The 71590-nt window shown below is 35.7% G+C and overlaps 6 protein-coding genes and 1 long non-coding RNA gene across 8 annotated transcripts in view; 4 read left to right on the forward strand and 3 right to left on the reverse strand.

Annotated features, from left to right (window-relative positions):
* The first annotated feature begins 2635 nt into the window (after positions 1 to 2635).
* On the forward strand, positions 2636 to 4955 carry LOC100244817 (heavy metal-associated isoprenylated plant protein 3). Its single transcript, XM_002282299.5, has 5 exons — positions 2636 to 2838; positions 2920 to 3076; positions 3240 to 3487; positions 3677 to 3764; positions 4099 to 4955. The coding sequence occupies exons 1-5, from the start codon at positions 2830 to 2832 to the stop codon at positions 4632 to 4634; spliced, it is 1038 nt and encodes a 345-aa protein (XP_002282335.1). The 5' UTR covers positions 2636 to 2829; the 3' UTR covers positions 4635 to 4955.
* A 15168-nt stretch (positions 4956 to 20123) lies between these two features.
* LOC100261830 (uncharacterized) lies at positions 20124 to 34835 on the forward strand. 2 transcript variants are annotated; one of them, XM_010655308.3, is made up of 3 exons: positions 20126 to 20390; positions 20480 to 20766; positions 34200 to 34835. In XM_010655308.3, exons 1-2 carry the CDS (start codon positions 20184 to 20186, stop codon positions 20744 to 20746), a joined length of 474 nt encoding a protein of 157 aa, XP_010653610.1. In that variant the 5' UTR covers positions 20126 to 20183; the 3' UTR covers positions 20747 to 20766; positions 34200 to 34835. The 2 variants fall into 2 exon arrangements, with proteins under 2 accessions (XP_002277067.3, XP_010653610.1); XM_002277031.5 differs by lacking the exon at positions 34200 to 34835 and having other exon boundaries at positions 20124 to 20390; positions 20480 to 20899.
* On the forward strand, positions 34185 to 34568 carry LOC100250019 (protein SMALL AUXIN UP-REGULATED RNA 12-like). The gene has a single exon (XM_010655414.2). The coding sequence runs from the start codon at positions 34185 to 34187 to the stop codon at positions 34566 to 34568; it is 384 nt and encodes a 127-aa protein (XP_010653716.1).
* An 8780-nt stretch (positions 34836 to 43615) lies between the features above and the next one.
* LOC100255100 (thylakoid lumenal 15.0 kDa protein 2, chloroplastic) lies at positions 43616 to 48773 on the reverse strand. Its single transcript, XM_002282249.3, has 6 exons — positions 48397 to 48773; positions 47848 to 47951; positions 44330 to 44420; positions 44145 to 44213; positions 43966 to 44075; positions 43616 to 43865 (listed from the first exon to the last, which is right to left on the reverse strand). The coding sequence occupies exons 1-6, from the start codon at positions 48590 to 48592 to the stop codon at positions 43773 to 43775; spliced, it is 663 nt and encodes a 220-aa protein (XP_002282285.1). The 5' UTR covers positions 48593 to 48773; the 3' UTR covers positions 43616 to 43772.
* Positions 48774 to 49608: 835 nt separating this feature from the next.
* On the reverse strand, positions 49609 to 53815 carry LOC100249954 (uncharacterized). Its single transcript, XM_002282234.5, has 3 exons — positions 53540 to 53815; positions 49972 to 50050; positions 49609 to 49851 (listed from the first exon to the last, which is right to left on the reverse strand). Exons 1-3 carry the CDS (start codon positions 53689 to 53691, stop codon positions 49783 to 49785), a joined length of 300 nt encoding a protein of 99 aa, XP_002282270.1. The 5' UTR covers positions 53692 to 53815; the 3' UTR covers positions 49609 to 49782.
* LOC109123034 (uncharacterized) lies at positions 51950 to 53533 on the reverse strand. The gene is made up of 2 exons (XR_002030680.1): positions 53430 to 53533; positions 51950 to 53218 (listed from the first exon to the last, which is right to left on the reverse strand). It is a non-coding gene; the product is annotated as an uncharacterized LOC109123034 (long non-coding RNA).
* Positions 53816 to 62217: 8402 nt separating the features above from the next.
* The window catches only part of LOC100260255 (transcription initiation factor TFIID subunit 8), a 10661-nt gene continuing 1288 nt past the window's right edge, over positions 62218 to 71590 (forward strand). The window contains exon 1 of the mRNA XM_002282223.4: positions 62218 to 64138. Within this exon, the coding sequence (XP_002282259.1) occupies positions 62861 to 63967 (1107 nt within the window). The 5' untranslated portion in view covers positions 62218 to 62860 and the 3' untranslated portion in view covers positions 63968 to 64138. The remainder of the gene's footprint in view (positions 64139 to 71590) is intronic.

The raw sequence follows: 71590 nt of genomic DNA on the forward strand, positions 1-71590 counted from the left end.
TCGACCCAAAAAATACAGTAAGTGCATGAATTTAAGCCTGTGTGGAGAGCAGTCTTTTTCATTTCCTACTCATTCCTCTTAAGAATTTTTCTAACAAAAGAATTATGACTCCAACCGTTCATGGTCCATGGCCCCCCAATTTGACAAGAGAGTCAAAAAAAAGATAAGTCACCCTCAATCCATTGCCATATTAATTCAAGGCGGTTTCAATGGATTGGGGCTTGCCGATTTGGTGGGTTTTGATTTTAATCCGAAGGTTGCAACTTATTTGCATCATTGATGACGGAAATCCACGAGAAGTCAAAACACAATTCACTTGGTGAACAGTTGCGGAGTTTGTTGGGATTTGGGCGAATTCTACCCATCTAATTTTAGTATTTTCAGTAGCCAAATGCGGCTACGTACACACTACTTAGTATTTGTAGGTTTTGTTTGGCTTACGAGGTTGAATTCCAGAGCATTTAGGCACGGGCATTGACCAGAGCTTACTTGATACTCAAAGCCTATTTTTCTCTCGAGTTCATCATCATCCATGACAAATGAAAAAATAAAATAAAATAAAATAAAAATATTGATTTTTATTTTGGCATGTTATTTGATCATTCTTATCTTCCTATTAGTCAAATATTTAGATTTTTATATTCATTTGTATATTCCCCACTAGTGTAAAACTTTAGGGTTCATTTTAGATGTATTTTTATTTTTAAAATAAAAAATTATTGTAATTTAAAAAAAAATACAAAATAAATAATAGTAATTTGGAACAGACGACGGTTTTAAAAATCATTTCAAAATATTTTGAGATGATTTTAAGGATATAAAATAAATTCATACATTTTATAGAAAGTATTTGAAGTTTCTATTTTTTTTTAAAGAGATAGCTAATTATTTTTTTTCTTAAATTAAAATTTCAATATTCATATTGGGCATATATGTTAAAGTCCTACCTAATTAAGGTTTTGCTTCCATTGTTGAGCAAGCTTTTGGAAAACTTGTCCTACTTTAATTAATTAATTTGATTAAGGTAGTGTTTCTTTTTTTATTGCATAGAAAAAAAATAAAATATTTGACTTTTTCTTTTTAGTTAAAAGTAATATATTGATATTAACCAACATAATTAAATTAAAACTATTAATAATATGTTCACTTTGACACGTTAGGTTATATCAGCAGATTACTTTTAGTTTAATAGAAAAATTTAAAATATTTGACTAAAAAAACATCATCTAATATTATTTAAAATATTTATTATTAAAAAATATTATACAAAAGATTTAAATTTATTTTAAAACAAAATCTCAAAAAATATTTATTAAACTTCTAAAAAATGATTTCCAAAGTAACTATAAACTTGTTTGATAACTATTTTGAAAAACAATTCTAAAAAATAATTTTTTGGAACCTAATTTTTATAAAACAAATATTTGTTGGAGAACTTAAAATATTTTTAATATTTTTAAAAGTAGTTTTTATATCTAATGTTTTATCTTTAATTATACTATATATTTTCATAATTATTTTTTAAAACAACCCTCAAAAAATAAAAAACAATTAAAAAATATCATCTAAAAAATTTTATTTTTATTCTTAAAAATAAAAAATAGAAAATAATTTTTTATTGTCAAATCTCAAAAATAGTTTTCAAATATGCTATAATTTTGTTTTTTGGATTGAATTTTAACTTTCAAATCAAACCAAACCCATAAAAAATTTTCCTAAAAAAGTCATGAGAGTACTCAAACCTATCATTTTCGTTTCTATTTTTTAAATATTTTTTTGAAGGGCCACTTGTTATTTAACATATACAATAATTAATTTTTATGTTACACATCCGGGGAGGTTCGGTAAGAAGAGATGAGCAGATGATACTTACCATAAGGTGTTAAAATCTAAATAATTAATGAAAAATGGTTAGCAGTTGGAAGCCATTTTAGCGCAGCCGACATCGTAAACAAACATAGGAGTGTAGGACAAAAACCAAGCAACAAAATTTGTTATGAAAATTATTTCTTATATTAATTATTAAAATATGATGCTAATAATAATGTAGTATTTTGCTCTTAGTTGTTTCATTAAATTGTATTCTTATGATGTTTAGATATATTTGATTCCGAATAATATCGATGAAAAAAAAGTGTTAGAAAAAATGATTTTTTTATATTTAATTATATTAAATTAATTAAAATTTTACATATTTTAAATTTATTTTATTTTTATATATAATAATTAGAATAAGTGAAATTGGTTTAAAGTAAAATATAAGAATAATTTAATGATTTTAAATATTTTTTTATTTTTTTCTCACTTTATCTTTAAAATTTTCGGAACCAAACATTTAAAAAGTAACGGAGAAGGAAGGAATGCACGCTTATTGAGAAAAGCTTCAAAAATAAATTAATATCTTATACGCAGAAAAATCTAAATACATGTCATTTTCAGTTTTTGTTTTATTTTATAAGAGTACAAAAGTAAGCTGGCTCTGATGGTGCCAAATACGCTAGTTTTCCAAGTCGACTGAGGGTAATAAAGTCATTTAATAACAAATTTTGTCCACATGGTCAAAGTTAGAGGGTGAGTCACGAAACAGCGCGGAGTGTCCTTAGCCGATACCACTGGTCCAATCTGACGGCAGGTAATGCCTCACCCATAACATGATTGACAATCCATCATCATTAATTTCATCACCATCCATCCATACATACATACATTAGGCCAGCAGCCAACGAACCAACCGTCCCCTATATATGCCCACCGTAATCTTTAATATCCCTCTTCAATACCCTTCGATTAACCCGATCTCTCTACAAAAACCTTTGAATATACAGGCGAATGGGTGAGGTTAGTTCAGTCCCCAACGAAACCTATCTATTAAGACGCCGTTTTGAGATCATGGCCTGAGTTTTCCTTTGTGTTTTGCAGGCAAAAGACGCCGGCGAGAAGAAAGCCGATGCCGGCGAGAAGAAAGCCGATGCCGGCGAGAAGAAAGCCGAGGGCCCTGCTCCCGCTGTTTTTAAGATCGACTTGCATTGCGAAGGTTGTGCAAAAAAAGTCAGGCGATATGTTCGAAAATTTGATGGTAAGAAATCCAAATTTTTTTAAAGTTTCACTACTTTCTCCAAAATTTCCCCCGTCAATTTCGTTTTTTCCAAATAAATTTTGATTTTGCAGCGAAACTCTCGGGTAGTTTGAATGTAGAACAATGTAGGGTTGAATTTAAATCGAATTTGTGTTGGTTGAAGGTGTGGAAGATGTGAAGGTAGACAGTGCGAGCAACAAAGTGACGGTGACCGGCAAAGCTGACCCGGTGAAGCTTCGAGAGAAGTTGGAGGAGAAGACAAAGAAGGAGGTTGCGCTCATCTCTCCTATTCCTAAGAAGGAGGCCAAGGATGGCGGGGCTGCTGATAAGAAGTCGGACGACAAGTCCGAGAAGAAGTCCGACGAGAAAAAGTCGGACGAGAAGAAGGCGGACGAGAAAAAACCAAAAGAGGTACCGCTCTTAACCTGCTCCTTCCCCACCCCTTCGCTATCATGCGCCGGTTGCAGCTATGATGAGTCCGGCTCCCTAAGCGACGCACCCAGCGCATGTTATCCATGTGGGGTTCCGGTTTCAATCCGTTAGGTGTACTTTCGATAATTTTAATAAATTATTTTTTCTTGCCTTTCTGTGGTTGGTCAGACTCCGGTGAGTACAGTGGTTCTCAAGATTCGGTTGCACTGTGATGGATGCATCCATAAAATAAAGAAAATCATCTCGAAGAGCAAAGGTGAATTACCAAACCTTCATTAGTGAAGACTGAATTATTAATTTCTTTATTATATGATTGTCATCTATGCTGATACCATCGCTATATATCCATATCATGAATCATATATTCCAGAATTCTCCTTTTTATTCGTCTCCGTTTGATTCCTAGGAAATACAAGGAAAGTGAAAATAAAATAAATTTTCCTTCTGGCACGTCGGGAAAAATAAGGACCACGTTTTATTCTTTATTTTCACTTTTGTTTATTATCAGATCACCTTTTCTGCATTTAAATATTCTAGTGCCAATTTGGTCATTTTGGTGATTAGCGGTCTTTTCACGTCGTTGTTAACAGGGGTGAAAACGGTGACGGTAGATTCGCAGAAGGATCTGGTAACTGTCACAGGGCCTATGGACGTAAAGGAGCTGATACCGTACCTGAAGGAGAAGCTGAGGAGGACCGTTGAGATCGTTTCACCAAAGAAAGACGACGCTGGCGGTGACAAGAAAGAAAAAGGCGGCGGCGGTGACAAGAAGGAAGGCGGAGGTGAGAAGAAAGAGGGAGATGGCAAAGCCGCCGGCGGAGAGAAGAAAGAGGGAGACGCCAAAGCCGCCTCCGGGGGAAAGCAGGAGGAGGGTGGTGTGAAGGTGGAGGTGAACAAAATGGAGTACCACGGATACGGCTATGCGCCGCCTCCACAGTACTATTACGGACCACCCATGTATAATCATGGATATCCTGCCGAAGGTCCGAGCCAATGGTACGAACCACCCATGTACGGTCAGGGATACAGCGGAGAGGGTCCGAGTCATCATGGTTATGTAGTGGAGCACACGCCACCGCCTCAGATATTCAGCGACGAGAATCCCAATGCATGTTCCGTCATGTGAAACCAGGTTTACAGAAGGAAGACAATCAAGAAGCCCAGAGTTGTAAATAAAGCAAAAAAGCTTATATAACAGGGAACTTTTTTTGTTTTTTTTTTTTTTCCTCCTGGAAATTTCGTTTAGATTAGAGTTGGCCTGTTGGATACGCCGGCAGCCAGCCGGCCAAGGCGGTGTAGTTGCTATTAGCATAGTTGTTAAATTACTTTGTTCTTTCCGGAACATTTTTTGTGTTATTTTACTAATTTCTGAGTCCGTTCATATCTACAAAATTATAAATGATGCCAACTTTGTGGTTTACAATGCAGCCACGTGGTTTCTTTTTAACTTTTTCCTCTCATCTTTTATTTTTTTTATCATTTGTCCGGTCGATGGATATATCAGCTGAGTGGACCCGCTGCTAAATATTTTTCGTTTTATTAAAAAAATCAATATTATAAGCATTTATGGCGTAACCTATTTGGAAGTTAAAAGTGTGATTATACGTTAGTAGTGACGTAAATCTGAACTCAAATCACTCCGAGAGAAAAAAAAAAAGGGTCATCATGACTGGACGTTGAGATCTAAGTGTTTGGAAGATGTGAATAGGATATTTTTCTTGTTGCGTCTCTAATTTGGCCCTCACGCAAAGCCTCGCCGTGGAGTGCGCACACTGTAGTTCAGCCGCATCAGCACCACATGTGACGACATGCAACTACGCCTCTTTCAGACCTCTTCACAGATTGGTCAAACCTTAGGTCTTGCATTTATATCCAAGTCCCGAAAAGCCTCAAAATTCTCAACTTAAAAAAACATAAACCAATGTGATAACAACTGCATCCGTAATAAATCACATGAGTTTAAAAATTTTATTTTCCCAGGAAAGTTGTTTTTCTTTTCCTCTTCCTTTTCATTTTCAAGATATTAAAGGGAGACAGCATATGGGAATAGCCAAAACTTAAATGACCTTTGATGTCTTCAACAGCTACACCTTCCATATTCCCAATGGAGTTACCTTTTCATCTCAACAAAGGCTAAGCAACCATCGGGGGTCATTTTTAGGGCCAGGTTCACTTTTTTTTTGTTCTTGTTATTTTATCTAACCACATTTTATTATTTATCAATAAATTGTTTAAAATAAAATTTAATGAAGATCTCAGTGAAAATGAAATCAGTTCATGTTTGTGATAAAAGAATTATGATCGGGCAGAAAAAGTGACCCTTTGAAATGTCCATGGGACTTTTTGGATCCAAAAAGTTTTTAAATTAATCTTGATTTAGCTTTCTTTAATTTTAATTGGATTCTTTTGGCCTTTTATAATGAAGTATGAGTCAACATTTAAACGTTGGATCAAAGTGGTTGTTGAATGGTTGAAGTTTGAAACTTTGAACCATGAACGTTTGGAATGGGTCGAGAGTATGAATATAATTTTGAACATATCAATATTCAAAAAATATGGTGCATTTTAAATACCTTTCACTTCGTTTTGCTTAGTTTATACTTTTTGTTTAATTATATAAATGTTTTATGTTTTCAAAAATAAAATTTGTATACAAATAGTAGAATTCATCTTAAAAAATATAAGAATTTTTTAATTTTTAATAAAAAACCATATTTAAAAATTTATGGTGCTTCAAATTTTAAAATTTGATTACAATTTTCAAGGACATAAGATAATATTCGTTCCAATTACGTGCTTCTTATGAAATAGAGAGAAATTTTCATCTTGCATGTTATATTTGATATGTAGGGAATAACGTCTAATTTCCTCTATGAGTTCTCTCCTTATTGAAAAATATATATACATATTTTCAAAGTGCATTCAAATTTAACGTCTATTTGATAATTGTTTTTTAAACTGTTATGAAAAATAATTTTTGAAACCTGATTTATGATGTTTTATAAAACAATTTCAATTTTTTTTAAAACCTAAAATGTTTTAAATATGCTAGCTTTAAAAATAATTTTATTTTTAATATTTTATTTTTAATCATTCTACATGTTTATATAATTATTTTTTATAGTAATCCTTAGAAAATAAATGAAAACAATCTAAAAAACTACTATAAAATATTTTCTAAAAAATCTTATTTTTAATTCTTAAGAGTAGAAAACAAATAACATTTTTTTGTCGTCAAATGCATTTTTTTTGGTTTTTTTGTTATTGAGAACAAAAATTATTCTAAAAAATAGTTGAGAAATAAGCCCCAAATGAATTCGCTTATTTATTTATTTATTTGTGAAAGCAAAAAAAATCCAAAATTGTAAAGGATAGTTTTACATTGATTTAAAGAATTTTTCTAAAAATAAGTTATTTAAAAAATAATTAAATAATTAAATAATTAAATAATTAAATTTTCATTTTTTTAAAACGTGGATATTTTTAAACTTTAAAACTTCATACTTATTTAAAAATAAAGAATATAGGCATCGTTGGTGTACATTTTTTTTTATTTTTACCTTTAAAAGTAAAAAATGATAATAACTTGTGTATAAAATATAATAATCATATAAGATTTATCTTAAAGATGATGATTTCTAAAAATTATTTTTAAAAAAAATTATTAGCTCATCAAATTTTAAAAATAGTATTTTAAAATATAAATTAAATTCATATTGTTTGTTAGGGTTGCAATTTGAGCAGGTTGGCTTAGTTGGTAACTTGATGTCTAATCCGAATTAAATTTGAATTAATAAATAATTAACTTAAATTCAACTCAATTCAAACTTTACCCTCAAAATATTTAGAGTGTGTTTGGTAGTAATTTTAGACCGTATTTCTTCCATCTTTAATACTTTGAAAGATAAAAATTGTCAAATGTTAAAAAAACTAAAAACATGTCATAGTATTTCTATCAAACATATTTTTAATACAATCCCAATATAATTTTTATAGGATTACATTTGATTTGATAGTAATTTTAAAAAGTATTTTTAATATTTTTAATACTTAAAAGTAAAAACTTTCACAAATCACTATCAAACACATTCTAAATTTGGGTTGATTAGGTTAAATTCATATTAATTGGATTGATTGGATTAGACTTTGACTAATTAGGTTAAATGGATTAGACTTTGATTAGTTGGGTTGATTTGTTGTAAAATTCAAAATTCATTCTTAATATTTTAAATTTTTTTTATATTTATATCAAAATTTAAATAATAAATGGTAAAAAAATTATATACTTTTTTAAATCAAATGAAAAAGAATATATAATATTCTATATATATATATATATATATATATATTATTATATAAAAAACATAAATTATAAAAATATTAAATGGGTTGGAATTAGACTTAAATTATTCAAACCGCAACCTCAACCAACATAAATTGAGTTTCAATTGAAAAGGCATAATTTGAACTCAGCCTAATTATTGAATCAAACCATCCACATTGCACCCTTGTTATTTATTTAGATAGTAATGATTATATTTTAGATATAAATTATTGTTAATTTTATAATCTAATTCAAAAAGGAGAATGTACCATTTTTCAGTTTTCATATGGGGTAAAATTTTTCTTGATTCCCTATCGCTATCAAACACATTTTAAGTTTGGATTGATTAGGTTAAATTCAGATTAGTTGGGTTGATCCAATTGTAAAATTGGAAATTCATTTTTAATAATTTTAATTTTTTTTATATTTATATCATTCTTTAAATAAAATGAAAAAAATTATATGATATAATAATATTTTATTTTTTAAAAAATATATTATGGTATAAAAAATATACGTTATAAATATTATAAAAACATTAAATCGAATTTGAGTTAGACTCAAGTTGTTCAAACCTCAACCTCAACCTTAACCTCAACCAACCTAAATTAAGTTTCAATTGAAAAAACATAATTTGAACTCAACCTAATTATTGAATCAAACCATCCACGTTGCACCCTTGTTATTTATTTAGATAGTAATGATTATATTTTAGATATAAATTATTATTAATTTTATAATTTAATTCAAAAAAAAGAGAATGCACCCTTTTTCATTTTTCCAGCGGGAAACATGGGGTAAAATTTTTCTTGATTCCCCATCAAATTATCAATCATGGATGCCAAGCAATCAAAGGTGGGGGAGTCCCATAAGCAAGTGGGATGAAGAGAATTACCAAAACAAGTCACCTCGCGTTTCAATATTGCGTTCATCACATGATAATGATTTGACTGCGGTCCTCTCTCACAGTTTCAAGCTAGGACTTCCAAATTCAAGCAAACTGGTTGGGTGCACGCATACGCACGAATGTATGCGTCCCTGCGTTTGTAAAAGGCCAAAAGCTAAGCCACCAAATACGTCATTTTAGGACCATTAATTCTCCATCCTCCATCTCTCACATCTTCCCATCACCTTTTCTTTCCCTAGCTGCAAGGGCAACCACGCTCACTGGCTCTCTCTCTCTTTCGCCGGGTTACAAGTTAGGTGGATTCCCATCCTGCTCAAATCCACTTTTACATTGGTTTAGACCATCATTGTTAATATTTAGAGTGGATTTTGATTAATTTTTATTTATTTATTTATTTATTTTAAATGAATTGAATTCACATATAAATTCGATTAATCGGGCCAAGCTAATATTTTTATAATATCTATATTATCTTATGTAATAATATTTATTTTATTTATATTTTTTAGATTTTTGAAGAAAATATAAAATTTTAAATATATTATACACTTTTTCTTATGGATTTATTTATTTTTATTTTTTAAATGAGTTAATTTTATTCACATTCTTTAAAATTTTGATTAAATACATATAATAATTATTATTATTTTAAAATAAAATATTTAATTAAATTTCAAATCAATAAGAGCCGGGTGTATAATGTAAAAAATAAAATAATTGTGATAATTTAAATCATATAATTAAATTAACTCAATCAACTTGAATACGATGGAATAAAAGCTAAAAGAAAAACAAAATTGATTAAATGGTATTTTACATTGAATATCATGGATCAGAGCTAAATTGGATTGAACTCAAGTCAGATCGGGTTAATCACTTATCCCATCAAACTCCACAAACTTCCAACCTTACTCTTTGATCATTACCGTATGAATCATATCACCCATATACGGTAGAGAACCAAGCAGAACATGATCAAAACGATGACGCATCCTCACATATTTTTTTATTCCAACCCTTCATTAAAAATAAGAGAATGCGGCAGCCAATGATTCAGAGGATAAGATACCAATGCGTGAGCATGCATCAGCATGCATGCTTCCTCTATATAAAGTTTGTGACCATGATGGGCTGCGAGAATCTTTAGATAATATCCTCATCCTTTCCTTCTCACTTCACTTATTTTCCATCAACAGTTCGGTTCTCCCATTAATACTTTATTAAAAATATCATAGTCAAATCATTGTTAATGTTGATTAATTTACAAAAATGCGCGTGCATACCACACATCCAATAATTCTATATATGTAATGGTGACGTACCGTTTGTTTGTATTTTTTTTTTTCCTTTTTTTGGGGTTATTGAAGTGGAATATAATGAGAAGGTTGTGCTCTATGATATAAATAGAAATGACTTGATAGCTACATTTATCTAATTTTGCTTTCGGGATGTGATCATTGGTGGAATCGTTAATTTTTTAATTATGTGTCCCGTATAGCTTTCTTATACGTCACTCAGGAAGTTTGTGCCGTGACTTATGTATATCTGGTTAATTTATAAGCTCCATTACATTGTTGACTTCAATTATTTATTCTATAGAAATGATAGTTTGTGATGAACAGAAAGTGAAAATAGTTAATGTTAACTAATAGAAGTGTGAGTAATTAGCGTTAGAGAAAAGTATTTATTAATTAAATATAAAATCATAAACTTGTTTTAATTAGTTTATTAACCATGCACGAGTCTAAATGTTATTTGATTTGATTTTGTTTATATCACTGGTTGATGGAACTCGAGTTGTATTTAATATTTGATTGTCTAATTTTTCATATTTCGTTGTGAGAGTTTCTTTTTTATCTTTTGTAAAGTTCACCTCGACTATTTTAGTTAAATCATAAACTTTTTAAAATTTGTTTGTTTCTTAATGTTATTTGATCTGATATTTTTTATTAGATGATTAATAGAAATCGAGTTGCATTTAGTGAATGAAATTTGTTTATTCTCTTAGGAGTTTCTTCATCCTTTTTAAAATTCTTTTATATTTCCTTTATTCAAATCATAAATTTTTTTTAATTAGTCTATTAACCATGATCGCTTTTAAATATTATTTGATTTGATGGTTTTTTTGTTAGATGGTTGTTGAAACTTGAGTTGCATTTAACAAATAAAATTTGTTTCTCCATAATTCATTGTCTTATAAAATTTGTTCCTTAAGATGGTATCAAAGTCTTCATCTCCAACAATATTGGAAAATCATTCATCATTCACCATGAGAGTTTCTTCTTTATCTTTTGCCAAATTCATTCATATTACCTTTAGTCAAATGATCTTTGTTAAACTTGATAATATTAATTTTCTTCTCTAGCACCAACAGGTTTTCAGTGCAACTCATGCTCACAAGCTTCGACATCTCATTTTTGGGTCAATGTCATCTTCAATGAAATTTCTCATACCGAATAATGAAATAAGTGATAAGATCAATCATACATGTGTTTAATTAGAAATAGAAAGATAAATTACTGAGTTTATGACTTCTTTCCTTGATGAGTGAAGGGGTTTTGATTCATATGGTAGGATGTGAAACTTCTTATTAGATCCATCAATTTTTTTAGATTTACTTTGTATCACAAATGAAAACAAAGGTTGCCTAGTTCAAAAATGGTTTATAGGCATCAACAAAGACTCTTTATCAATCATTAAGTACACATTAAAAATTTGTAACCTTGTTGATCAAGTTTCTTTTCTGGTACATTTCCTATCTACTATTGATCATATTAATCGATGCCATTTTTTATGGTCTTACCTTAGAATATGACATATTTGTTGAGTTAGGATTTTAACTAGATCAACTTAAGGTAACTCGTGGGAGGGAGGGGTTTGAATATTTGATAGTTTCCTTTTGAAAATTTAAATTATGTAATTATAAGAGACAATTATATGTCATAGAGAAACAATTGCATATAAATTAAAGATATTAAGGAAGAGAGAATGCAAACATAATATTTTTATCGTGGTTCAATGCAATCCAATCTATGTCCACTCTCTTATAACTTTAATCCTAAGCTTGAGATTCCATTAACCTAAAGCTTTCAACCTAAGCTTCCAAGCATTACAATTTGATTAATCGACTCCAATGAGTACTTAAAAATTCTTCAAGAGATACATCACTATCGAATTCCCCAAGTGATACCCCATACTTAGCAAACACTATGTAATACCTCAAACTTAGATTTACCCCAAGTGATACCTCGCACTTGATCTCCCCTAACAAAGGTTTATAAAAAAAATGATAGAAAAGATAATCTCACATAATCGTAATACAAATTTAAGCTTAAATTAATACAAATAAAAACTAAGATTGAGGTGTATTAATGATATGCAAGTTTAAAATAAGGTACACTAAAAAAACACACCCTTAAGGCTTAAATAATGTTCAAAAAGAATTTTGAACTTTTGCAATTGAAAACACTGAAGTTTTGAACTTTTTTTATAAGGTTTGGAAGCCCAAACTAGCCATTAGGCAAGTTAAGGGGTTGATTGATCAAGCATTAGATCAATCAATTCACTAGTTGTTGTGCATTAATTGCATTAATAGGTGACCGTTGAGGTTCAAGGCCTCGACTGGACCTTGACCGGGAAAGACAAAACCTAAATTGGGAAAGACAAAGCCTTGATAGAGAAAAATAAAGCCTTTACCAACAACACTAAGCTATTGGAAGAGAGAAAGTATAAAAATGTCCATTGACCAATCGGGCCCAACCAGTTTGAACTCTGGTCTCGTTGTATTGTGAAGTGCCTAGATACTCTAGTTTAAGGCTTAGAACCTCCAGTAACTTGTTCAACCCTTTTTTAGAAAACCTTTGGTATAAGGTTTTAATTGAAAACATAAAATCATTCTATTATAAAAGAATTTGAAACAAAATAAAATAAAGATGATTTTTGGTGTTTAAATACAATGCTAGTAAAACCTAGTGCACCAACAATTTTACGGAAAGATCTTATAAAAAATTTTGAAGACTCTTCTCTTTGAGGTCTTCATTTTTTTCTTGAATTTCCTTTGACTTATTTTATTTTTATAATTATCTCTTCGAAAATCTTCTTGTCTAAACAAACTTAAAACATTAGTTTCAAATTTTATTTTGTTATCATCAAAACTAAGATTAATCAAACCTTGGTTTAATACGTTGTATCAATAACTTCAAGAAATGATGCTTATAATGTTAATGATGTTAAGTATCCCAATCTCAAGAATCTCATTAGCAAACTAAAAAGAAATTCAATGATTTTGGAAATGGTTAAAGATTCCATCCTAATTTCAAGGATCTCATTAGAAAGAAATTCAATGATTTTGGTCAAAGATTTCATTCTAATTTCAAGAATCTCATTAGTAATTAAAAGGAAATCCAATAATTTTGGAAATGGTCAAAGATTCCATCCTAATTTTGCTAGTTAAAGAAATTTTCATGGATAATTTTTTTTTAATATTTTAGAATTTTCAAATTAATTGAAATGGGTTTAGTTTTGAAGGTAGAGGTAGAGGTTGAAGTGGTTCTTTTAGTAAAGCTTTTGTACATAGAAATCTCTAGAAATTCAACAAACCAAAATATTGACTTTGTAATAAGTTTGACCATGTGGTTGTGATAATGCTTCTATTGGTTTGATCATCCTTGAATGGACCTTCTTAATTATAAGGTCAAGGACCACAATCGTAACGGAAATACTCCTATGGTAGCCATGTTAGCAATATTGGAAACAATCTTTTGTACATAGAAATCTCAAGAAATTCAACTAACCACAATGTCCTCCCCATAGTAAGTTTGACCATATGGTTTTGCAATGCTTCTATTAGTTTGATCATTCTTTTCAAGAACCTTCATAATTTCAAGGACCTTACACGATTTCTTATTTGTATCACTCTATTGTTTTTGTTTCATATGTAACAAACATCAATCCTAATTCATTAAACACCATAATCTTAAAAAAAAAAGGTGTTTTTTTTAATTTAAGAATAAATTTTAAAAATAAGTTTCAAAACATATGACGATCTTTACTTTTATATATATAGAGAGAAAGAGAATAAATAAATAAATAAATAAATAAATAAAAGAGAGTTGTTGTAGTCACAGACTAGCATCTAAGAAACTTGAAAGTTCACATTAGGGAAAATGAATTTTTATGAAAAGATTTTAGGATGGAGATTTTATTGAATTTGGAAAAAGATAATTTAATATTTATTTATTTTTATCTCTTTTTAAAATTGCATTAACATAGAATGCTATAATTATAATTATGGTTTGAATAGTGAAGAGAAGTGAGAGAAGAAAGAAAAAGATGAGATGTCTTTTGACTACATTGTTAAAATTATTTTTAAAAATATATATTTTTTAAAAAAAACTTAAATATATAAATGGATTTTTTGTAAAGAAAAAAAACTTTATATACAATACAAATTTCTTTATCTATCTTTAATACTTTAATTTGTTTCTTATAATACTTTTCTAAAATTATAAATTAAAAAATAATCTTATTTTGAAAAAAAAATAAATTTAAACAACATATTTTAATCTTAGGATTCATTTTCAAAAGGATAGACATAAAAAATTTTAGCGAAATAAATTATCATTAAATCAATTTTCAAAAAAATATGGTTCTCTAATTCAACAAAATTTAGAATTGACAAGTGGTAGATCCTACACATATTTGACACTTGACATATATTAAAAAAGTGAAGCGTGGTGAGATTTGAAATTACAAATAAAATCAAATATTCCGAGTAAAAAAAATGAATGAATATTCCCTTGTTGACAAATTTCTAAAGAAAACAAATATTCTCATTGAAAAATTTAAAAAATATTCTCTTAGTAACAAATTTAAAAAAAAAGACAAATTACTAAAATTAAGGAATAAAAGTCTTTGAATTAAGCAACTAAATTTTGGGGAATTCTAAAATTTAATTACTTAATTTCAAGGGTGACTTCTTTCGATGGGAGGACTGCTGGAATGGATGGACACGATTCCATGGGAAAAGAGGCTTCATAAAGAAGAAAAAGTTTTACAAAATCTCCCTATAAATCCATGAAATGATAGAAGTACTCTACACCATATCTTCGCCTTTTGACGAATTCATTCGGTAAGAAGCAACGTGGCTCGATTGATATATAAAATCAAAGAATTTTTTTTAGTAAAAGAATTAAAGAAATATATTCTTTTATAAAAAAACATTATCACAAAGATTCAACATCCATATATTTTCATCTTCATCTGAACAAGGTGAAAGAATCATAAAGATATATTTTTATGAAATAATATTACCATAAAGATTGTACCCACAATTTAACAATCTTACTAAAAAATTTATTTCACATATTTTTCTAATCGTTTACCTTATATTAGAGGATCTCACAAAATTTGTGCATAAAAAAGGAAAAAAAAAAAACTAATTTTATGAACCACTTTCAACAACTATTTCTATGTTACAAGCATGGTGACATGAGCATTTTTTTTCAACTCTCAAATAGTACTCTCTAACAACCTTCTACCTTTGAGTTAAATGAAAGAAAACAAGAAGAAAAATTTAAAGCAGATTTTATATATATATATATATATATATATATATACTAATCGGACAAAAAAATCCTCATCAACTAGATGTAGGCCCCATTGGACAAGTAGAAAGCTAAAAATCACAAAGGCGAGGTTCATTTAAAGCATGTAAAGGATAGTTCCTCCTAATTTTAAATGCCGTCTGCTTTCCACTATGTGAATAAATATTATCCACGTACATCACGAAGAATCACCAACTCACTCCACTGCCATGATAAATGAGCCTATATTAATCTTCTCCTCTACATGATTTTATATGGATGATGACATGACAACAAATATTCTACATATTGCGATCCAACAACAATGGAAACCTGCCCCAATTCCACTCTAATATTAATGCTACTCCACGTCCTCTTCTATGGCATTTTTCATGCATCCACACCCTCCACCCCAACTTAATGCATGCTTCTTGTTGGATTAGCTGCTCTAAGGCCATCCTTTGTTTCAGACCAAAGCCACCTAACCACTGTCACAACTTTTTCTTAACAAAATTGAGTCACGTAATCATTTTAATAATGGCCCGTCCTATCCATTCCTCCATATTTAGTAATTTAATTTTGGTGGGCTTTAGTATATTAATGTTTACTTTTTTGAAAACACCACTAGCTATGGTTATGTTGGGCAATTATTTTGAATAATAGTTTTATTTTTTGTTCTTATAGAACAAAAAAATATTGAAAACACGTGTGGTTTTCAATTATTTTTCATATAGGTTTTTGAGATTTGTTTTGAAAAATGATGTTTTTTTCTTAATTTTTTAAAATAGTTTTGAAAAATAATTATGCAAATTTAAAGAATGGTACTTAAAAATAAAATATTGCATATAAAGGTTATTTTTAGAAAATATTTAAAAATATAAAAATTAGATTGTATATTTTAATGGTTTTTAGTTGTCTTTTCTTAATTTCTTGAGATTGTTTTAAAAAATAATTATAAAAGTATGAAGAATAATTACAAATAAAATATCATATGTAAATGTTATTTAAAAAAAATATAAAAATAGAAATATATTGAGAACATTTGAAGATTTTAAATAGGATTTTATTCTAAAAATACATTAGGTTCTGTTTAATAATTATTTTTTAAAATAGTCGTAAAAAACAAGTGAAAATAATAAAAATGAATTTTCTAAAAATACTTTATTTCATTTTTTTAAGAACAAAAAATATAAAACATTTTTTTATTATCAAACAAATTTTCTAGGTTTTTTTTTTTAAGAACAAAAAATTGTTTTAAAAAGTAGTTATCAAATTGATTTTATTTTTCTTTCTCTTAAAAACATAGTGTTTTCAAATAATATTTTTTAATTATTTTTTTAAATTATTTTAAAAAATAATATATAAATATAAATAATAATTAAAAATAAAATACTATATTTAAAACATAAAAAACAAAGTAAGAACATAACCATTTTCAAAAATTATTTTTAAAAATTGTTTTTAAAAACGTTTTTCAAATCCAACCTTAGAGAGCTGTTTTGAACATATATTTTTTGAAATTTGTTTTGGAAAACGTCGTCAAATAGCCTTACATCATTTATTAAATCAGGTGATAAACATTGAAAACAACGTGGAGCATGATAGAATATAGGTGCAGGGAAGCTTCCAGAAAGATGTCCAAACAACATGCCTCGGAAACATTGTCTATGAAATCAAGGGGCCACCGTCGTTTACTGTTGTTAAATTGTTGAATTATGCGGTAGGCAGTTTCCGAGATGGTGACAGAATGATTAAGACATTGCAGTGAATGGCAGTAGTACAAAGCTATTGGGTGGTAGTACATGATAATTCCACTGCAGTACTCCAAAAGCAACACAGCGTTTTGGCTCTACCGACAACAGGGACTCCCTCCCCCAACGCGTCACGCGTTTCCATCTCACCGACCTTATGATTAATTAATTAACGCAGCGTTTTTAATAATTATTGTGATTTTTTAAAGAAATTAAAAATAACTTTAAAGAAAATAAGATAAATCCATGATTTTAATACAAGAATTACTATATTTTATTATATAGATTTTGCTATTAATTTTTATTTTTTAAAAATAAAAAATAGTAAATATATTCAAATAAAGACTTTTTTTTTTTTTACTATCTAAAAATATTCTCAAACAAAATTACCATATGTGAGCTTCAAACTATGAAAATTGATTTGTTTATATTTAAAACACAATTTATAATTTTCATAATGGAGAAGTAAATATTTCTTTAATTAAGAATTCTAAAAATATTAAAATTATCTTTATTCCAATAAAATCATTTTTGAAACATTATTTTCAATATAAGCTTTATTACATTGTAATGCTAACTATGTCTAGAATGTGCTTGTCAATATTTTTTCATAAAGTGTTTTTAAGAAAATCACCTATAATATTTTTTTCAAAAAACACTAAATAATTTTTTAATGTTATAAGAGATTTTTTTTTATATATATTTTTAAAAATGTTTTATAAATTTTATCAAATAACTCGAGGTTTTTTTTTTGTTTTTTTTCAAAAACACTTTTTAGTCTAAAAATACTAAGTGTGTTTGATATGGATTTTATGAAGTGTTTCTAAATTTTCAAATACTTGAAATATAAAAATTTTCAAATATTAGAAAGTCTATAAATATTTTATAAAATCATTATCAAACGTACTATGAGAATCCATTTGATAATAATTTTAAGAAATGTTTTTAATATTTCTGATGTTTGAATTTTTTTATCATTCAAGTGTAATAAATATTAAAGATATTTTCTAAAATCACTTTTAAATATATTATAGAGTTCGTTTGATAGTGATTTTAGAAAACTTTTTTAATATTTCTAATACTTTTAAATTTTTAATAATTCAAATGTTAAAAATATTATAAACATTTCCTAAAATCACCTACCACTTTGATTTTTAATTAATTTAAAAAGTTTACTTTTTTCCTTTTCTTAAAATACTTCTAAATTTAATATTTGGTAGATAGAATGTCCTTGGGTCCTCATACCGAATTTATTTTCAATTTCAAACAACACAATCACGAGATGAAATCTCAAATCACGGCGCAACAAAGACTTTATGAATTAATATTTTACTCCTCCTGTATAATTTATTATTCTTGAAAATAAGCGTTAAGGTAGAATTGAGATTAAATAAGCTGGCCACCAAATTATTCTAAATAAGAACACAATTATATTGTAACGTTTGTGACGGGCGTGGCAAATATTTAAAAATTAACACCATGGGGTTCACGGGCGTTGTGTATTGTATTGACCAATAAGATGATGGGGGTGAGGTAACTAGGTGAATGGTGGGTGATCCAATGGGTGCACAAAAATTAAAAATTAGAGGAGTTTGAGGAAAAACCATAGAAGATAATGAAGTTAAAAGGAAATGGAAAATGGCATCATCATTAGACAGATGTCAAACATAGAAAGGAGGAGGTGACTCAAGGATGGACCCTCCATGAATCTGACTCAGCTCCAACTCTGCTTCGCTCTGCTGGCATCATACACATACATGCCATGTCTATGCCATGAATGTACATGGGCATGTTGAAATCAGAGATGGGCTTCGTCAAAAGACGTGGGCCAGGGGGGTGGGGGCGTGTGAAAGAGGTTTGGTGTTTTTGGGCCCAAGGAGAGTAATGTCCCGACGGCGGTTAGCCACCAGACATGAAGTCGACGTGTGTGGCCCACTCCACGTCATCCACACATGGCGCCTCGTTGGAGTTTGAATTTGGACGCCAGCCCCCTTGAATTTCCCGTACGGCCCTACCACGTGTCTTACATTCCATGTTTTGTTTTTCTCAATCTCAGCGTTTTTTCTTTCTTTCTCATATTTTCTGTCTTTGAAATAATGACATGAATGCTGTACGAATTCAATATTTATCCTAACATTATAACCTTTTTTAATTGGAATCATTTTTCTTTCACCAAACTCATAATTTTTACAAGGCAATTTTATTAAACAAAACTTCTATACCAAGGTTTATTAATAAACTAATATATTTGTCCGCACGGTCTTTCAAAACCACCCGTGGATACTAATTCGTAATTATTTTAATATAGCAGCCCTTTTTGGTTTTGGTTTTAGCCAAAAGTCCAATCTCATGAGCAAGGGGAATAAAAATAAATAAAAAAATCAAAAGTAATAAATATTTTCAGTGAACTTTAAAACTTTAAGTAAGAGTCCTTAAAGTTGCGCTTGGTATTCAGTATTAGCTAGAAGAATGTGGGACCCTAGACCATTAATTAAGGCGGCGTATGGTGTTGTCGAAAAATGCCCACAAGAGCCAGGCGTTTGAATCGAACCTTAACATAAACAACGGGCTTTTCCATTAGTCTCGAATCCATAATCCACGTGCCTCGTTTTTTAAGCCTAAATTTTAGGGTCTTTTTGTTTGGCTGTGATCGTGCTAATAAAGTTGGGTTTGAATTTCTTGGAGTCTTTTGACCGTCAATGTTAAAATTGAGAAATTGGAAGTTTTGAAAATTTTGTGTGGATTCTACTTTTTTGACTTTGTGGGCTGATTCATAAGCGTCGTGAAAAGTCTGGGTGCAGTTGCACCTTGCACGTTTATTTTCTGAAGTAGGTCAGCATGACGGAAAGAGACTTGGGTTGGGCTTTCTTTTTGGGCTTTTTGTTGGCCCAATGTTTTGGTCCAGATATGGGGCCTGTTTAGATTTTTTATTTTCAGAATTTGGACTGGGCTGGGTTTACTGAGAAGTGAATGAAGAATGTAGAGGCCCATGTTGATGTGGGTTGGACTGGGCTGGATTTTAGGAATTTGTAAGTGAGAATGATACGAGAAATGAAATGAAATTGAAGGAATAAAGGGGCGAGAAAAGGGAGATGGTGGGAGTGAGCAAATGGCGCCAACCCTGTCAACGCCATTTAGGCCTCTTGTAATCCGCAGACTGGGACACTCATCATTCCAGAACCATCCCCAAAAATGGAGTCTTGTTACTTCATCAACTCCTAGACTCTCTCACCGTCTTCATCCTCTTTCATCATTTATACCATCCATGACTACTCGAGCTTCTTCAAACCCTCCTCCCTCCAACCCCACCAAAACTGTATGGGCCCGTCTCTCTGTTCATCTCCTACCTCATCATGATTCACAATTTTACAAATGGGTATTTGACTATTTGTTGGGTTTTTTCAGGTTAGGGTGGTGGTGAAGGGACGGGTTCAGGGGGTTTTCTACAGGAACTGGACGATTGAGAACGCCACCCAGTTGGGGCTGAAGGGTTGGGTTCGAAATCGGAGGGATGGCTCCGTTGAGGCTCTCTTTTCTGGGACTCCCGATTCGGTTCAAGAGATGGAGCAGCGCTGCCGCCGTGGTCCACCCGACGCCATGGTTACTGGGTTCGAGGTTGTCCCTTGCAGCGATGATCCGGGGACTGGTTTTCAGCGCAAACCCACCGTTTGATTCATCTGTTTGTACCATTTGTGCGTTCCTTCCTATTATGTTCTTCATTTCTCTAGATACTTTTGTAATGCATTTTGTTAATAAGCAGTATCTTGAATAAATGGCCATAATTGTTTATATATATGTATATATTCGTTCATTCATTCTCGAAGATATGTGGGATTGTTATGTTTTGATGTTTCACTTTCATTGTCGGGCATGGCCATTTAAAGCATAAATCTATACAGTCGAAGTTGGATTGAATAAACAGAACCCGGACGACGTCTCTATATTTTTTGCACCTTACACAATAGCCGGCTTCATCTTTTTCTCTCTATAGTTTTGTGTGTTCAAAAGGACGTATGGATACCAAATGCTATACAATCCTACACCAAATGCAAGTAGCTTTTTCTCAGTGAGACTAGAATGTAATTTCCAGAGAGAGGAGGGGGGAAGAATCCAAGTCTCTTTAGGAAGATCGTAGCTGTTAAAATTGTGCCAATTGTGTGTCTGGTCATCATTAGTTTTAATGAAAATTGCTGTTGTACTATTAAGCTTGATGGATTCTTTGCAATTAGCTTTAATTTCCTAGTTGTTATGTTCTTTTTCTTGCTATTGGTTAAAATCTCATTAGCATGTTAGGTAATTTACGATCATGTGGTCAAAGTTGCCTCTTGGAAGAATTAGTTGAGTCAGACAATCAGCTTAGAGAATATTATCAGATGGATTGTATCTTTCGAGCAGCTGCTCCATTAACAATCAACTTGGAGAATATTAATTAGATTGCTGGTATCTTTAAGCAGCTGCTCCATTATAGATGAGTGATATATGAATGCAATTTAACATTTAAAAAGCTCATGGAGTGATAATGCTTGAGCAAAACTCATTATCACATATGGTTTTGTGTGAAATCACATAAGAAATTCCTTTACAAGCCACTTGGATCTTGTATAGTTGTAGGCAAAGGAAAACAAGGAAGATATTCCAAATCCTCTTGTTTGGTTTGACATGAAAAATATGAAAGAAAATACAATATTATAAAAATTATTAAAAACATATACTGATATACATTTTAAAATTTTTCATTGTTTATATAAAAGATGAATAAATTGGAAAAGGATAAAAGGATCAATTTATTGATCTTAAACTTATTTTTAATCTTCTTTTGCTTTATCTTTCCTTCCTTTGTTTTTCTCTTTATTTTCTTTTCCTCAAACTTCCTATCATCCACATGAAGCCTTAGGCTCCATTTGTTTCTATGGAATAAATCAGTTGTGTTAAGTCATGTTTCCGTTATCATGGACTCATAGTCATTGTTGATATTCTACTAGTTCATTTCAATGAATCTTGTGTTCTCAGTTCTCAATTCTATGTCATATATTTCCCTTAAACCGTCTATCATCCACATGAAGACATGTTTCTATTCAACAACTTTATGTTTTAAGTTTTTCCATTATCATAGACTCGTAGTCATTGTTGATGTTCTACCAATCCATTTCAAGGAATCTTGTGTTCTCAATCCTATTCCACATATTCCAACTTGAAGAACTATTAATGAATCTTAGTCAATTGAATTGTATTGGATTAATATTTGGCTAGTAGGATAGTAAGACTTGGGAGTTGATTGTTGATGTGTTCAAGTCTTATAAGATCTAAATTTGAACCTTCTTCTCTAAATTTTTTATATTATATGGCTCAATATTTAATTTTACCTATGATATCCAAACTCTCTAACTTTAGCTTGCATACTTGTGTCAACACAACATGACAAGTGGGATGTAGGATTCTTGTTGGATACTCCTCCTTTGCTTTGGATATGGCTATTTGATTTTGATTATTTTTTGTTTTCAATTTCCTTAGCAGATTATTACATTGAAAAAAGAGAGAATTTTAAAATATTCAAGGACGAGGAAGAAAAATAAAGATAAAAGAAAAGGAATAGGAAGTTTTTATCAAAGAAATCTATATTTTTAATTGATTTCTAATTGGTTTTTCTTTTTCTCCTTTAATTATGTTGTATCCCGGTATCCATATCTAAAATTTGGATTCTTTTTAGTCAATTCCCCATATCCCAAATTTTGGAGTTAAAAGAATTTGACTCATAGGTATATACACCCAATGTATTGGAGTCCAAACAACATAGATTTTTATATCAACACTTAGAGTGAGCCATTTGGAAAAACAAAACCTCCATGATTGACATTGAGTAAAAAGTGTGTTTTTGATTTCCATTTTATGATTGAGAGAAAAGGGTACTTTAACCTATTGTTGTAGTGTAATTTATAATGCTAGCTATAGATGGTTAAATGAACTCTTTTTTTAGTGAATCTCCAATGGAACATTGGAAGTGCTTGAATTTGTGAGGCAGATACGATTTGTTTGTAGAAAGAGATTCCGGGATTACTGACAACAAATACTTTTTGGATAGAAGAGTATTTATTGGTAAGGCATATATCTATGAATTTTTTTCGTTAACAAATATTAATTTGATGGCTTTTGTGAGTTTATTTACCATATGTTTCTGATGTCAGCAAATAATGGGTGTGTCCTAAGAACATATGCCTACTATTGATCCAATTCTCATAGAAGAGCCTTTCCCATTATTATTTTTTTCCTTCTTTTTTTTTTTGCATAAATCATAGATCAGCCCTCTATTTTTCTTTCTTTCTTTCTTTTTCACTTCCTTTGGATTCACTTGAATTTACGAGTTTCATCCATCTTGAAAATACTTGTGAATCTTTCTCAACATCTAGGCTTTGTTTTCCAAATTTCTTGACTAGTGGAGTCCATTGGAATCACTTGAGAAGAATGCACTTCTAAGGAATTCTTGATGTTTCAGTGTGGTAACAAAGGATGTAGTGCTCCCTAGTTGGGGTTAGGTGCAGTAGGCACAACACAATCACCCCAATATCCATCACCTCTTTATGAGGTAGCCACGCCAAGGCAACAAGTTAAGGGATGTTCGATCTGTACTATAGATGTTTGCACGGTGGATTGACCATTGAATGAAGAAACTCTCTCTCTCCATAATCTATAGTAGGATAGTCAGGAATGCACAAAATGGCAAAAATGAGTTTGGTGGCCAAAGTCAAATTTATGGAACCTACATTACATCAACTTGGGTGTTTGTGTCGGTTGTGGCTGCTGGTCTAGGTATCAAATTTGTTGAATCCTCATAATATATATATTTTTTTTGATAGGTAAAACAAAGGAGTATGTATTAAAAGGAAACACCCAAACGTCCCAAAGTATACAGGCAGTGTACATTGGCTGCCAAAAGGCTTAGCCAAGTAGGGAAGAGAGAGAACAAAAAAAATCATCGACCCTCATTTAGAACCTAGTCAATCAATGAAACCAATAAGAGAACTATGGTCCACATCCACAAACGCCCTAGTTGACAACCATAACTTACAAACAAAAGAGTTTTTCATCATTTGGATCAATAACTCAGCATCATCAAAAGCAAGCATGTTTTTTTCTTTCCAAATGGTCCAAAAAATACATAAGGGGCAACTTTCCAAGGCTTTTTGTGACCTTTACCCAAAAAAAACCCTTGCCACCTAAGGAGTGTCTCTCTAATCGAGGAGGGGAGGGCCCAAGAGACCCCAAAGAGAGTAAACAACAATTGCCAAAGAATCCTTGTCTTTGCACAATGGAGAAGAATGTGATCAATAGTTTTTTCTTCAAAGTGATGGAGAAAACATCTGTTTGCCAAAGGAAACCCCCTCTTATGGGCCTTGTATAGAGTTAAGGCTTTCCCTCAAGTCGTCTCCCAAGCAAAAAAAGCCACCTTGGGTGACATGCAAGAATTCCAAATGATGCTTCACAGAAACAAAAAAGGATCATCGGGCTCCAAAGCAGAATAGAGGGATTTTATTGAAAACTTTCAACTCTTTGAAATCGTCCAAATCATCCTATCTTCCTCATCCCTCAACACCCTTTTTTTTTTTTGATAGATAAACATCAGAATATATTAGAAAAGGCTATAAAGCCGCATGTATACAGGGGGTATACACAAACGCCCAAGAAAAAGAACTGAAAAAAGAGAGGGGAAGAACCTCACCCACCCTCAAGTGGCTGCATGCCACTCCAAAAAGCCTAAGAGAGAATAGGAATCCTCACCAATGTACACCCTAGCCCAACTCCACAAATTACATACAAAAAAATTCTTAAATTTTTGAATATCTAAAGACCCCCCCCTAAAAGCTAACCTATTCCTTTCCTTCCAAACCGTCCAAAAAATGCACAATGGAATGGAATTCCAAGTGTTTTTTCTTTTTTTCCCCACAAAAGAGCCCCTCCAACTAAGTAACACTTCTATAACTGATTCTGGGAACTCCCATTGGACTCCAAAAATGGCAAGGGCGATCTCCCAAAGAGTCTTAACCACTGTACAATGTAACAGAATATGATTCGCATTTTCCTCTTCACAGCCACACAAAAAACACCGGTTAGGGAACTGCCACCCCCTTCTTTGAAGCTTATCCAAGGTGAGGATCTTCCCCCACGAAGCTTCCCAAGCAAAAAATGACACTTTTGTTGGCACCTTATCCATCCAAATGCGTCTGTTCGGGAAAGCATAGGCTGAGGACCCAAACAGCATTTTGTAAGCACCCTTAGCCCCAAAAACACCATTGCCTTCCCTTTTCCATCTCACAGCATCCTCCTCAGTCGAAGTCCTGAAATCCTTCAGCAGATTCAGCATATTTCCTATCTGTTCCAGCTCTCAATCATTGAAATCTCTAGCCAAACTGAGATTCTAACCTCCTTGACCCAGGCTAGAGTCCCACACTTCACTTACTTTGGCATTCCTATGACCCGCCAAGGTAAACAGTTGAGGGAAAATTTGAGAAAGCGCCTCATTGACACACCACTTATCCGTCCAGAACAAAACTCTGGTCCCCTTGCCTACCTTAAAATCAATACTCTCCCAGCACCAATCAGCTTCCTTCATGATCTCCTTCCACAGTCCCACTCCATAGGGCCCACAAACATCCTTAGTCCTCCACCCACACCCCTCTTGACCATACTTCACCCCTATCACCATTTTCCATAGGTTTTCTTTCTCATAGGCATATCTCCACACCCATTTGCCCAGCAAGGCTTTGTTCAATAACTCTATCTTTCGGATGCCTAATCCTCCCTCCTCCTTAGGGCTACAGACCACCTTCCACTTAATTAAGTGAGCTTTCCTCTCCAAACTTCCTCCCCCCCAAAGGAAATCCCTTTGGATTTTCTCAATCCTTTTTGTAACAGCCTTAGGGATGCGGATAAGGGATAGAAAGTAGATGGGTATGCTGGCCAAAGTACTCTTGATAAGAGTAATTCTACCCCCCGTCGAGATGTACTATCCTTTCCACTGGGCTAGTCTTCTTCTCATTCTCTCTTCCACCCCATCCCAGGAAGAAGAGGTTTTATGATGGGCTCCTAGGGGCAACCCCAAATAAACAGTGGGTAAAGCTCCCAATCTGCATCCTAGCTCAGCCGCCAGCTCCTCCAACTCATCCACTTGCCCAATAGGAATTAGGGCACTCTTAGCAAGATTAATTCTGAGGCCTGAAGCCGCCTCAAACCACGCCAAGATCCAGCTTAGATTGGTTACTTGCTCTCTTTCCGCTTTGTAGAAGATGATTGTGTCGTCAGCAAAAAGTAGGTGAGAAACATTCAGCTCCACACCCCCTCTCCCCCGAAGCCTACAGCCGGAAAGAAAGCCCCCCTCACCAGCCCGTCTAAGAAGGGTGCTAAGAACTTCCATACCCAAGACGAAGAGATACGGAGAAAGGGGATCTCCTTGCCTCAACCCCTTTGAATTTGAAAAGAAACCGGCAGACACCCCGTTGATTAAGATGGAGAATTTAGCAGTGGAAATACACCACCACATCCAATCCCTCCAACGCAACCCAAATCCCATCTTCCGAAGCACCTTCATCAAAAACTTCCAATTTATGCTATCATAGGCTTTTTCAATATCCAACTTGCAAATCAACCCTTTCTCTTTCCTTTTGTGCCAGTAATCAATCACCTCATTAGCCACTAGAGACGCATCTAAAATCTGTCTCCCTCTCACAAAGGCATTTTGATCTATTCAGACGACCCTATCAAGCACCTTCTTTAGCCTATTCGCTAGGACTTTGGCCAAGAGTTTATACAATCCCCCAAGCAAGCTAATGGGCCTGAAATCCCCTAAGTCTTCAGCACCTCCTTTCTTGGGCATAAGGACCAGAAAGGTAGTGTTGAGACATTTGGAAAAAGACCCATACTCAAAGAATTCCTTGAACAGATCCACCACCTCCTCCTTCACAAACTCCCAACATTCTTGCCAAAAAGCCATTGTGAATCCATCCGGGCTTGGAGCTTTATCTCCCCTCATCTCCATCAGGGCACCGTGAATTTCCTCCTCAATAAAAGGCATCTCCAAGTCTTCAGCTTCCCGATGATTAAGTTGATTTAGATGCAGCCCCTCAATATCCGCTCTCCACCCCGGCTCTTCTGAGAGTAAATTCTGGAAGGCATTCACAATCCCCTCCCTCACCTCTTGGTCCTCAGTCAGCCACTCCCCATTAATCATTATCCTATCCAGGGAATTGTTCCTACGATAGGCATTAGCCATCCGATGGAAGTAGCCAGTGTTCCTATCCCCTTCCTTAAGCCACAGCTCCCTTGACTTCTGCCTCCAATGGACTTCTTCCAACAGCACCCATTTGTGGAAGGCATCCTTGGCTTCCTTTTTCTGCTCAGTTTCGGCTATAGACAGACTCCTCTCGCTCTCCACTCCATCCCAATATTCCACTTGCTGAAGGGCAGAATTTTTGTTAAGTTCCAGCCTTCCAAACACCTCCCTATTCCAGGCTTTAATTTTTTGCTTTAAAAACTTCAGCTTAGAGGCCAACCTAAAACTGGCCCTTTCTCTCACCTCAATCCCCTGCCACCACCCCCGGAGAAGACCTTTAAAGCCGTCCACTTTCAGCCACATGTTCTCAAATCTGAACGGTGTAGGACCTCTCCTCAACCCACCACCCATCAACAAAATAGGAAAATGGTCAGAAGTGGGTCTCTGCAGTCTGCATTGGGCGATCCCACTAAACATCTCCAGCCACTGTTGCGTCACCAGAAACCTATCTAGTCTAGCCCAGGATTGGTTATTCCTACCCCCACTCCAAGTGAAAGCACCCCCTTGCATAGGGAGATCCAACAGTTCTAATTCATCAACAGTTTGGGCAAAAATTCTCATAGCGCCAGTCAGCCTTCCCTGTCTATTCCTTTCCCTCTGGGACAGGATGACATTGAAGTCACCCCCTAAACACCACGGATCTTCCCACAAGCCTCTGATCGTCCCTAGCTCTTCCCACAAGCATTCTCTGTCTCCTTTCGAAAAAGGCCCGTACACACCAGTAAAAATCCAGGTTAGCCCATTTTCCACATTTTTAATCCTACAAGATACAGAAAACTTCCCCACCTCCGTCTCCATCACCTCCAGAGACCTTTTATCCCAACACACCAACATCCCTCCTGCAGAGCCCACGGCATCCAAGGCCACCCAATTAGACCACCTACCAGAGCCCAAACTTCTCACCAGACCCTCCGATAATAACTGCATTTTGGTCTCCTGAAGACAAAAAAGATCCACCCTTTGACTCCTGATCACTGCCTTAATAACCCTTCTCTTGGAGCTGTCATTAGCTCCACGAACATTCCAACTGAGGAGTCGTAGCTTCATTTAACTTCCGTAATCTGGCACCCCCTTACTTGCTCACCACCATTTTGCTTCTTCCCTCCTTCATAGTTAATGGAACACTCTAATCTTCTCAGTTCTCTCTCGAATTTAGATTTCTCCAACAGGGTTTTGCTATGAACTCTTTCCCTTCTCTTACGAATTTTAACCAAGAAGTCCATAATATCCTTTTCCAGACCCTCTGTCGAAAATCCCAAGAAATTGTTGAACTTGGCCAGATCACTTTTTTCCCAGCTAAGCTCCCCCTCTGCCTTAGATGCACGTGGCACTATTTGGTCTAAGGCCATCTCCTTTCCACCATCTTCAGTTCTGCTTTTGTTGACCTCCACCAAATCCCAACATTCGGCATTCTCACCCATAGGAGACTTCGTGCCCATGAGCATTTGAAGCGGATTTTCTCCCTCATCACGCTCCTTTTCATCCCCAGAAAAGTCGCAATACTCCCCCACTGGAGTCCGACCGAAAAAAGGAGAAGATAGAGAAGGGGTCCCAGAGACCAGGCAATCGGATTGAAAGAAAACCTTATCGTACCTCATCGCTTCCTCAGCCAAGGCGAGATCAGTCAACGATTTCTCTCTTTGGATGAACTCAGCCTCGCTTAGCCTGCGCATGTCATCCTTCTCCCAGAGCAGAGGATCTTCAGGGACTGGGTTCCTCAAGCGACTTGGGCCACCAATCTGGGCCACACTAGATTGGAACCTGGTCTCCACCGATGGGCTTTCTTCGGCTACCAGTCCAACACCCTCCCTGGGCTTCCAAATTTTGGGTCGTCTAAGATCCACCCTCTCCTTTGGCCCAAAGTAATCCAAGAAAGGGGGGTGAGGGGTAAGGCCCTCAGGCCCACGAGACTTCTCCAAAAGGCCCATCGCTAAAGGCCCGCCCTACATTCTCTCCAATCCCTGAAGCCCTAGGTGCGACCCACTCATCCCGCGAGGACAATCCATGGGTTGCCCCGCCCCAACTGTCAGCCTCCACATCCCATCCGCCAACTGCGTCTGATCCTCGAGCCTTGAGCCCCCTTCATCCTCCATCACGCGCTTGCCCTCGCGTGATTGAACCTCACCCTCTACCTCTCCAGCTGCTGCGAGGGTTTTTCCTTTTTCATCTGCAACAGTCTTAACGTCGGCCTGGTTTTCCACCACAAGGCTAAAGAATAGCACATGTTCTCCACCCATATGTCCACCATATTAGGGATTCTCTCTTCTTTAATCCTTACCCGAATCCTAGCCCACTGCAACTCCTCCATCCTCTCCGTTTTGGCATCGATGTCCAAGAATCGCCCACACCCCTCTCCTATCTTACAGAGGATGTCCCGATCCCATAAGGAGATGGGTAGGCCAAGTATTCTCACCCAGGCCTCTCTCTTCTTCTCTTCTTCCATCACACATCCCGTCCTATGGCTCCATTTCTCCAGTCGCACGTCAAAGCCACTGACCGATATTGCACCATCTTTTAGGGCTTTCTTAGCTTCTATTTTTAACTCAAATTCCAATAGGGCCTTGCCGTCCTCCAATTTGGCCAGGCCTAAATTGCCCTTCAAGCCCCACAGCTTTGACATTTGGGTCCCCCAGCTTCTCAGATCGTCACCCCTTCCTAGCATTGGGTCCCAGCTTCCAACAAGGCAATGAGCCAGTTTTTCCAATCTTACACCAGATGGCCTATTATCGATTTTCACCCGCACCACCTTTTCTCCACTTCTGCAATTCTGCTTCACCACCTCCACGAAGGATTTTCCCAATATGGGACACCAAAGCTTCTCCTTATCTTGTTGTCTCTTCTGTCCATCTGAAACAGGCTCCATCTCACGCAACGCCTCCACCAGAAAGGCCCAACCCCCTTTTGTTCCTTTGCCTTTGGGTACAAAAATACTGAATCTTTTCTTTTCCCGGTCCGTGACACCCAGGCGTAGGAAGCATCCCCTCTTGTTTTCGCCGCGCGTTAAAGAGAAGGTCCTCCCATTCTCTTGCCAAAATTTCTCCCAATGTCCGGTCCTAGTATCCTTGGTGTAGAAAGCCAGGCCTTCCATAAGCGGCCCTAAACTCGCCGGTCCCAACTTTACCCAAGAGGAGACACCTCCCTTTCTTTCAACTATGTAGATTTGCGTTCTACCATTTTTTCTCTCTGTCTCGACCTCAAAGGTCTTCGATTCTACCCCAAAACTCCTTCTTCGAACCCCTGGCTGGATGAAACCCGATGCGTCCCCGCTCCCACCCTGGCCCCAGCTTTCTTCTCCATCTCTCTCACACACTCTCTCTCTAGGTCTTTCTCGCTCCTCCATATCCCTCAACACCCTTTTTGTTTGAAGAAACACTAAAAAGGGCTACACACTTTCCACCTTCCAATCATTAATCGACCTAGAGAAGCGAGGAACCCAACCACCCTTATCAACCGTTGAATTCCACACATCTACCACCCACACATCCTTAGAGACAACAATGGCAAACAAAGGGAGGAAGGAAACACATAGTGGTTTGTCTCCACACCACTTATCCTTCCAAAATTTCACTCTCCGACTATTACCCACTAAGAAAGAAATTATGCTACTCAAAAGATCTCACTCTTTGCTTATGGCTTTCCAAAGGCCAACACCATGCCCATTTCTCACCTCACAAGAGTGCCACCCCCCTTCATCTTTACCATACTTTTGGCTAATAACTTGCCTTCAAAATGCCCTTCTCTTATTGGCAAAGCGTCAAATCCACTTACAAAGGAGGGCTTTGTTCATCATTGAAAGACACCTTATGCCCAAGCCCCCCTTCCTTTTCCCTAAACAAATGTCTTCCACCTTACTAAGTGAGGTTTTTGCACAAGAGCCCCATTGCCCCATAGAAAATCCCTTTGAATATGCTCTAACCTTAAACCAACCAGCCTTGGCATGCAAAAAAACGACATGAAATAGATTAGCATACTGGAAACTGTACTTTGAATTAGAGTAAGTCTCCCACCTTTTGAGATGTACTGTCTTTTCCACATGGCTAACCTCTTATGAAACCTTTCTTCCACCCTATCTCAAACTGCCATATTTTCTTAACATATTATGAAACAAGAAGATGCTTGGACTGTCAAAGTATTCAACTTCTTCTTTTGTACCCTAGATAAAACAAATCCTATGTAACACAGCTAGATCCAATGAAGTACCTAAACTCATTTTGAAATATCCATGTTGTAGATGGACATGTCAAGCACGTATCATAGGGAGGTTCTAGAGAACTAACAAAACCTTTCCTCTTCATATACTAGACATAATTGTTGGGTATTTCTCCAAGAGTAGGCTTCCAATACCCATACAATCGACCATGTTATGTCATATCTGACATGCTAGTTCACATATTTTGAAGTGCTCATGTAGCATAGCTTGGGACAAATCTTGTTTGAGCTGAGTTGGATTTATTTGTGTTTTTGCCATGTCGAGTTGTGTTAGACCCTCAAATATTGAAAAAAAAAAGGACAAGGCTTTTTTGAGTTGAGTTGAGTTGGGTTTACTTGTGTTTTCATCATGTTGAGTTGTGTTAGGCCCTCAAATATTGAAAAAAAGGGACAAATCTTTTTTGAGTTGAGTTGGGTTTATTTGTGTTTTCGCCGTGTTGAGTTGGGTTTATTTGTGTTTTCATCATGTTGAGTTGTGTTAGACCCTCAAATATTGGAAAAAAAAAAAGCATCTTGGCACTCATGATATCTGTTGGGATAGTTCCATATTTGGTCAATAACTCAATATAAATAGATGCAAACTGCCCTCTAATTAGGTTACCACTTCTTAAAGTAATTTTCATTCCCCGTGACTAGATCACCAACAGGTTTTGGGGGAATAACAGCCACCGATTCACTTACTAATCCATCTTCTCTTCTTATCTCCATAACAAAAGACATAACTCAAAAAAAAAATTTAACTCTTGCACCACCTTAACCAGATTGACAATAAAAAAAAGGAAGTAGACTAAGATGTTCAACCTTGGTCACTTTGTTAAAGAGATCTAATTGTTTTTCCAATTTACGTGGTGTTTGTTAAACTTTTCCACAACTAGGTCCTGGGAATCTACTACTTTTTTACTGCTCCCTTAGAAATTAAGTGACCACTGACCAATGGCTAGTCATCTAACCTAGGATGTTGCCTAAAAAGGTCAACCATCTATTAATTAAGTCGACTTCCCTCTCAATGCCCTTGGACACAGTTGATTTCAACCATGAAATTGCTTTAATGCACTTAGGATTAGCTTATTAATGGCTCTGTACCTTCTTTTCCTTTTCTTTTTTGCCTTCTAGTTGTTCTTCAAATGTCCAGTTGTAGCAAGATATGGTTTAGATGTGTACCATTCCTTCAGCCATGGAGTGGCCTAACACAGAACTTGTTATGTCAATTAGGGAGTGCTTCAAGAGTGATTTCCTTTTCTTTTTCCAGTGATGAAATTTAACCCTGCGAAGGTAATCTCTTTTCATTTTGCATAAGTAGATTTACAAGGATGATCAAATGTCAGATCTAGTTGTGGATCATACTTAGAATTCCATTAAACATCCCATGGGTTTTGCAAGATCTTAGTTGATTCCTCCATGTACTGGATGTAGGCGCCAATTATGTAGTAGTGGCAGCATGTATTATCTGGTGTTTGATAGGCTTGAAGGAGGATCTTTTGTCTTTGTTTTTTGATAGCAATATTTTTGGTTCTCTTAAGGTCATGGTATTCCATCCCTCTGGGTTTCAATTACTGGTCTCTGCTTGAAGGGACCCTTTCAAGAATCTATGCCACCACCCTTTACCTCTGCCCAATAAATGCCATAGGATGCTTTGGAAACTTGTGGGATTCCATAAAACTGAAACTTTCTATGTGTTATTACTGATTCAAAATAAGGTAATTTTTGGATTCAGTTGGAAAATTATGTTATTGTTATGTGGGTGATTATGTGATGACTAGAAGACACAATAAATTTGTGCATTTAAAGGGTTTGTTTAGGAAACCCAAAAACCTATTCACCTGAGTAAATCTGGGCAGTTTGAAGTCTATTATGTGTTTGATTATAACTTATGTATGGAGCATCAGGTTCAACCTAAAAGGTGGCAAAACTGGAACAAATGGTGAGTAGATTTCCACTTGAACTAGATATCCTGAGAGGGAGCTAGGCTTGATTTGGCCACTTTAAGAAATTCCTAACATGTGCTGAATATGGAAAAACTATGTATGTGGGAAACAATATTAGTATAATTTGATTGATATTCATTTGTTACACCTAGTTAGAACCTAGCCGTACTTTGAGGGTACTTTTCATCTGCTACCAAACTCATGGCTTTCTGCAGTTTGCATGCAATGGTGCACTGGATCAAGTTCATACCTTACCAATAAGCAGATCATGTTGGTTTCATCTGGTTGCTTTTCCCTCCATACTTTCTGAACCCTAACACAGGAAATCATCTATTAACCCTCTGCTTCCAAATTTATCTGCTGCACCAGTCCCCAAGATGCATTCACCAAAGCTCCTAATAATTTTATTGACTTACGATCATGTCACAATTCTTATGGTTTGATATCATGACCTGTCACTTTATGTCGCAACCCACCTTACTGAAATAGGAAAGTTGAGAATGATACATCGGAACTTACAGTGAATACAATCTGTTGCATAACACATGCATTACTCTATTCAGAAATTCATGTCTTATCTTCATTGAGACCCATCTCCATTCGTGTATAAACACAACCTTTTGTGTTTACCTAGTGAGCTAGACTTGAAGCTGAGATGAACTCATTTCAGGTCTGTTTGGTGAAGATGAGGAGGAGAGGAGGTGCATTGGTGCTAAGGCTTGTCAGGAAGATGCTAACAAGAGTCTTTACGTTTTCAAGAAGATCAAATTTCACTGTCAGAGCTGCTGCTGCTGCTGTTGATGATGATTGTGATGACGATATGGGTCCATTGCCAGAGGATGTGAAGGAGGGACACTTTGTGGTTCAGACCATCTATGATGGTGAACTAAAGAGATTTGTCATTGAATTGGGATATTTGGCTCATCCAGGTTTCTTGAAGTTGTTAGAGCTGGCCGAGGAGGAATTTGGGTTTGAACAAGAGGGAGTTCTTGCTGTTCCCTGTGGTCCAAGTGAGCTCTTGAGGATTCTTGAAACCTGAAAAGAGGGAAGTAGTGATAATAGATGAACTTGTAAACCCAAACCACAAGATTGGCAGTTGCTGGAGGGAAGATATGTGAATAACTGAATGTTCCTTTTGGTTTCTCCACTTCTAATGCTAGTTCTTTGTTATTCAGGTGTAATTTGTTCTACAACAAAGGGTGTATGTAAATTTTGTTGATCGAACAAATGAAATAATGTAAAATGGTCTTGAGGTGTGATGCCCTTAGGATTCATATTAGCTATAAGATTGGTTTAGCCTTGGTAATTGTCCTCTACTTAATTATCTGTAGTTCTGTAAGTCCAGTTCGATGAACTGGTCAAAATCAAGTTAAATTCAATGTTTGAAGCTACAGAAGAAGGACCTCCAAAGTCATTGCTGAACCATCCACATCATGACACGTGCTTGAAAGAGTGACAAATCAAAGGCATCACTAATTGGATGCAGCATACACATAAGACAGCACCAGCCCAGTTTATCATTTGTCCATCAGTGATCGACCCACGTGCCCAAGGCATGGGAGCTCCATGAAACCTACTCTAGCAAGACCCTTCTCTATTCATATTTTTGTGTGGGGATCGGGTGGAGGGAAAGAGAGGCAGAATGGTATCAACCAGCTTCCAGCTCCTAGTGGTTGGTAAAGATAGAAGGTGAAGTCTCCAAACTGAGAAGTAGTGCTGGAGCCAGATATGTGGGCATGCCCTCCAATACAAGCTTTATTACACGTCTAGCACTTTTCCTTTTGTACTTCTGCCTACATCAATCCTACTTTTCCTTTGGTCACCAGGCTGATGTATTAGCATCTTCATTGTTATTGCTATTGCTATTGCTATGACTTCTCTTTTTCCGTGGCTTCTTTCTATCGTTTTACGGCTCACACGCCCCAAACAGATTCCTCAACAAAATCTCTGAACCGTGTCAACTTTCAGTAACTTAGTGTTTAATTTCAAGGTTGCAAGAGACAAATCCCGCGATGGGTACTTGTACCCATCGACAGTGATCCCTCCACAGGACACTGTCCTAGCTTCCATGCAGTGTACATTAACCATGTGGTTTGGTCATCCAGGCTCGAGCTGGTTGACCAGCGAGTAACCATTGCACTCACTCTAATAAGGACGAAACAGCAAGGCAAACTCACTGCCTTTCTCCAACGTAAGTTAAATGTTAAAAAGGGGACCACCCTGGAGAGGATAACTACATTTCATAAGGCTTCAATTTTCTCTATTTAACTGCACCAGCTGTTATTGTCTGCATTATGATTTTGTGCTTTTCAGTGAGACACTGATGGATATCCATGATTCCAATTAAAGATATCATACCCCACTTCAATCATTTCATCAATGGATGGTGCTCAAGTGAACTGGTTTCCCCATTTTATTGTTCTTTAGAAGGTATAAAGCCTTCAGAAATTAGTTGGGAAGAAAAAAGGTTGGAGAGGACATAAATTGAAACAAAATTTTTTTATAATGGGAGGCTTGAAGAGAAACAACCATTTGAGTAGATTGATTTGAGTTTTTTCATTTGTTTTAGAAATCAAAATAACAAAAAATCATAGGTTGAATATCAGGTTTGTTTTATTGTCGAAAGTTTTGTGAGCAAACCATGGGCAAAAGGAAAGTGCGAGGAAACAAGGAAAGGGCCTGGGAATGCACCCCTGGCAGGAACCATAACCGCGTTTTTTGGGGCCTACCATGAATTTCCTTTCACGTAAATGCTCCATTTAATACCCTTCAACGATTAAGATTCTGCGACCATTCAAAGATAGAAGTGACCCCCCACCACCCTCCTAATATCTGCAGCGTCTCTCCCTCAAATATTTAACAAATTTTCTAAATCAGTTCCCATACTTTAGATGAGCATACTTAGCCAAAAATAAAATTAATCATCTGTAGTTTTCAGGAAGAAAATCCCACTAAACACTTCTAATGTCAATGCCAAAGGCCTGAAGCAAGCCTCCAATTCTCATTATTTTGCATTAATTCCGAATCATGGCCTGCAAAAGGGGCATGGAAGTTCTTTGAAGGACCTATAGTATGCTCACGTTGAATAGTAAGAGTTCAGAATCTAACGAGAAGTTGGGAATGTTCTCTGTATAAAAACTATTGCTTTTCGACAGGTTTACAGCAAAACAGTTGTGTTCCATTATTATTGGCTCCTTTTTGGTCGAAAAGATAAGAATCAAAAAGCATAAAATCTAACAAGAAAACTTAGAATCTAATAGCAATAGAACCCTGTTCGGGATTCATGTTCATAAGGGCACCTAGCTTAATGGGGGGCCTCACCTTATTACCGGTGAAAGTATGCTTAAAGCGCCTATATCAAATCAAGGCTAAGCTGCGAACCTCATTTCATGCTAGCTCATGCTGTCGCCTATCATGGATTCATGGGGTCAATAAAATCATGCAGCATCAAAGGTCGGTCAGCCAAAAACTATGGACATATGAGAGTCATTCAATTTCTTATCCCTTATAGCTGGGATCCAGTGGCTTTAACCAGGTCATATATGACCCCGGACACAGACCCTACCATTTGGCCCCTACCCTTTTAAATGTGCATCTATTTGTTACCCATCCATCGGACACTAATACTAGCAAAGCTACCATTATTCGGGGCAGTGCTATTTACACTTCACCTGCTTTGCTTAAATGAATGTCCTCAGCATGTGTCGTTTGAAAAAGCAGAAAGCGGAGCACAGATGGCACTCCAATGAAGTCGGAGTTTCTGAGATAATAATATTGCTTCAAAATTCAATCATCTTTCCATGAAAAATTTGAAGATTTCATGGGATTAATGCAATTGATTTTGATGTCTTAACATGGTGGAAATGCTCTCCATGAAGGCCCAAGTTCTGAACATTGATGGTGAGGTCATTGAAAGACATTAATGGAGTTTGAAGAAATTTCATGAGAACTGTCATATACTTCCATATTAATGTTGTGGCTAATTAATAATTCAACAACAATGATGCTGAACGGTTGGGTAAACAAAGGGTAAGATGATTTATTATGATGGGTTTGATGATAATGACAACTATGAGGCGGCCAGTTGCAATTAAAAATTAACACCAGGCAAAGAAAGTCATATGGTAACTGCTGCCAGTATTATTAGAAGAGACATGAAAGAGCAAGTTGAAGGCAAGATCTGCAGACCCTTTCTATCTCTTGACACCACATGTCACGTGGCTGACACCGATGCCTGGGAGGGGAGTGAGGTACGTACGTTCTTACTATTCATCCACGGTACGGTACCACGTTACCTGGCACTGGTACCACGGTGACCATGGATACTGTCCTGCTAGTGAAATTACAGATGATGACACAGAAGTATCTCATCCCATTGCCCCCACTTCAATCCCTCTTTTCTCTCTGCCTTCCTTTTCTCCTGTCCATTTCCGGCTCTTCTGGGTGTTGAAGATCCTTTGTGGTCACTGCAAATAAAGTCACACAACCATGGAGGGTTCTTCACTGAATTGGGCTGAGTTCAAACCACGCCAAGATCAAGGGGGAATTTAACCATGGAAGAGTTGCTGCTAAGTAGAAAGTTGATCAATTACATAAAAGCTGTTTTCCTTGTTTGGTACTTGATCAAGGTCAGTTTCAGCAAAGCTGAGTAGCTTGCTTCTTCCTAGTTTGTCTCTTACTGACCATTTTGGGTGTCAAACCAATGAAGGGGAGAAGTAAATAAATGGGGAAACAGCTACTGTATAACAGTACAGGCTATCCGTTTTTTCTGTTCATTTCCTTGTAGGGATGCCAAGTAAAAGATATCACTAGGAAACAGAAGGATGAAGACTAAAACTCACTTTCACCATACATTCTGCAGACCTGCAGTCTTATTCTGAAAATTCAATTGTGGATAGATGAAAAACCATCCCATCAGAAAATGTTTATGCCAAAAGCTCAAATATGAAGGAAGACAAATCAGGTAACTGTTATTTAATCAACTAAATTAATCACTATCTTCATCATTCTCTCTTGTGTGTGTATGTGTACATATTCATTAGCAAGTTGTCTTCATCCAGCATAACTTCCATGATTCAATACTGGATCTGAATGACATTTCACACTTAGTCAGCCATTGTTTCCATTTTCTTTGGACCACCGGCTTCTGATCAACCTGATTCCACAAACTGTTTTACTAGGATTTCAGGGCCTTTCCCAATAATTGATATGATTTTAAGCCGGTTTTGTAGAATTGCTTACACCTCCCTCAGAAATTCAAAAAAAGACGGCACATATTCAACAAAAGCAAGAGACTTCCATTTGTCAACTTGGAGAAGAACTGTCGGTAGTATATTGGTTCCTTGTTCTGTCCACCGATAATAGAGATTGTTGTCAATTTCTACATTCGAAATTCAGTATGCAAACCAAGAACAATTGGAGCAACATTATCCTTCTGCTTGGGACCATGAATCCATGACTCAGCTAATGAATTAATACCCTAAGAGGGGCATCAATTGCCCGGTGTAAAACTATTTCCTAACCCCATATCTGGCCTTGCTTTGGCTCATACCACTGGCAGTTTCCAGATTAGAGTAATAGTGTTGTAATGTAACCTTCTCTTTAACCCCCCTACGGGCCAAAAGTTTCTGGATAGTGACTACTTTATTGATTAAATATACGTAGTGTGGTATTATTGGTTTTCCTCTTCCTTCCAACACGAACTGCATGTTGTACTCCAAGTCTTTAATCAAATGGCTAGCATTAAAGGAGGAAAAGCTATTTCCTGTGTTATGGCCAAAAAAAATAGAAGCCTTGAAGCCTCAAATACAGCTCAGTTGGATGCCAAAAGATCTTGACTGTGAAAAAATAAACACTTCTCACCGCCATTAAACACTGGACTTCATGGATTATCCTAAATAAAAGGGTAGAGAGAGAGAAAGAATGCCTTTAATATGGGAGCCTTTCGTAGCTGTACCGCGTACGGTTGCCCCATTTTCAAGACCCCACCATGCAAGGAAAAACATGGGAAATAACCCATCAAAATGCATTAAATGATGCGTAGTCTCACCAATATACAATTGGCCCTACGATGAACAGCGTAGAAATTTCAGCTATGTCTCCCATCTTGTTCGCACACCCGTATAAATTAGCTCATAAGCTCTCTGAAAAAGATAAGAAATCAAATAAGTTTCAAACAAGCTCTTTAACTATCATTACTCTGAGATGTCTGATGCCAAGAGAACTGGGGAAGAAAGCAGAGGCCTAATGAAGCTTGAGCATTTCATTAGAAAACTTCAGCTGGTTCTCTCACTCGTACCATCTAAAAGGATGGTGGTTCAGGATGATGTTGAGTATGATGAAGAACTGGAAGCAGCAACAATGGTGCCGGATGATGTAAAGGAAGGCCATTTTGCAGTCTGGGCGGTTATGGGTGGAGAGCCAAAGAGGTTCATTGTTGATTTGTGCTACCTTACTAATCCTGCATTCTTAAGGTTGCTGGAGCAAGCTGAAGAAGAATATGGATTTGAACAGAAGGGAACTCTTGCAGTCCCTTGTCAACCGGAAGAGTTACAGAAGATTCTGCAACCCAGGAGAGAGCCAACTGCAATGGCTAGAAGGTGGGCTACCTGTAAATTATAATGCCATCACTAGACAAAGTTGCAAGAAGAATATATATATCTATTCTTGTATTCTTTTTAGATAGCTTCTCCAAGTTGGTTGTTCTTGGTTTCTTGGAGCAGGTATAATCATAGTACTTCTCTGATTATTTCCTCTTTTGTTAAAAGTTAGCATTGATCTGTAATCATCTGTTCAAAAGACATAATGATTTGTGAATTGATTAAGCATCATACTTTATGTACACAAACAGAGGACTCCCTCTTTTCTTTTCTCCCTGGTATTGTGCAAATCATTATCTGGGTTCTTCAAACTGATATGATAACAGGATATTTACTACAATAAATGCTAAAAACAGCTTGTTGTATCGAAATTATAGACAAACTAAAGCAGCGATAGTGTAAAAATCATTGGATCTAATAATGTACTGATCAGTTTCATATTTGATTAAATACCTGCATATTAACATATTACATGGCTCTTTAAGCACCAACCATCCTTTCTCCAAGTCCTTAACCTGATTTAGCTTCTCACCAGCCCAATCAAACTTTTTCCTTTCTTTTTTTTCTGATCTGTCCATTCTATGAAGCTTAATGATTCCTTTGAATCTCCAATTAGGTTATGTATTTCTGAACACATGATTGCTGATTTTATCTTTTGCAATCTTTTCACTCCATTGTTGTATCTTGTAAAGGAGTAAATCATTGATCACTGGGGTTCTGTTCCACACTACATTTTGTGTTCTTGTCCATTTTCACTGGATTAATATAAATGCAAGAAATTCATACCATATCACATCCCCACTGTAGCCACCAAACTCTTATCAATTTCCCAATATTGAATGCTTGTAGCTTATTAAAAGAATACTCTACAACTACTGTGACAGTGCACCTATCTCTATGACTGAAAGGACAGCCTGATGGAACAATTTCATCTGTAAGATAAAACCGAAAGGGAGAGTTTCACATTGCCAAAAGGGACCGTAAAGCTAAAGATTGTAGAGGGAATGAGGCCCTAAGTATATGGTTGCACTCGGTGCTTTCTCTGTAGAGTTTTTGAGGACTAACCAAAACTACCTCAACAACTCCATAAATATTAGGTAGTGTTGATGACCTGAAAGAAAGAAAAAAATGAGATAATTGATGGCCCTTTTGGTTAGCAAGAAAATAGGAAGGATTTTGTCATTTTGCAACTGTTTGGGGTCGGATTGGTCGTTACCAAATTCAAAATTCGTCTCTCCTCACCACTTACAACAGATGACGAGAATATGCATGGAAGTTCCTTCAGGAAAACAATATCCAAATTTTCTTTGGACAAAGTCGTTGTCGGTTCCCTATCTATAATTAAAATATAAAAAGGAAAATGTAAAAGGCAAAAAAAGAAAAAAGAAAAAAGAAAAAAGAAAAAAATCAATCATCCACAACAAGAACACCTGGGGAAGAACATAAACTAACATAAAAGAGGAGTTAATCTAGATTTTTATGGCTAGCAAAAATTGAAATGAAAGGGAATAGCCTCTGATGAACAAAAGATTCAGACCAAGTAAACTCTTTATTTCCTCTTCTTCTCCTTTTCTTAGGCAATCGCTTCCAGATGTGGATTGACTAGAGCCCAGTTTTGGAACATCAAGATATCAAATATACATTATTAATAACAAAACAAAGTACTGTAATTCATGTATTTAGCAGAATGCTCCTGAAATTGATCAGTTTTAGACTTCATGAACTGCCAAGAAACCTATTATAAGAACTTGACGGCAGAAAAAACTCAACTGGTCCACCTCAAGTTGAAAGGTCTCTATCTAGCAATTGGTAAAGCACCCTTTAAGGCTAACAACAATACAGAAGCAAGGCTAATTATCGAGCTACTTTCTCTACTAATGCTATAAGTAACAAGTGAGCTCGAAGCTTGGGCATGCTTAAGGAAAAACCGATAGCGTTTCCCCTCAATAGATCCACTGTTAGCGGTCCCCAGGAACAAGACAAGTTCCCTTTTTGACTTTTTCCAACACAACCCTGATAAGGAAACCTATCAAATGGTTGTGTGGTGTATATCTCAAAATTCTTGCCAGAAAATATAATATATTTAGGCTTTATGGCCCACAGCTATCAAATTATGGTCAGATCTGGATGCAAGCGCACCACCAGTCACCTGCCAGTCATATAAACACACAGGTGATGGGCATAAATTTATGATACCCTTCTATCATTGGGAAATGATGTATGGTAATATTTGTTTGTTACTGCATAAAACTGTCAACTTCCACATCTGCAATCCAGTGAATGCTGAATTATCTCAGCAGGACAGAACATGGAGACCCATTCTCATGAGTCAAGATTCAGGAAGAGAAAAGGGTTAAAGATGTGCAACAGGGGAGCTCAGTAAGTTCCAAAGAATGCTGCATTTTGTAGAACCAATCCTTTCCCCCCCCACTCACTTCAACCCCCAGAAGAGTTATGCAATTATTTCCTTGATATTCTTTTTGGTTGTTTTAACTTTCCTAAAAGAAATTACTGACAAGGATGACAACTAAGAATTGGATCCAAGTATAGTTATGTTTTCATGCTAAGATAATGGAGGTATTTCTGTGGACGAGCACTCCTAGTTAATGGAGAGACAGACTGTTTGCCTTCTTGTTTATCTTGTTTCCAGGAATGCACCCGGGAACAAAGGAGAGAAAGGATTAACAGATAGAACCAATTAAGATCCCCTTTTAGGAGCCAAAATACTGTAGGTGAGTACAAATTCATTTATTTACTATTTAGTCTAGATACATTTCAAATAAAGATGTTGCAGAAAAGTGCTTCATCCCAACTACTTAACAAATAAAGATTTCAGTTTCTTTTCCCTCTCTGTCCTTTTCCGATTCTTACATTTTTTTAATTACAACCCACTCAAATGCATTTCAGAATCCTATCAAAAAAAAAAAATGCATTTCAGAATAAATAAATAAATAAATCATGCAAGACAATGAATATTCACTATTAAGCTATGCAAAATATTTCCAAAAATTCAATAAACAACAGATTGTTAGTTAGCAATAACTCCATTTCTATTAAGAAAGTTCCACTTTTGAAAGCCTATGTGTTAAAATGGGGAAAATAAGATGGTAATCATAAATACATAAAAAACCAATGAGCATTCTGATGATTACCAAGACCTTATATTTGGTTGAAGGACACTGCATGCTCCAAATATTAGTAAATATTAACATAAGAAGTATATGTCTATGCCTTTTGGGCATCTAAAACATGAAGAAGAGTTTACTGGCTCTTTCCATGGCCCTCCTCACAACAGCACTCAAGGCTTTGGTCAAACAGTCATTTCACAGTACTGAATGCAGACTCAAAAATTTCGAGTTGCATTATGCCTTATTTTTATTTTTATTTTTATATTTTTAAACAAATATTCACAGGTACTGAAATTTGCTGTGGGCTCAATCCATGGGGTTTTTTTCTTTTTCTTTTTTTCCCTATCTTTAAACAAATCTAGAGGAAGCTCGACATTGTTCCTTCATCCATTTGAACTTTATAATACATAATATGCATCCCTTGTAAGGGCTATATATTTATTACAAAAATCGTTTTACAAGAATGAAACCTGAAATTTTGTAAAAGAGAATTCATTTCCAGTATCCTTGGCGGTACTATTTTACCTCTGAGCAATTATTTGGGCCCACAGGTTCTCTCAAGCAATTTGATATTGCCATGACAGCAGCTTCAATGGAAGCATCTTCCCCCTGTTTCAGCCATTTGATAATATAACTGTACTTTCTAATAAAACCATAAGCAACGACTTACAAGTAAGATACATTGATCCAAGCAACAGGGTGAGTTCACCTTCTCTTTCCAGTAAAATATGTTTCCATACTTCCCAGCCAAACGGCTCCAGAAACTACGTGGAATGTCTAAATCAACTGAAGCCCCCACATTGAAATTGAGTATATTACCTGGCCAAAAAGACAAATTCAGCTAACTGAAAATGTAGTCTAAAGAGAGTAGCATGTTGAATCCTTTACCAAAGGTGGGATCAGCAACAAAGACAATAGTTCTATCATCTACTTGCCAAAATTCTTTAATGGCCAACCCTGTAAAAGTTGAGGAATTAAAGTGATTTCAGTTGTTCCTTCAATTTTTTAAACTAGGACAAACAAAAGTAGGAAGAAGTAAAGAAATAAATTATTTAAAGATCAATAAAATATACCAGGGGTGTCAGGATAGTTCTGAGCTAGAACTCTCAACTTGAATCCTGTATCCTTTTCAATATTAGTGATCTCCTGTGCCAGCCTCTTCTCCTGCAAATTATCCACATAGCATTAGAATGTTCTCTTCATTTGCTTGTGTTGTTTCAATGGCAGCATTACTTCCAGATTCGCTGAGAAAACCAAAATAATGCTAACCAAGAGACCTACAGGGGACATAGGTCATGAAAGAGACCAACCCACCAAAATCACTCTATTAACCTAGTTCAGAATCTTCATATAAAGGTCTAACTAATTCAAAGACTATGATAGAAATCAGAAGCTTTAAATGTGACAAATGAGTTGTAATTGAAAACTTGAACATGGCCAAGGGAAGAGATTAGGTTAAAGGTTTAAGAACTATAAACATGGAAGAGATTGAATATGCACTCCTGAGATAACTTAATAACATTAGACAAGAAAAGTTTCCAGTTGAAGAACAACTTGGTCCTTGAGGATGGTAAAGCACGCTAGCTGCAAGAAAAGGGCTGCGCTAATGTGCTTTACTTTGATTGCAGCATGGAAGGGGATCCATTGAAATAAAGGATCAAGATTCATTCCCTTTCTAATCAAATAAGGGTTGGGGATGGGCACAGACACATCACAGAATTCATCATGACATGATCTTTTGCTCGAGAAGCTATATCTTACATCAGAGATTACAATCCAGAACAGAATCAGAATAATGTATTGGCAAGAATGTTAGACCATAAAGGAGCTATCATATCCCATTTTGTTAGCTCAAGGTTTCCCCACCATGGATTTTGATTATTAAAAAACCAAAGAATAGATATTCAATGGTGTTGTTTATGCAGGTTTAAAATTAACAAATCAATAGAAGGATCAAATCAAGCCAAGGACACAAGACCATGCACCAAGAGAAGCGTTCCAAGTATTAAAAAATGATTTTTGGTCCTTATGCATGTAAAGTTGAGGTGTGCTAAGTTAGGATTGAATAAAAATGTTCAAAGTCACCTTACCTTTAGTTTTTGATAAAAATCTCATTCAATTTCTTCTTAGATTGTCAGAATTTCATTATAAAAATTGGATGACGTGAAAACCCACCTTTATCAATGCCATTGAAGTACAAACAATTTTCAAAATTCATAAGGAGTCATACCTAGCCAATGATGCCCCAATGTTTTATAGCTCAAAAACTTGGAAAACCACAAAATAGAATGAGAAGAAGGCTTCCGGTTGACCGGTCAAGGAGGGACTGAGGCAGGAAAGTGGCAGTGGCCACCGGTCTCACAGCCGGTTGATGGACCCCGACCAGTTGAGCTATCGGTCAACTAGTACTGCAACCAGTTGGGCAATCTGACCCTCCAGCTCACTTACACAAATGGCTAGTTGGTGGTCAACTGTTCAGTCGACCAGTTAAAATTGTGCCCAACGACTAGTTTCAACTTCAAACTTCATTTATGAGGTGACCTACTCCTAAAAATCATTGATACCTTATGTAAAAGAGCCTTCATTGCTTTCTTTGAGTGCACCCATTCTTAAACTTGAATAATCATTGATACCTTGTATTAAAAAGTTCTCATTGTTTTTTTTTAGTGCACCTACTCTTAAACTTGAATAACTAGTTGGTGCACCCTTGATCCTTGTATTTTGAGCTTTATTGCAAACTAAGAGAGGCAAAATTGAGTTAATTACCCTTTGTATCTTGTGGGAGGATTTTGTTTAGGTGTGAGGGAGCACTTAAGACATTGTAAAGGTCCATTGGAACCTTGAATCCAAGTGTCCAAGGATTTGAAGGCTTTAGTCCGAGAAAACTTTGGATTAATGAAAAGAGCCTCAAGCTTAAGAAGAAGTTAAGGAGAGTGGAGATAGATAATTGCCGAACCACTATAGTATTGTGTTTGCATTTCTTTCCTTTCTTCTCTATTTACTTTTCTTGTTATTGCATTACTAATTGTAATTTGCACTATAGTTTGCTCAAAAATTTTAAAATTAGAACAACAAACAGGTATTCACCTAGGTTGGCTTAGCTAGTCTTCACACATTTAAGTTAGGTCAGCCTCTCTTTGGGGTTTCATATCTTAGGACGTTATGTTCATAATGATATGTACTTGCTGTTGGTACTCTGGAGAAACAAATCTTGATTGAACCTATATTTGCTCGATGGATACAATCTACTCAAGGTAAAGCTTCATATGGGTTTGATGTACTTTTATCTTCAATGAATGGCATGGTCTTCAATGAGGCGCAAAGCACATGGTTGCTTTACATACAACTACACTAATCTGAATGAAAGGCATTTAGATGCACGTGGTTCCAAGTTAATACCAGATAAAAAGGACTTCAGTAATAGTTTTCCTTGCAATGGTCCTGGGTGAGGTGGTTGTGATATTTCAGTTTGGAATAATTTTATTTGGCAAATTTCTGGATGTTAGATACTGTAGGATGGGTCACTTTTTATTGGCATTGGAAGCACATCTCATTATGGCAAGGTAACATTTCACAATTTAATGAATCTTCCACTTATTTGATTGCATGATAGAGAGATTCTTTATGGTTAAACTACTCAAAACTCATCAATGGGTATACCCTTTTAGTAATCAGTCTAGGCAGGCAAAAAAAGGGTGTCTCGCCTTAAACTAAGATGTGTTGATAATGAGGTGGACATTGAGATCTAGTTTTTTATTTTTTAGTTGATTTCTGATTTCAAACTTCCTAACCCAGTCCAGCCAGCGGTTGACTCTATGTATCATTCACAGATGGAACCTTCCAAAAACCGGTGAGAGGTTCCTACTCTTCTTTGATCCATCTTAGGGCCGAGTGGCAGACTCAACCCAACTGGAAGTGCAATGTATCTGGAAACTCAGGATCGTAAATGGATTCAGGTACCATTCTGATCACCTTTTTCATGATCTTTTCTGGAGGTAGAACCACTGTGAGTGGTCTGCATTTCAACCCTTATTTCTGTCTTGTCTCCTCGCCAAGGTAGTATTGCTGAGAGGGCCATCCCTATCTTGTTTGTCCAACTAGATTTTCACTGTAGTACTCAAATTCTATTTGTAATAGCTCCTGACTACTTTTCTTTTTGAGTGCTGATAAGCAATGGAAACCGTATTGGCAGCCAGGGCAAGGTTGGTCCAAGCAAGAAAGGCATTGAAGTCTAATAAAACCTTCCCTGGTTTAATATAGAAATCGATTCTTAGAAAGAGATGCATGCCAGGGCATTGTGAATTGTGCCTAAGGTAGCAAACATTATGAACTTTTCCTTCCACTTCAAAAATTATAGAAAGCCTTAAATGTAGAATCTGATACTAAAATCAACAAAATAACAGCAGCTAATTTATAACTATGCTTGATATGATACCATTCTAGAAAAAACACTTCCTCTAACTGGTGTGGTGTAAATATTCCCAAGAGAATGACTCTAAAAAAATAACAGAAAATCCAAAGAAACAGGCAGTACCTAGAAATGCCAACAGTAATGATAAACCAAAAAAAGAAGACGAAAAATCAAACACACCTGGCCATCAGAGAGGAAGCCCGCAACATCAATAACTGAACTAAATTCTTTCGGGAGCAAGTCTGGCTTGTTAACCCCAACCTTTGCCTCAGCACATTCAACTCCTACAAAGTTTGGTTTTTTTCTCTTTTGAGTCTTCTGTCTGATCGAAGAAAAAAGAATTTTCCAACATCTTGCATAACTCAAAAGAAATATAGTTCAAAAAAACTAAATATAGGTTGCAAAAATGAAAAGGGACAAATGGAGGGGCCAAATTACAACAAGTGAACTGCAATTACAGCACCATCTTTATATTCAAGAGTATGACATTATTCATTTCAAACGCCATATTTCTTCATATGCCCAAACACAGCAAACGTCTAATCTAATCCAGAGGGCCCCCATGACTTGTGTTTGATTCCCAACCTTAAAATGACAGACCCCCAGAATTCCAAGTTAAAAATGCAGAACCAATATGCAAATGAAACAAATTCAACCGCTATGAGCAGAATCTGTAGAGATAGAGATCATCGTAAAAATAGGAACGAAGCAATAAAGCATTATAAAGACCTGTAAAGGTGAGAGATAGGCCGAGGGTGAGCGCGCTGGAGAGGGCTAAGTTGACAGCTTTGGAGCGGAAATGAGTAACCCAGTTGCCGAAATTAGCTAATCTTTTAGTTGGAAAGGGTGGAGGAGAGAGTTGAAGTGAGGCCGTTGCTGCCAGAGATGAAGATGGAAGATGCTGATAACGAAGAAAAACTGCCATTTCTAGTCAGACTGCAACCTGGATTTTGGATTTCGGATAGGATAACAGTGACGATAGAGCGGGGGGAGACAGTGCACCACGTCAGATGAGTCTACAAAATCTTGTATTTACAATTCTGGTAATTTCAAGCACTTCATAGTTTCTTCTAGGTAGGGGTTTGTGGAGAAGTCCCTTACAGTTGTTACAGTGAAAAACAAGAGGACCACGATTATTTATTTATTTCATATTTTTCCTTTCTTCTTCGGTCAAACTCAGACAAGTTCACTTTTTGTTTATTTATTATTTATTTATTTGGTTCGTTTTATAAGTTTTGAGAGTTTAATGTCTTTTTAAAATTAGATGGATCGGTATAATTTAATTTAACTCATCATAAACTTCTAAAAAAAAAAATGAGAAGGCCAGCTCAGAGATTGCAGCCCTTGACTGCTGAGCCGTCAGGAAATAGCCATCATCCACACCAGTCCTCGAGACATTTAACAATGTGGTGCCTGCTGCACGGATCCTCTCCTGTGTGCACGGAGGGCTTACCCAGAAGTTGGAACTCTAGCTTGGCTCATTGTTATGGTTCACTTGAAGCCAAAGCCTGTTCCAAAAGACCCAAAATTTAGGGAGATGTTATAATGGCCAATTTCTGCAACTGTACAACCTCGGCCGTTCCTTGTCAAACAAAAATATGAAACAGAAAATTATGGGCGTGAAGCACCCATGAACTTAAACAAGCCTGAGCATGCTCGAACCTGCAAAAAGAACTCACTTGGCACGGTTCATCGCCCATTTACATGCATTCCAAATTTGTAATCATCAGCTATCAAGGGGCATGTTGCTGGCACTCTATAAGAGGCAATCGATTGCAATTTGCAATTACTATCCTATTACAGTTTGCTGCATTCGCTGGATCCATTTCTTACTTCAGTTTGGGTTTTAAAATTTTAACACAAAATATTCATCCATCATTCACTGATCTTTTTCTAGCTCTTCCATGTTCAAAATGGGCATAAAATGGTAATAGAATACGCTTAAAAATAAATGTACTTAAATATGCTGCTTTTAGTTGCGAAGCTTTAAATTCAACAAACTAGGGTGGGGGAAGAGGAGGAAAATAGCATAAGCCTCCATCTTCAGGCTACAATAGTTTCATCGTTTTAAAAAGTTCAGAATGAAAGCAGAGCAGGCCAACATGGAAGATACATCTAGGGGAAGTAGACAGGCCAGTTGAAGTAGTACGAGTCACGGAGGTCCCTGTCCATGTACTGGTTCCACTGGAAAAAACAAATTTTTGAATTCAGCAAAAAACCACCCAGATTAGACATTATCATTTAAGTATTAAAAACTAAGAAGCATGACTATGGGGAATTGCAGATCGAGATGAAATGCCATACCTTGAATTTATATGGTTGCTTTTTTGCCAGTGCTTTCTTCCAGTGATGTTGCTCAAATAACATTGCTTTGTCATGCCAACTGCACATTAGAAGTAGTCCAAGATTTAAGGCTGAATGGTTTTTATTTAATATTTCAGGATGAAGTACAGAGTCAAATTTATTGATTGAAAGAAGGCAAAATTGTTTACATAGCCCAACTTTATAGGGAAGTAATTGAACAGGATGCTCACAAAGAACCCAAGCAAATAGATAGGTAAGCTAAAAATTGATCAGGGAAGTAATTGAACAGGCAGGCAATAGCAACTCAACCCTACATGTGAAAAATTATGATCTCATAAGATGGGCTTTCTACCTTCTTTTTTTCCCCTTTTTTCTATAAATGTCTGTGTTTTGTTAAGCACAAGTTTCTAACATTTGCAGATAAATTTTTAAATACAGGTACACCTCAGGAAAATTCCGTTGTATTCTTTGCTAATTAGAAACATTATTTAACAAAAACAATGTTGCACACTATTTTAATGCAAAAAAGTTGCCACTTCTATTCACCTTCCAACGCCCTCATGTTAAACAAAAAGAGCCTGATGAAAAAATGGGAAATTACATAATAGAATCTCATGCAATAAAAATATTGTTCCTAGTAAACATTATGGGCATTTTTCTAAAGATAAGCTAGCAAATTCTATTTGTAGTGCCATTACACCATGATGTGTCAAGTAGCACTACTTTGGTGACTGGTTAATGAAACTTAGATGGCATATGGCTTCACTTCCTTTAGGGCATACATAAGGGAAATTTCACCAATCAACCATGTATTAGGCCACATTTTAACATCCAATGTTGAATTGTTTCAGTATTTTATACATCAGTGGAAAAACTTCGAGTGAAAACCTCTGTGTATATTCATAACTACAGTTTCATACTTGTATATGGGGATTTGATTTTCAAAACTAATATATACTATGGCTTCTCAATCCCCATGATTCAGGCCACATTTGAATCCTATTGCACTTTGGCAGCATTGTTGGGACTTCGTGAAGAATGTACTCTTGGGCTTCTTCAGGGAGCTTTATGAGTAAGGCCCTTTTAAAAGTTTAAATGCATGTTCATGATCTTTTTGTTTGTTTGTTTGTTTGTTTTTTTTTCCTGATAGATAAAAAAGGAAGATATATTAGAAAGTGCTGCCAAAAAAGCAGCCCAAGGTATACAAAAAGTATACAGCTACCACCAGCCTCCACCACAAATGTCATGTTCTTGATCTTAGTCCCTTAGAAAGGAGAGGGAAGACTTGAAAGACCTTACACCAATTAGCATGATTAGAGGCTTATATATATAAACTACAAGCAAAGGTTTTGGCTAATAGGCTTAAGAAAGTAGTGGAGAGAGTGGTCTTCAATTCATATTAGACCTTTGTTGAGAATAAACAAATTTTGGATCCAGTGCTTATTGTAAATGAGGTCATGGATTCACGGTTGAAGAGTTCTACTAACAGTGTAAGCTTTGACATTGAGAAGAGTCATGACCATGTCAACTGGAAATTCCTGCTCCTAAGTTAGTTAATAGAACTTCCACTAGTTCTTTCCAGAGTTTAAAGTGTTTAAGGCAGGGACTCTTCTCCTCATTTAGAAGAGGCGATGAAGGGGCAGAGGTGTCCTAACTTTTGTTTGTAGGTGATTTCCTAGTCTTCCTGGTACTTTTAGAGATCAAGTGTTGTATCTAAGTTAAACTCTCATGTGGTTTAATGTATTTTCTCACGCTGAAAATTGATTGGAAGATGAGAGTCAATCCAATTGGGGTATTAGCCAATGTGGAGGAGTTAGGATATAGAGGAGGGGAGCTCACTGCCATTTATTAGGATAAGAATGTGTGTAAGGCTGTTTTTTTATACTGATTTTTTACCATTTGGAAAGAGATAAATCAAAGGTCACTTGAAAAAATGGAACAAACAAATCAAGTGCTCACACCTTCTTTTTGTGTACTCTTTTGGTTTATGCTAGTAAGTTCATAGATGAGACATGAATGTCTATTGTAAATTTGGTTGCTTGGTTAGGTACCAAGTAAAGGGAGAGGGTAGTCTTTTTGTCTCTCTCTTCTAGTTCAATGTCGTTTGGCACCTTATGTGTACACTGTATACTTTGGGCAACTTTTTTGCTAGATGCAGTTAATAGTATTTTTTGCTTGCCCATAAAAAATGACAAATCCGAAGTAAAAAGTAAATAAAATCCAAAAAAAAAAAAATGGAGAATGCAAAATACATTTACACAAAAATTAGTGCTAATAAGTTTTTCATGTCACTTAAATAGGACTATTACATAAAACCATGGACATCGTGACAAATGACAATAAAAAAATTGAAATGGTAGCATTTCATGAAATCCTAAACAAATCCTATGACATGAGTTATAGCAATGCTCCTCATTCCTTTTCTTTTTCCAAAGCCTATCAAAAAATTGTCCAAACCAAAATAGAAAATCTCTCCCCCACCCCCCACCCCCCAAAAAAAAAAGAATGGAGAATGTAAATACATTTACACAAAATTAATGCCAATCAGTTTTCCATGTCACTTAAGTAGGACTATCACAAGATCATGGCCATTGTGACAGATGACAATAAAAAATTTGAAATGGTGGCATTTCATGAAATCCTAAACAGATCCTATGATATCAGTTATGGCAATGCTCCTCATTCTTTTATTTCCCATGCTTACTTCACAAGATGAATGTGTTAATTTCCAAGAATCCAATTAATGATCAATAAGAGATTTTATTGAAAGAGGGACAAAGAATAGAAGACCAAAAAAGGACCCAATACAAAGAGTACCCTGAAATCAAAGAAAAAGAAAAGGTAGACCTTGAAGGCTTCAACCCTAATATAAAAATAAATAAATAAACAACCAGGCTGATAACACAACTGAAACACCATATAACAAGTAATAAGAAATGGCTCCGAGAAAATGGAACATCGCACCAAATTATCAAAAGGCACAAGTAATTTAATCCAACAGAACCGAAAACGATATCATCACATGAAAAAATAGGCTGTATTCAATCACATTAAGTGACAGGAAAAACAGAATGGATGGGAATGTTATGTAAAGCAACAGGTTATTGACTTCTTGTTAAATACATCACCTATCATCATTCACCCGTGCCTAATTAATATGAGCCCCATAAAACAAACCCTAAAACACCAATGAGGCGATGGGCAATCCAATTTCCACACTCTTTACTTTTCAACCCTACAATAGGACCTGCATCATACACAACCACTCATACACGAGACTAAAACCACCTATTCGATATTATCAGCAAACAAATAATATTTTAACCTATGATAATTCAAAAAGAATAGCACGTGCAGAAACAAAAACCCTAAGGCTCCACTTGGAACCCTAGAAAATAGGCAATCCATAATCCACATCCAAGAAAACAAAATATTCCACTCGGCCGAACAATGCATACTTGAGACAGAATTTTCCATGGTCTGAGAAACAAAGATTCAATAGATTTTTCAAAACTCATTTATCAGTTCCCTTATTTTCTCAGCAACCACACAGAAATTGAGAGAGTACTTGAATTGATTGGAGAGCTGCCACATGTAGGGGTTAACCCAAGTGAGTGCCGAGAAGGCGATGGATCCAATCCAGATGTTGACGAATCGGTCCGGGTCGGCGTGTGGGACGCCCGGGTCGCCTCTGTACGCGTTTCCGAAATATTTCTCCATTTTCTCTCTTTCGCCCTACAGCCTCGAGTTCGTATCCAGCCGATAGGGATAGCCTTTTAGCATATGTAGAAGATGCTAGTGAGGTCTGATGGCAGGCGCCCCGATCGTGTACACGTGGCACATTTTTCTGACGGTGGCACTTCAATTTCACAGGATAAAAATATGCTGACCGTTAGATCAATACCCAGGTGTAAATTATCGGGATTTGATTGTGATGGCAGTGGATAGGATTTTTGGGGGAATTTTTTTTAAAATATATATTAATAGGGCAGCCCGCAAAATATTGAAGGTACCGTTAAAAATTATCAAGTGAATAACGTTCTCTAAATATACAAATTTTGTTCCATGTGGTATGTATTTATGAACTTATGATTGAAATAAATGTTCAAATATTGAAATCAATTCATTAACTTTTGAGATTTTAATGCTTACATGGTTCTTTTTACAGTGGAAAAGATAAAGGTAGGGATTATAATTTTAAATATGAGTAAATTAGTTAAAAAATAACAATTGAATAAATGAGTAGAAACAACTTTTACCACTAATTTGAATCGACGACTAAATAATAGTTAAACACAACAGACTTCTATGTGAATTTGAGTTGATGTAATGTCTTTTATATATCCTAGTTGGAGAGTGTTGCTCATTTGCGTGTGTGAACTTCGCATTTTGCTCGATGCATTCTCATTCGATGACGAAACTCGCTTTTTTATTTGATTATTTCATTGATATCCATTGATTTCATTATCAATTGTCAAATCTGTCTCACCTTATTTAGTAGAAACCCGTTTTTAAGGACTTAGAGGGGTGCTACAGTCCTTTTACCGTACCTTCACAATAAGTAATCTGATCCCCGAACTCAAACTCGGTTTTTTATAAACCTATTTTTTCCTTCAGGAGTCGCACGTAGGGTATTTCTTTCTTATTTTGTTTTTTCCTTAGAAAATAAAATAAAATTAAGTGGCAACTCCAAATCTTTTTCTAAAAAATCAAATTTTCACCAAACAAATAAAAAAACGAGTTTCGTCATCGAGTAGGAACGCATCGAGCAACATGCAAGGTCCACAACATGGTGACTCCATTGGGGATCATGATAAGATAACAATCAGGTCATTGTCTCTATGTGTATCTCGTAAATGGGTATTGAGGTCTACAAATCTCAACTAAAACGGAAATATGTCTTAGTATCGCATCAAATGTATGGTAGATCGAAAAATCAGACAACATCGGATCATCCATCATCAAATGTGCAATCCCAGTCATCCATATCCACAACGAAAGAGGGTCCAAACATCAAAAATGTGTCTCCCATAAGAAGAAGCATGATGATATCTAAATATCAACCAAATCTTAAACACCTGTCCAAGTAAGGGTTGTCGAATATGACATATGATCCCATGGCCTCGGGGTGATCTTAAGACACGGGACGTAACGTGGGTTAGGGTGATAAGGTAATAGAAATGAAATGAAACTAGGTTCAAATACCTAATGAAGGGAAACGTAAATGGGTAGATCGCGCATCTGTTGATTGAGTGATGAGAGAGGTTCATGCGAGAGTCGATGGACCACATATAGGAGGACATATGTTAGCCCGTAAGATCATGAGTACTGGCTATTTTTGGTTGATCATGAAAACAGATTGTTGCCAGTTTGTTCAGAAATGTCCAGAGTGTCAGATTCATGGGGACCTTATTCACGTGCCACCTTCAGAGTTACATGCATTGACTTCGCCATGACCATTTTCAGTATGGGGTATAGACATTGTTGAGAAGATTTCTCTGAAGTCTTCCAATGGTCATGAGTTCATCTTGGTCGCCATTGATTACCTCACCAAGTGGGTGGAAGTTGTTTCATATGCGAGATTAATATCATTTAGGGTCACTAGTTTCATCATATCACACATTATTTGTTGCTATGGAGTCCCCCATGAGTTGATTTCGGACAGAGGAGTACATTTCAGAGCAGACGTTGACACTTTATTATAGAGATACGGGATCCAACATCATAGATTGTCTACATACAAGTCGTAGACTAACAGAACGGTAGAGATTGCGAATAAGAATATTAAGAGGATCTTACGGAGGATGATTGAGACTTCTCAAGATTGGTCAAAGAAGCTTCCATTTGCATTGTAGGCTTATCGGATTTCTTTTCGCACCTCTACAGGAGTCACACCTTACTCTTTGGTGTATGGTATGGAGGCAATGCTACCAGTTGAGATAGAAATGGGTTCATTGAGGGGAGCATTGGAACAAAAGATTTCAGAGGCAGATTAGGCTTAGGCTCGATTAGACAAGCTCAATCTCCTAGATGAGAGGAGATTGAGGGCAGCATACCATGTTTGTTCCTATTAGAGGAAGATGGCTCGTGCATTCAAAAAGCGGGTCAAGCCTAGACTACTACAGAGATGTGACTTGGTTTTGAAGGTCATTAGAGGATTGATCAGAGATCTTAGAGGGAAGTTCAGACCCAATTGGAGTAGACCTTATTTTATTAGGGAGCTGACCCCAAAAGACACTACATGGTTAATAGATCTAGATGGAAATCGATTCTCGGAGCCAATTAACATAGATTAGCTGAAGAAGTATTATGTTTGAGACCATGATCGTAGGATGGGTGGTCATCATTTTGGTTAGCTATGTACCTTGTTATTCCCTTTTGACATACAAATCGTTGCTAGCCCATTGAGCCTTGCATATGCATTAGATTATTTCTTTCTTATTGTCTTGCTTACATTTCTACACCGGGATAGGGCACCTTTGGTGTATGTATGCTTCATTTAGGAGTTTCGTGAGCTTTGGGCCTACAGGCACATCTTTTTCTTATTATTTTTCCCACCATCACATTACTACATTCTATCATATCTCATTGGTTGTATTCTTCATATCTTCTTCTTTATTCTATCTATACTTGTTTTGCTTCATATTCTCTCCACCCTGAGTGGTGATCCTCATCAGCTCATTACATGGAGGATAGTCATATCATTTCCATTATTTATCCCACGGACATTAATTAAGAGATTCTTAGTTTGAGAAACTCATCTCGATAGAGAGAGTTTTTGTTACCTTAACACTTGAGAGTGTGTCTATCCATTATTGACATCACATTTGGGTTTCATTTTTTTAGGTTTAGGGTATGTGAATTTGTATATATGTTAAAAAAAAAAAAAAAAAACACACACACACAAATGTGTGTATGTGTGTAGCATTCTCCACCGTTAAGCATGTATGTTGATATCTGATGGTCATTTTATTGAGTATGATTGTTGGTGAGAGTTCGTATGTGAGTTTTTTGAGATCATTTTTTCTTTGTATTCACTTTGTCATATCTCTTTGAGAGTGAGATGAGTGACCTTCTCCTAAGGACTCTGGGTCATTGTCCTTTCCATCTTCATTGTTGATGTGACTTCACTCCATATTTGATTTGAGTTGATCATCACTTTTCTTTGTATGTTCATTGTTTCACTATCGTCCTTGTCATTGCTTGTGATTCATCTTATTCGTTTCACCCCCTTGTTCTTTTTTTATACTGGCCTATTCCAGATTTGATATTTCCCCTACATCATTCTTACGCATCTCATTATCAGTTTGATTTGCTTCATCATCTCATTATTGATATTATATTCACATTGGGCACCTTCAGGTCCATGGCTCACGAGTTTTTCTATACATGTTGCATTTTATACACGAGGGCATGAGTTTTTTATCATTGGGTATTTGGGCCTAGTTTCTCTTCATTTCTATTACCTTATCACCCTAGCCTACGTTATGTCTCGTGTCTTAAGACCATCCTGAGGCCATGAGATCAGATGTTGTCTTCGACAACCCCTACTTGTACAGGTGTTTAAGATTTTGTTTATATTTAGATATCACATTGCTTCTTCTTTTGGGATACACCTTTTTTATGTTTTAACCCGATTTAGTTGTGGATATGGATGACTGGGATTGCACATTTGATGATGGATGATCCAATGTTGTCTAATTTTTCGATCTACCATACATCTGATACCATACTAGGGCATATTTCCGTTTTAGTTGAGATTTGTAAACCTCAATTGATTTGCATGATCATACCCATTTACAAGATACACATCGAAACGATGACTTGATTGTTATCTTATCATGATCCCCTAGTGGAGTCTTTCTTGGGCCATTCAGTCAGGTTTACACTTTTCGACATTTAGATATCATCATGCTTCTTCTTTTGGGAGACGTTTCTTTGATCTGTGGACTCGATTCAATTGAGGACATGGATGACTAGGATTACACACTTGGTGATGGATGATTTGGTGCTATCTGATTTTCCAACCTACCACACATCTAATGTCATACTAGGGCGTATTTTTGTTTTGGTTGAGATTTGTAGATCTCCATTGATTTGCATGACCATCCCCATTTACGAGATACACATTGAGTTGATGATTTGTTTTCATTTTATGATGATTCCCTAGTAGAGCCTTTGCTTGAGTCATTCAGTCAAACTCATATGATTTTGTGATGGAGTTATCTCAAGCGCCTATACTCCCATATCATCATTTTAGTGGAGGACATGTCAGGTCCCTTATACATCCCCATGGAGTTATTCTCGAGTTATCAAGACAAACCAAATGCACTAATTGCTATACTGGGGCATATTTCCCCCATTTAGCTGTGGAGGTAATTGCTTTCTCATAGACTTGTTATAGTTTTCTTTACTCAGCTGAGGGATGTTTATTCACATTATTGGTCACTGTTTTGATGATTTTTATCGAGATGAGTCTCCAAAGGAGCACAACCTTCAGGTTTTGGCTGTCCTACTTATCCATGACTCTTCTGTAGATTGTTGTATTAAGGTTGCGGTAGTTACCCTGGCAGATTATTCTCTTGAGACTCCTTATTGGATCATTCATTTGAGATGACGATGGATTCCTCCAGTAGAGCATTTTGAGTTAGAGGCGTTTGACTTATTATGACACTTCATCAAGCCTCACGATTTAGTCAGATGGGCTGTGAGATTATATTTATAGTCGATTTGACCATTCCGACTTGCTAGTAGAGCATCTTTTGAGACTCAGTGAGTCTCTTTTATACCCTTTCAATAGATTGAGAGTTGTGGCGACACCCTACCTTGGAGCATATTCCCCCCCCCCCCCTCATCATTTCTTTGCAGCACAACGTTCAGAGCCACCACATCTTTTCAGTTACTACGTTCAGAGTCGTCTTTCACAATTTGGTATTCAGATCCACTATCTCTTTTCAGTTTGGCATTCAAAGTCACTACCTCTTTTCAGTTTGGTGTTCAGAGCCACTATTTCTTTCCAGTTTCGGCATTCAGAGTCACTACCTCTTTTCAATTTTGCCATTTAGAGTCACTATCTCTTCTCAGTTTCGGCGTTTAGAGCCACCATCTCTTTTCAATTTGGCATTTAGAGTCATCATCTTTTCTCAGTTTCGGCGTCCAGAGCCACTATCTCTTTTTAGTTTTAGCGTTCAGAGCCATCATCTCTTTTCAATTTGGCGTTTAGAGGCATCATCTCTTTTTAATTACGACGTTCAAAACCGTCATATCTTCTCCGCTACGACGTTTAGGGTCGTCCTTCACAGTTTGACGTTTAAAGCCACTATCTCTTCTCAGTTTCGGCGTTCAAAGCCACCATCTCTTTTTAGTTTGGCGTTCAGAGGCATCATCCCTTCTTAGTTACGACGTTCAGTGCCGCCATATCTTCTTAGCTACAACGTTCAGTGTCGTCCTTCAAAGTTTAGTGTTCAGAGTCACCATCTGTTTTCAGTTTGGCGTTCAGAGCCATCATCTATTTTCAGTTTGGCGTTCAAAGCCACCATCTTTTCTTAGTTACGGCGTTCAGAGCCACCATATCTTTTCAGTTTGGTATTTAGAGCCACTATTTTTTCTCAATTTTGGCATTCAAAGCCACTATTTCTTCTCAATTTCGGCGTTTAGAGCCACCATATCTTTTCAGTTTGGCATTCAGAGCCACTATCTCTTTTCAGTTCGGCGTTCAGAGTCACTATCTCTTCTCAGTTTTGACATTTAGAGCCACTATCTCTTTTCAATTTGGCGTTAAGAGCCAGCATCCCTTTTTAGTTACAACGTTTAGAGCTGCCATATCTTATCAGTTACGATGTTTAGAGTCGTCATTCACAGTTTGGCATTTAAAGTCACTATCTCTTCTCAACTTCGACGTTCAGAGCCACCATTTCTTTTCAGTTTGGGCGTTCAAAGTCACCATCTCTTTTCAGTTTGGCATTCAAAACCATTATCTCTTATTAGTTTCGGCATTTAGAGTTGTCATATCTTCTCAGTTACAACGTTCAGAGTCATCATTCTTGTTCGGCGTTCAAGCCATATTTTCAGTTTGGCGTTCAGAGCTACATTCCTAACGTTCAGAGTTGTCAGTTCAATTTGAGCATTCAGAGCCCTAAGCTCACGACTCAGAGCCATTTTCACCCTTTAGGCGTTTAGAGCCACTACTTTCTTTCATAAGTGTTTAGAATTGTAGGCCTTCAGATCTTCTATTGGCATTCAAAGTCACTATTTTCCTTCATAGGCGTTCAGAGCCACTTTTCTCTTCCAATTTCTGGTGTTCAGAGTTGTGTTTTCATTTTGGCATTTAGAGCCATTGTCCAACTTGGCATTCGGTGACCATTTTCCTTTAGTTTTGGCATTCAGAGCCGTTGTGCATACTCATTCAGGCATTTAGAGTCACCATCTTTCCTCATTTTTTGCGTTCAAAGTCATTTTTCCTCAGCTTTATCATACAGAGTCATAACTTCTGGTATTCATAATTCACTGGCATTGCACATCTTGCTTTCACGATTTTATATTCGTTCTCATTTTCCTCACCTCGTTACCTTGTGCTTATCGCTTGTTCACCTCGTTACCTTTGAGTTCACGACACATATTTCAGTCGTGTTGTTGGGCACCTTACATTTAGCGTTCTCATGTAGTTCACATAGGGTAGTCCCTTTTGGACACATTATTTCCTATACTCCAAGATGGTTCAACTATTACTCATCTTTGACATTGATTTTTGAGTCACTTTTGGAGAAATCTTAAATAGAGTCTGGATCCCTAGTACAACTTGGGAGACACTCTGAGAGCTACCATTCTCTTAGGATTTTAAAGCCTTGAGTGAGCTCGTGTCTTACTAGTGTTCCTTTGAGGGGTTTCATTTGTTTTTTGGTAGAGTTCACTTCATTCCACTTACTATTCACACTTTCTTTTCACTATAATATTCATATTCCTTACACTTGTGAGCTCTACCGAAGAGAGACATATTTGTAGACCCCCTCAAATAGAAGAATTCATTTTTTTTTTTCTTACCACCCCAAGAATGAGCTGTTTTTTTAGGCGGCCAGATGAGATTGGAAGTGAAAGAAAAACAAGACATGGATGAGCCGTTTTGGCAGCCAGATGGGACAGAAAAAGAAAAGAATTCTTCTATTCGAGAGGATCTACAACGTGTAATTTGGATTGACTATCTTGTCGGGATAATATTGGCGTATTATTATTATTTATGAATTATTTGTTTGTTAGTAAAATTGAAAAAAAAGTCAAAACAATTGAAAAAATAGGTGTATTTCAAACAAAATAACACTAATAAAATAATATTATTTCCTATCACCCTCACCGAGTATAGCTTGCAACCCAATTATGATAAAAATTTAATCAAAATAACTTATGCTTGACTTATATTCCAATTTATCAATGTAGGAAACTAACTTAATATTAGTAAAATGACACAAAAAGAAAGTTAGACATCTTCAAATTTCTTTAAATAGTTTTTTTTTTAAACTAAAAATTATGTTGAATAAACCTTTTCTTTTTTATTTATTTTTTATTTTTTTATTTTTATGAGAGATAATTTTTAAGAATTTATTTTAAAAATAAATTAATTTTTATAATAATATATGAGATCTCTTTAAGATCATATTTTGTTTTGAAAAAATTTTGGGGAAAATTTTGAGAAAAAGAAAATAGAGAGGAAGGTAAAAAAAAAAAAAAATTAAAGAAAAAAAAAAGCTTAAAATCAATATAATATATTTATATATTGCTTTAAATTTATTTCATTTATTTTAAACATTTAATATAAAGATTAAATAATTTAAATATATATAAATTTTTAACTCATTTTTATTATATTTAATATTTTTTATTTTATATTATTCTATGAGAAAATCATTTTCCTCACAATTTTTCTTATTTTTTATTTACTTCTCAAGAATCAATATAACCTAATTTTTTATAAAATATTTTTAAAATAATAAAATATGGTATATTATGAAAAATATATAGTATTTTCATAAAAACTGTTTCCATATTTGAATTTTTAAATGTAATTTAATTATTTAAAATAACTTTTACCTTTTTCTATTGACATTTTACTTTTATATTATCTCAATAATAGGCTTGACGATTGGAGTTCACATGTCATTCCGTGGCCAAAGGCGTGTTTCAAACGTGTTCTTTAAGCTTCTATTGCACAGCGGGGTTCAATTATTCGTTTCAACGGATGCAAAACCTAAAATTGGCATATTACATTTTACTGCACTTAATTTAATGTTAAATTGTGTGAAAGGGAAAAAATTTTAAAAATTTCAAATCTAGTTCGACCGTTAATTTCATGCCATAATCTTTGAATGAATAAATTGGTTGGTTTTGAGAGCTTACATGATAGCAAATTTGATATTTCCGAATTGAAAAAAAAAAAGAAAAAAAAGAAAAAAAACAGAGTGAGACCGGCTTATTTCTGGCCAAAAGGTTCCGAGTACACATGAGATTTTACTATTGTCTCCTGCCGTTGGATTAGTCTACGGTCTATAAATAGGGTAAACCCCACCCTCTATCGATCTCAGCCAACTCTCTTTCTCTCGATCCGTCCTCTAGGGTTTATTGATCAATAATCCATAAACCCTACTGTCGTCCAAACTGTTCCTCTTTAGGGTCTCGCACTTTTTTGTTCAATTCTTTATTCCCAGCGTCGTAGATTGTAATAACCGAAGAGCCCAAGAATCTTTGTATCCATTTATGTTATCTACAATTTTTTACTTTGAAATGCAATAAAGTTCTGGGATTTCGAATCCAGTAACCCTTTCCGAGTTCTGAAAAGAATTGGAGATTGATGGGATGAGTAATTGAAAACCCTAGAAAGAAATGATATTGGGGTTTGAATATGAGCGATGGAGGTGAGGACGACAGGAGAAACAGTGACAACAATGCGCCGAAGAGAGCAGGGCCTGACGAGTTTGGCCGGGCGGTATCGAAGATTGCGGTGGCGCAGATATGCGAGAGCGTCGGGTTTGAGGGCTTCCAGGATTCCGCGCTGCAAGCACTGTCCAATATTGCCGTCCGATACCTTTGCGACGTGGGAAAGACGGCGAATTTCTGTGCGAATTTAGCTGGTAGAACACAATGTAATGTGTTTGATGTTATTCGAGGGTTGGAGGATTTGGGTTCGTCGGAGGGGTTTTCGGGTGCGTCGGGGGTTGATCAATGTATTGTGAGTTCGGGCACGGTGAGGGAGATTGTGGAGTATGTAAACTCGGCTAAGGAGATTCCATTTGCTCAGCCCGTGCCTAGGTTTCCTGTGGTTCGGAATTGTAAAGCGACACCAAGTTTTGTGCAAATGGGGGAAACTCCTGTTGGCAAGCATATACCACCGTGGTTGCCGGCTTTTCCTGATTCCCACACATATATTCAGACGCCAATGTGGAATGAGAGGGCGACGGATCCCAGGGCAGATAAATTGGAGCAAGCCAGGCAGAGGAGGAAGGCGGAGAGGTCTTTGTTGAGTTTACAGCAGCGATTGGTTTGTAATGGCTCAGCATCTGCTTCCACCTCGGTGGGACGATGTGATGATGCTGAGGCATCTCGGGCAGCTGAGGGAAACCCATATCTTGCTTCGCCATTGCAATTTGGAGAGAAAGATGTCTCTACGGTTGTTTTGCCAGCTAAGCTTTTGGATGACTTGGTTGTAGATAACCATGTTTCCGTGCTAGAGACATTTGCACCGGCTATTGAAGCAGTGAAGAATTCGTTTGTTGATTCAGGGGAAAGTGAGAAAAATGTTGTTCCTGAGAAAAGGTCTGCTGTTCATTTTAAGTTGAGAACTGGCAAGAAAATTTTAGGCGAATCTGTGGATTTGAGGCTTAAGAACAAGAGTGTGGGGAAAGTAGTGTCATTGATTGGGCGGGATGAGGAGAGGGATGACAAGAAAAGAAGAGCTGAATACATTCTTAGACAATCCATGGAAAACCCACAGGAACTCACTCAGTTGTAAATTAATTCATTGACTGTCTTGCTTGGTGGAAATCTTCATAATTTATTCAGACATTGGTGCTAGCATTAGACTCTTGGTGGCCAAAATTTAAGCCAAACCGTTGTTCTGGTATTGATACTATGAGAATCCAGTTGGCAGCTCCTCATAGTCTCAACTTAACAATTGTAGGAGGTATGTGAATGTTTATTTGCATCTTACTGTGGTTTTAATTTGTAGACAATTCTTTTATGATGACAGTCTTGCCTTTTGTTCCAGTCTATATTGAATGGATGCATTTGATTCTCAGATGTGGTGGTCATGAATTGTATTCCTCTTCTAAATATAATTGAAATGGATGTATGTATTGTATCTCCTGATGTTAATTGTTATAGTTCATATAGTAACAAACTGCACACTTAAGATTTTGATAAAAAGTAAAATCAAGTGTTCCTTTGGATACACTTCTTGTGTTGTCTTTTAAAAAAAATATTTACTAACTCAAATTTAAAAAAATTTAATAGTAACTTTTAAAGACATGAGGTATGTTCATACTTTTTATATAAGGTTTGCTATATTTATATAGAAGTTAATATTATTTTCTATCTTTAAAACCCGAAAACAGGAAGCGTATCCAAACAAGCACTAAGTTATCCAATTATAGGAAAACTTTGGATGACTTTGGTGGCATGGGGTTTTCACTCCATGTAACAGAAAAAAGCTCACCTATCAAAATTAAAAAAAAGGAAAGAAAATAAAAAGAGAATTACTTATATATAAAATAAATAAATGTGACTAGAACAAACTACAAATGGAAGAATGGAGATTCAATTTAACTTAAAACATAATCAAATGAACATTTAGTAAGAGTATCGATTTTTTACTAATTTGGGGGCCTATTGAATGTAAACATTTTCAAATTCCCTTAGAAAGCTCTAAAACCAATACCAGCAGGCTCTAATGAATTCATGTAAAATGGAAATGGTAGTGAAGAATACATACCGTCAACAAACATCACAAAATAACTTATTGGTCGTGTAAGGGGAAAGCTAACCTCCCAGCCTAAGGTGGAGGTTGGCTATCTACTTATTTTAAAGTTGGTTATTTGCTTGGTTCTTTTAGGCAAGGATTGAATGCTATGTGTTGTGCCTAAGCACGGTGGGGTTGAGATCATAAGGGCTTTAAACCAATGAGATTTGTTGGGTGCATTTATAAGCTTTTGAGTGGTTGCCTTTTAAGGTGTAGCTGATGGCAATGCCATTTAGCAATGATCTTGAGGTTCAAATTTCAAGTGGTATAGGGGTGAGCCCATATCATCTCAAGTTTGCTTCATCAATAGTTGGTATAAATGTGTCTAACAGGATGAATTACCTATTATAAAAAAGAATACCTTTTGAGGCAGATTTTGTGTAATCAAATGAAAGAAGTTATTGAGAAAGTTGTTTTTGATTCGTAGAATGCTTCTATGCATGGGAGATAGATTCTGGATGTTGTTTGACTTAAAAAACGAGTGGTTGAGGGTATGGATCACTTGCAAGTTTGATATTGATTCTTCGTTAGATGAGCTAAATAAATTAAAAAGCACCTAATAATGTAAAAGGCGATGCAACCTAAGTCCACAGGGTAAGTATTGGCAAAGTAGTGTTTTAAAAGGAAATTGAGGTTTACACTTTGATGGCCTCAAGGCGTGGTTATGCAAATTAGTCTTGAGGCTATAGCTTTGGTGTAGGCTAATTGAGGCTTAATTTGCACCCAGTTGAGGCTTAGACCTTGAAGCTACAACCCTAAGGCTATTGAGGCTTAAGCCTCAAATATTTTATAAGATAGTGGGTTTGGGTCCTTATGGGCTTTTCGTACATATTCTATCATATATTAAAATCTTAAAACTCAATGGTTTTAATGAATTGTGCTTTTTGAGGTTTTGGTATACATTTATATGTTTTTTCTTAGCTTTAAGACTAAGGTTATAGTGTACATGAATGATTATTCAATGACCATGTTAAGATATGTTGATTGGCTTAGCTCTAAGTAAGGAGAGAGAGCTTGTCTTTTTGTTTTTTATTTTCCTTTTTGCTTGTCCGCTTGTGCTTGTTGTTTATGTCATGTGTATTTTATTGTGCCTTTTTTTTAGGCCTTGTGAATATATATCTGATTTTTTGTATTAAAAAAATGACTAGGGTTAAACCTTTTACAAAGTAGGGACTTAGTTAGCTATCAATCAATCCTTTAACTAGAGAGGGAAGAAAGAGATATAAAAGCTATAAATAAGTTGTTGATCATTGTAATGATTGAACTCATATATAATAATAATTTCATATTATTGATAAATAAAGGAAAAAGGTCATTACAATTGATGGATGAAGCAAAAGAATGCATAGACATTAGCATTGATGTGGAGGATAATCGAACAATTAGATATGATTATTATTCCTTAAAAAAAGGTGATAACAATAGCAGTTCTGAAGAATGGTTGATGAAGCCAGAGAGTTGCATGTTAAAAGAGAGAAAGTGAAACTAAATTAGAAATTATTAATTATGACAAATTCAGATGGTTATCATGAATTGAATACTTTTCTCATTATTCATTTTTTATGTGATTTTATTAGTATTATTTTTGGGAAATTTTATTTTCTTTATGATTATGATTATTGTTATTATTTGGTTTAAGTTGAGGTTTATGCCTTCTTTTGCCTCAAGGCTTACACCTCGCCTCATTTGGATGAGAGATGTCTTAAAACTGTCTTTAGCCTTTTAAAACACTACGAAAAGGAAAAGGGAACGAGAGCCCTTCCAAGAAAGTCAATAAAATTAAACAAGAAAATATCACCAAAATTCCAAAAGGCATTTGACTAAGAAAATGGAAAATTTAAGAATACATACTTGATCATCAATTTTGTAGTTCCCATGATGGGAGACAAATTCTGGATGTTGTCCTTTATTGTTGACAAGGCCATCAAGTCTAAAAATGAGTGGTTGAGGGTATGGGCCTCTAGCAAGCTGGATATAGATTATTTCATGGGCAAAAAAAAAAAAAGTACCTAACAAAAAGGCAGTGCAGCCAAATGCACACAATAAACACAGAGCATGGTAAAGGGAAAAAAGATAGAGAGAAAGTCAATAAAATCAATCAAGGAAGCATAACCAAAATTCAAAAAAACACTTGACCATGAAAATTGAGTTTGTAAGGATACATTCTTGACCATCACTACTGAACTTCCCTTGCACCAAATGCACCAAATCAAATAGAGACAAGTATGAGGTGGCTTTAAGGAAAAAGTGCATGGACAGGTTGCAAGGAGTTTCGTTGGGTGTCCTCTTCCCTTCACCATACATTTTTATGCTTTCTCTAAAGATATTTGGATGACATGTTTGAGAGGTGGTGGGTGGCCTTGCTCATTGGGACCCTTATTTTTTTGGGGAATTTTCATAATTGGGTCCTGGAGAGTGGTCAATCTTTCCTCAAGAAGATTGAGGAAGTGCTGGTGCATAGGCATGGGGAGGATTGGGTGGTGTGGGTTTGTGTCAAGGATGAAAGGTTCTGTGTCAAACCCCTCTATTGTTCCTTGAGCCAGCTGTAAGAAAGTTTTTCTAACTAAGATAGTGTGGAGATCTGGGCCTCCCATGAAAGTTTTGTTCTTTGCTTGGAGCTGCTTCGAATATATTTCTTTGTTGCCTATTAACAACGGATGATTCATTTAATTTCCTAAAATTTAATAATTTCAATGACTATTAGCAGAAAAAATTTCTCCTATGTCTGATGCCCAAGTGTAATTCAACCTAAATCAGCAAAAGTTCATAAGGTGATGCTCTTAATTTCTTCCCATGTTCCATGCCTAGAGCTGCTCTGCTTGCAGATCCTACCTATATGCATTTGATTTGATAGCCTTTTTGGTCTTTTTTGTTCTTGGAATAATCCGTTTTCTAAGCTATCCATGGAATCAACATGGGTTTAGTTTGTATTATTCCTTAAAAGTTTGTCTGATTGGTTTCAGTACTGGGACACTGAAAAGCTCATGAAAACAACATCCATAACTTGCAAAAATGGACAACTATCAAATTTAGGTTGATTTAGATGGAGGAAATTCTCTTAGAACTACCTTGTTCTTTATGCAGGAACTGTTAAATTCTGAATGGGTGCCAAGCTATACCCAGTTCTCATTTATTCATTTCTACAATAATGCCTCTTCTTTTGCTTGTTGATACATACCATACAAGATACACACAAAAACTGCAGTTTTTGTATCTTTGAACAACAGGAAGCATACATGTAAAGCTTAAACCAAAATGGCATAACTACCCTCATTAGTTTAAGGCATACAATCATGTTCATTAGTTTTCGTTATCACCTGCTTATAGCATTTATAATTATGGGGGGAGAGCATGGATTAATCAGTGAATTTTACTGAAATATGGGGTTTCCGAGGGGCCCACAAAACGAAATACAAGATGGAAAGTTGGCAGGCCTGTTTTCTTTGATTTTTCGCGATTTTATCGCCAATTTTTGAGATTATCCCAATTTTATTGCCAATATACCCTTTTTTGTTACAATTTTTTCATGGTCCTTAAATGGGTGACTCTTTTAAATTGGTGGTTTTAAAAGGCAAGGGATGGGGACTGGGGTTTGAAACCTAGCCCTCATGTATGGAATGGCTATGCCATAGCCATCATGCCAATTCAGCCTTTTTAATACTATGTAGCCATATGTATACACACTATATAGTGTGTTGTGGGGGATGGTTTTTAGTCTGTTTGGAGCCTAGTGGGTCTTTCCAGAAACTGTAAAAGAGACAGTTATCAGCTGGAAGGGTTCTTTTGTGGGTAAAAAGAGGAAGAAAATTTGGAGATCCATACCGTTATTTATTTTTTGGACGGTGTGGAAGGAAATGAATAAATTAGCATTCAGGGGGGGGGGGGGGGAGTTAGCTATACAGAAAGTTAAGTATTCTTTTGTTTGTAATATGTGGGGTAGACAAAATTGTATAATGGTGCAGAGCCTCGTTCCCTTATAGGTTTTCTGGAGTGGATAGCCTCCAGTTAAGGGCTGGTGGATTTTTGTTGTTTTTTGGTCTTTTGTTGTGAGGCCTTCGTCGCCTCGTATACTCCCTGTATGCTATGCGACGCTTTGCCTTTTGCTAATATATGTGTGTTTACTTATCGAAAAAAAAAAATGTATACATATACACTGTATTTTGTCTTTGTGTTTTCTAAATCTAAAGCATTGATTTATATCCTAAATAAAATATTAAAAATAAAATCATTGTAAATAAATTAATTTTAGTTATCTTGTTTTCAAATTTGAATAAACTTATTTTCAAAATATGAAAATGATAATTTTCTTAATAAGTCTTTTTTCTATATTTTGTGTAATAATTAAATACAAGCGAAACATAATCTTGTAAATAAAATTATAATTTTTTTTAAATAAAAAATATTCGTACATAATATTATCATTTTTTTTATATCCTTAAATACTTACAAACTAGATTGATCAATTTTTTAGTATTAAATGTATTTTCAAATACTGCATCTTGTTTATTGTCCAAAGTTATAAATTTTATCATATATATTGTTTTTAAAAAACAACTTCAATATATGTATTATTGCTTATTTTATCATTTTTGGATTCTTTTTCCCAACATTTCTACCAGTTTTGGTCAATTTCTTGTTCTACCGGTAATCTTTTCCCATCCATTTGACATTTTCTGCAAATTTCATAAAATCCAGTCATCGATATTTTGTTAGTTTTCAATATTGTGAACCTTAGGGAAGAGAGGGATCCTCCTATAGAGAGCTCCTAGCATCCCGTGGTTTGAATTTTCAGGATTCAGGGAAGCATAGACTGGTGTGGGTGGGGTGGTGGGGGACGAGAGCTATTTTGTCAAGACCTTATGTCCAGGAATCTCTCTGAAGTTTCTGGCAAAGCAATTCTGGAATTCCTGGGGTGTGTTAAGAGCTTGTTTCTTTGTGCAGGAAGCTGTTTAGGATAAGATTTGACTAATCAGGTTATGAAGAGGGGCAGTGGCTGTCCAGAATTCAGGGGAGGATAGATCGGTAGATTTTTCTGTCAATTCTGGTGTGTGTTTACAGGTTGTTCTTTGTCTGGAAAGGTGTTTAGGAGAAGATTGGTTGATGGGGTTATGAAGAGGGGCTGGATGTTGGCTATAATAGGTGGGATCAAAGAGTCAGATGTCATGTTTTAATCCATTGTATCAAAACCTGAAAGCTTTGGAACCTTGTGAAGATTGGTTGATGGGGTTATGAAGAGGGGCTGGATGTTGGCTATAATAGGTGGGATCAAAGAGTCAGATGTCATGTTTTAATCCATTGTATCAAAACCTGAAAGCTTTGGAACCTTGTGCTGACTTTATTTGTGTTTTGGTGGGTCTTTCCAAAGTCTGTCAGATTGCTTCTATTGAGCTGAAAAGGAACAGGAATGCAGAAAGGAGAATGTAGAACTTGGCCACCCTTTGCTTGTTTAGGTGCATTTGGAAGGAGTGCAACAACAGAATTTTCAAGGAAGAGCAGCACCCTGATCAAATGATGTAAAACATTTTCCTGAAATCTCTCTCTCTCCCTAAATGGGCTAAGATCTCATGGGGGGTTGACTTTTCCATCTTTGATTTCTTTGAGGGCTTAGGTCAAGATTAGTATGTGTAGGTTTTTTCAGTTCTGATTTTTTGCTATTTTCTTGTTTGTTTTTTATGCATTGTGTACTCTCAGTGTACTGGGTTGCACCCCCGGTTTTGTTAGATACTCTTAATCAGGGAAAAAAAAAACATCATTTTTTATGCGTCAAATTTAAGATCATATAGTTTACCATTTGCAGAAATATAAAAAAGAGAAGGCTTTGAACTCTTATATATGAGGTTTTCCCTTGCCCTTACCCTGTAATTGCAATGCTTCTTTTGTGATAATTAAAATTTTGAACACCCCCGGAATCTGTCATACATCTCTGAATGAACCTGAGAAGGGTATAGCAAAATTCAAAGCTATGGGCTTTGGGGTGCTAGGGCTGGGCAGTCAGGACCCTACCTCATTCTGAATAGGATGTCAGTATGTGGATGAAAGATCCCATTAGATTGTATTGGATCCAGGAACTTGAGAAATTGTGATAAGCCTTGATCTCTCTTAATTTGAAAACCTTTAACATCTTCTCCTTGATAGCAACTGTCGATATTCTTACCATTTGGAATGACTATGCTTAAGCACTTCCTTTGTCCATAGTGGAATGTCATATCACTAAAGTGCATATCCATGTGGACAGTGGATATCAATACATTATTGTCATCCAGTGCCAGATTAGAGGTGTGTGGGTGTGCCATTTGCAGAGTTCAGGAATAGATCTCTCCATTAGCCTTTACTCGTGTGATCCCCATATTGAAGTTCACTCTTCTAGGCTCTATAGACTAGAGCTGGGAAAAAATAGGAGAACCTTCAAAGATTCCTCTCATTTTGCTGATTCAATGTGGAGTAAGCTCAAGTTTCTGGTTTCTTTCTGGGTGTTTACTTCAAAAGAGATTAAGGCATCTCATTGTTGAATATTGGAGACTGGATTTATGGAGTGTAACTATTAATACCATACTTAGAGTCGCTATTTTAGCGTCTCTTTTTTAATGAAATTCATTTACTTATCAAAAAAAAAAAATT

This window comes from Vitis vinifera, chromosome 8, assembly GCF_030704535.1.
Source record: "Vitis vinifera cultivar Pinot Noir 40024 chromosome 8, ASM3070453v1".
NCBI classification, from domain to species: Eukaryota; Viridiplantae; Streptophyta; class Magnoliopsida; order Vitales; family Vitaceae; genus Vitis; species Vitis vinifera.

Excerpts from the sequence above, each read along its gene's own strand:
- LOC100249954 (XM_002282234.5), bottom strand. The coding sequence starts at position 53,691 with ATGGAGAAATATTTCGGAAACGCGTACAGAGGCGACCCGGGCGTCCCA. Across the intron at positions 50,051-53,539 it reads CAGCTCTCCAATCAATTCAA|TTGGCATGACAAAGCAATGT; the intron begins GTACTCTCTCAA and ends TCTAATGTGCAG. Across the intron at positions 49,852-49,971 it reads AGCAACCATATAAATTCAAG|TGGAACCAGTACATGGACAG; the intron begins GTATGGCATTTC and ends TGTTTTTTCCAG.
- LOC100250019 (XM_010655414.2), top strand. The coding sequence starts at position 34,185 with ATGAACTCATTTCAGGTCTGTTTGGTGAAGATGAGGAGGAGAGGAGGT.
- LOC100255100 (XM_002282249.3), bottom strand. The coding sequence starts at position 48,592 with ATGGCAGTTTTTCTTCGTTATCAGCATCTTCCATCTTCATCTCTGGCA. Across the intron at positions 47,952-48,396 it reads CCTATCTCTCACCTTTACAG|GAGTTGAATGTGCTGAGGCA; the intron begins GTCTTTATAATG and ends CAAACTTTGTAG. Across the intron at positions 43,866-43,965 it reads TATTTTACTGGAAAGAGAAG|GGGGAAGATGCTTCCATTGA; the intron begins GTGAACTCACCC and ends TGGCTGAAACAG.
- LOC100244817 (XM_002282299.5), top strand. Across the intron at positions 3,488-3,676 it reads ACGAGAAAAAACCAAAAGAG|ACTCCGGTGAGTACAGTGGT; the intron begins GTACCGCTCTTA and ends GTGGTTGGTCAG. Across the intron at positions 3,765-4,098 it reads AATCATCTCGAAGAGCAAAG|GGGTGAAAACGGTGACGGTA; the intron begins GTGAATTACCAA and ends CGTTGTTAACAG.
- LOC100261830 (XM_002277031.5), top strand. The coding sequence starts at position 20,184 with ATGGCGCCAACCCTGTCAACGCCATTTAGGCCTCTTGTAATCCGCAGA. Across the intron at positions 20,391-20,479 it reads CCTCCAACCCCACCAAAACT|GTTAGGGTGGTGGTGAAGGG; the intron begins GTATGGGCCCGT and ends GGGTTTTTTCAG.